Source organism: Prionailurus bengalensis, chromosome A1, assembly GCF_016509475.1.
Source record: "Prionailurus bengalensis isolate Pbe53 chromosome A1, Fcat_Pben_1.1_paternal_pri, whole genome shotgun sequence".
Taxonomy (NCBI): Eukaryota; Metazoa; Chordata; class Mammalia; order Carnivora; family Felidae; genus Prionailurus; species Prionailurus bengalensis.
The window spans coordinates 29,664,175-29,736,071 of NC_057343.1; the positions used below are offsets into that span (position 1 = coordinate 29,664,175).

The 71,897-nt window shown below is 42.1% G+C and overlaps 1 protein-coding gene across 4 annotated transcripts; it reads right to left on the bottom strand.

Moving 5' to 3' along the window:
* Nucleotides 1-19,519: 19,519 nt before the first annotated feature.
* CNMD (chondromodulin) lies at nt 19,520-53,872 on the bottom strand. 4 transcript variants are annotated; one of them, XR_006297363.1, is made up of 8 exons: nt 53,674-53,871; nt 53,114-53,254; nt 47,537-47,677; nt 40,451-40,564; nt 35,937-36,090; nt 25,295-25,461; nt 21,201-21,499; nt 19,520-19,538 (listed from the first exon to the last, which is right to left on the bottom strand). XR_006297363.1 is itself a non-coding variant. In XM_043579988.1 (7 exons), exons 1-7 carry the CDS (start codon nt 53,824-53,826, stop codon nt 21,284-21,286), a joined length of 1,083 nt encoding a protein of 360 aa, XP_043435923.1. In that variant the 5' UTR covers nt 53,827-53,871; the 3' UTR covers nt 20,951-21,283. The 4 variants fall into 4 exon arrangements, 3 of the variants coding, with proteins under 3 accessions (XP_043435923.1, XP_043435915.1, XP_043435931.1); XM_043579988.1 differs by lacking the exon at nt 19,520-19,538 and having other exon boundaries at nt 20,951-21,496; XM_043579980.1 differs by lacking the exon at nt 19,520-19,538 and having other exon boundaries at nt 20,951-21,499; nt 53,674-53,870.
* Nucleotides 53,873-71,897: the final 18,025 nt, after the last annotated feature.

Sequence of the window (71,897 nt, forward strand, 5' to 3'; positions counted from 1 at the left end):
ATTTGGGAATAGCAGAAGAAATGCAATTTGAAACATGAAAACTATGGCAAACCATAGGCAACTCTAGGAATGAAGGAGAGGGGCTTGCTTTTATAGAGGAAAGGAAGAGGTTGGGAGGGAGAGTTTGAAGGGAAGTTTGGAGGAGGAGAATTCAGGCTTGTGGTTACTTCTCATTGGCTGAGATGTGGCAGTTTCTCATTGGATGACCAGGACTCAGGTTTTCTGCATTTAGTGATTTTGTTCCTCAGTACCAGGAAGGACCTTTTTTGGTTGTCACGTCTCACAGTGGAGAGAAAGTACCCAGGTTGGAAACCATTTAGGCCACATTTGAGTAAGAAGGAAGGGTAGGAGGGGGAATTCGGGCATTTCCCACTTAAAGTCTGTATCTCGTAAGTGTTGTAAGGGTGGGTAGATCAGCTCAAAATTTTGAGCTAACATTACCCTGTTGGGCATATTGTTTTTTACAAAGGGTTCGTGTCCATGGGTACAAAGCTTAATAACAGTTCTACAAAGCAAAATTAAAAGTAATAATGACAAGTCCAGTTCAATGATTCTAAACCAGGAGGCCAGACCTGAAGGTAACCAGCTGAAGTGATCAAAGGACCATGGATTGTTAGGTGAAATGTGCTAATTTCCTAATTTTGTGCAGTTGAATTTCTGCTTTCCCAGAGGAATTTATCCATGTGCAACAGGAAGTATTGGCAGTCACACAGATACCTCCTTGTTCATTAAGTATACAATCAAGGGCTATACAATTAGCTAGAACTGCTCTAGCCAGTGAGTCAAGTCATTGTTGGTACGCTGCTTGTTGCCTTGGCTACAAAGTTGGCTAGCTTTCTGATCATGCAGTCATTAGCACTTATTCTGGCCTAAGAGAGAGATTTCTGATCATGCAGTCATTAGCACTTATTCTGGCCTAAGAGAGAAAGGCTATCTCTATGGAAGCAAACCGGGAGTCCTATTTGCCTCAAGGAAGTTCCTGTTCAAGGTGACTGTGGAGGCTTAATGGGCTGGACTTCGTAGGAGGATTCTCATTGTTATGACGACAGAACAGTAATTACAGTAAGAGCACACTGCCCTTTCATTGTCCAGCTGTTAAGATGATAAGTTACCTAAGCATAGGGGCAATTTGCCAAAACCACCACATGTGAAGGAGTAGCTGGAAAGTGTGTATATATGATTTCCTCATAAGTAGTAGTAGTTATGGGCCCATTGGTCCATATAGAGGTGTTTGCATCATTCAGCCAAGACTCAAATGCTGTATTCTATATTGAAAGACCACCCAGATACATGGGTTTGACAGCAAATCTGCAATGGTCTGATTTATGGTGACTGCTGTGCAGTATCTTTCAAATCTGTATTTGATGGATCACATTCTCTCATCCTAGGGTTGGATTAAATTGAGGCAGGGATTGGTGATATGTGGATTTAGTATTTCAATTTTGTAAAAAGGACCTGTGGAACAATTCAGGCATACAGTTGCATCTGGGATTCCAACAGAATTACTTACATGGTAAACTAAGGGGTCATGGACAGATAGTGGTTTCTGATAACAAATCCAGTAATTGGAGCAGCTTACCCTTTTTGCAAGATATTGGGAAATGATGACAGAAGTATTACCCTTCCATGAAAAAGGGAGAAGAAAACGGGAGAACAAGCAAGGGAAAGAAGGTATATAGGTGCAGTCATCCCAGAAAGCCACCTGCTTGGGAAATACTTTCTTTCAGGTCACCTGTTGGTGCACAAGTCCAGTTCGGGTTTGGTGCTTTGTTTGGAAGTGATACATGGATCCAAAAATCTCTTTGGTGGTAGAAAAATTGAGCCTTTCTAACAGAGTTGAAGAGTCTTTCTAGAGATGTCATTTCCAATAGATTAAATCTCTGAGTTACAAGAAGTGATGCTTGAAGTCTTTGTCTCCCAGGAGTGCACTGTTGAAAGACTGTTCTACCAGAACATGGTTATTTTCAACAGAAGTAATTAGACCTTTACAGTATTAGAGTATATTTCCTTTTCTTGACTATGAATCAAAGGAGCAGGAGCCATATGGATTGGATGCCTTGAGAGAGAGTTTCTGGATTCTGAAAGACTAATGGCAGTGCTTTTGGCCTGGGTATGTATGTATGTATTCTAAAAATGCAGTGTTAATGACATCTTACGACTTTATTTTTTAGAGAGTGGGCACAAGTGAGTGAGGGGCAGACAGGGAAAGTGAATCCCATGAGGGGCAGAGAGAGAGGGAGAGAGAATCCCACATAGGCTCCGTCCTGTCAGCACGGGGCTTGAGCTCACCCCATGCAGGACTTGTGCTCATGAATCATGAGATCATGACCTGAGCTGAAGTCAGATGCTTAACTGACTGAGCCACCCAGGTGCCCCTTGGCCTGAGTATTTAAAAGGGTCTCTACAAATTTTGCCACTTGTGCCTTAATGATGCCATTAGTGTGTATTTGACTAGCTGAGGATTGAGGATGGTAAGCACAATGCACGTGTTGTAGAATGGCTAATAAGCACAGGTCTTTAAAACCCTTGACCAGGGAACTAAGTTTCCTGGTCATTATGAAGTTCAAGGGGATTCCCCAGGTAGAGACAGTCTTTTCTAATGGTATTTTAGCCACAGAAAAGGCAGTAGCCTGCCTAATAAGGGAAAGCTTCAGTCCAGTGAGAAAACATACAAACCATGACTAAAACATATTTCTATCTATGAAACTGGGGATAGGGGAGAGGTTGATTGAAATCCATTTGCCAGACTTTGAATTGTCCATTGGGCAATTTAAAGTATCTAGGAACAGTACAGGTCACTTTCCTTGGGTTGTATTTGGAGCAAGTGGAGCAGGCAAAGTAGGTACTTTTTGTATCTGTATTGATAGTTCCCTACCAGTACTGGTTCATAAAAGTTATTTCATCAGAAGAGCTATATTTGAAAGCATATATAGTATGCAAATTTTAAGGCCTCTGGTATGACTGGGTTTGTACTGTTTGGCCAAACCACAGTTCTTTTATTGAACTGACAGTTACTAGATATCTGATTTTAGTTTTCCTTTTCTGGGGTCAATTGTTGAGCATTGCTAGTTAATTTTTCTATATTATCATTTGGGAGAAACATTATAGAGGTTTCCCAGTGCATATAAAATTTGTTTACACTATACTGTAGGCAGTTAAGTGTGTAATAGCATTATGTCTGCAACTATATACATATATCTTAATTAAAAAGTACTTTATCGCTGAAAATACTAATAACTATTTTCTGAGCTTTCAGCAAGTCCATCTTTTTGCTGGTGAAGGGTTTTGCCTCGATGTTGATGGCTGCTGACCCATCAGGGTGGTGGTTGCTGAAGGTCAGGTGGTTGTGGCAATTTCTTAAGACAGCAGTGAAGTTTGCCGTGTGAATTGACTCGTAAACGATTTCTCTGTATCGTGATGCTGTTTTGTTACACCCAGAACTTCTTTCAGAATTGGATTCAGTCCTCTCGAACCCTGGTGCTGCTTTGTCAGCTACGTTTATATAATATTGTAAGTCCTTTGTTGTCATTTCAACATTCTTAACAGCATCTTCACCAGAAGTAGATTTCATCTCAGGAAGCCACTTTCTTTGCTCAACTGTAAGGAGCACGTCTTTATTCATTAAAGTTTCATCATGAGATTGCAACAGTTCAGTCACATCTGGCTCCACTTCTAATTCTAGTTCTCTTGTTATTTCCATCAAATCTGCAGTTACTTTCTGCATTGAAATTTTGAACCACTCAGAGTCTTCCATGAGGGTTGGAATTGACTTTTCCCAAACTCCTGTTAATGGTGATATTTTGACCTCTTCCCATGAATCACAGATGTTCTTACTGGCATCTAAAATGGTGAATCCTTTCCAGAAGGTTTTCAACTTACTTTTCCCAGATCCATCAAAGGAATTACTATCTATAGATGGCATCTATAGCCTTATGAAATACATTTCTTAAAGATAAGACTTGAAAGTCAAAATTATGCCTTGATCTATGAAGTGTAGAATGGATATTGTGTTGTATAAGTTCTTTATATATTTGGATATTAACCCTTTATTGAATATATTGTTTCCAGATACTTTCTCCTATTTAGGAGGTTGCCTTTTCCTTTTCTTGATGGTTTCCTTTGCTGTGCAAAAGCTTTTTATTTTGATATAATCCCTAGTTTAATATTGCTTTTGTTTCCCTTGCCTGAGGAGACATCTAGAAAAATGCTGCTAAGGCTGATGTCAAAGAAATCACTACCTATGTTTCTTGTAGGAGCTTTATGGTTTCAGGTCTCACATTTAGGTCTTTAATCCATCTTGAGTTTATTTTTGTGTATAGTACAAAAAAGTAGTGGTTCAGTTTCATTCTTTTGCCTATAGCTGTTCAGTGTTACCTAGCACCATTTATTGAAGAGATCGTCTTTTCCCTGTTGTGTATTCTTGCCTCCTTTATCATAGATTAATTGACCATAGAAGCATTAGTTAATTTCTGAGCTCTCTATTGTGTTCTCATTGATCTATGTGTCTGTTTTGGTGCTGATACCATACTGTTTTTATTACTGCAGTTTTGTAGTATGTATTGAAATCTGGGATTGTGGTGTCTCCAGCTTTGTTCTTTTTTTTTTTTTTTTTAATGTTTATTTTAGAGAGACAGAGTTGTGAGCAGGGAAGGGACAGAGAGAGGGAGACCCAGAATCTGAAGCAGGCTTCAGGCTCCAAGGGGTTAGCACAGACCCCGACACGGGGCTTGAACTCATAAACTGTGAGATCATGACCTGAGCCGAAGTCTGAGGACTGAGCCACCAAGGTGCCCCTGTTCTTTTTCAGTATTTCTTTGGCTGCCTGGGGTGTTTTGTGGTTTCATATAACTTGTAGTCTTGTTTGTTTTAGTTCTGTGGAAAATGTGGTTGGTATTTTGATAGGGATAGCATTAAATCTGTGGATTGCTGTGGGTAGTATAGACATTTTAGCAATATTTTTCCAATCCATGAATGTGATGTCTTTTTCTTTGTGTCATCTTTAGTTTCTTTCACCAGTGTTTTATAGTTTTCAGAGTATGAGGCTTTTCACCTGCTTGGTTAAGTTTATTCCTAGGTATTGCATTCTTTATGGTGCAGTTGTAAATGGACTTGCTTTCTTAATTTCTCTTTCTGCTACCTCATTATTTGTTTATGGAAATGTAACCAGTTTCTGGATATTGATTTTATATTCTGTAACTTAACTGAATTTATTATTCTTGTAGTTTTTTGGTAGAGTCTTTAGAGTTTTATTTCATTTTCTTGTCTTATTACTGTGGCTGGAACTTCCAGTAGCATGTTGAATAAAAGTGTTGAGAGCGGGGGTGCCTGGGTGGCTCAGTTGGTTAAGCATCCGACTTTGGCTTGGGTCATGATCTTGCAGTCCATGAGCTTGAGCCCTGTGTCAGGTTCTGTGTTGACAGGTTGTTTTTTGTTGTTGTTGTTTTTTTCTACAATGAATTTAAAATAAGTTTATTCTGTTTGAACACTCAAATGACCCCCTTGGAAAAAAAGGAACCAACAAAATGGGACACACTGCTCCCCTTAAAGGAGCAGGTGGGATGGGACACTCTGTTCCCCTTAAAGGAATGGGTGGGTAATAATACACCATACAAAACAACCTCTGGAATCACATGTAAATGCTACTCTGAATCTTATATGTTGTCATCAATTTCTTCAGTATCTCTGTGCCCTGGGCAATATTCTTAACCAAACCTTTAAAGCTTCTGGAAGGAAGGACCAGCTTAAAAGCTCCAACTATAATGAGGTCTAACTTTATCATATCAGTATAGCACAAGTACAGAATCGCAGGGATTTCCACACTTGGCAGTAACTGCTTTGGATTCTGTGTTTCCCTCCCTCTCTGCCCCTCCCCTGCTCACACTCTGTCTCTTTCTCTCTCAAAAATAAATAAACATTAAAAAAAAAAACTTCTTAAAAAGCGTTGAGAGTGGGCAGTCATCTTGTTCCTGATCTTGGAGGGAAAACTTTCAGTTTTTCACCATTGAATATAATGTTAGCTCCTGGTTTTTCATATATGGCCTTTATTATGTTGACGTATGTTCCCTTTAAATCCATTTTGTTGAGAATTTTGATCATGAACTGAAGTTGAATTCTTTCAGGTGTTTTTTCTGTGTTTGTTGAAATGACCATGTGATTTTTATTTTTCATTTTGTTAATGTGGTGTATCACATTGTGAATATTGAACCATCCTTGCAGCATTGAACCATCTCTAAAATAAGTCCTCCTTGAATGGTGTACATGATCCTTTTAGTGTATTGTTGAATCATTTTGCTAATAATGGTTGAGAATTTTTACATATTCATCAGGGTTATTGGATTGTAGTTAGTTTTTTTGTGATGTGTTTGGTTGTGGTGCTGGGTAATGTTAGCCTCATAGAATGAATTTGGAAGTTTTCTTTTCCATTTTTTGGAATAGCTTGAAGAGAGTAGGTATTAACTCTTTAAATATTTGTTGGGTGTTTTTGATTACCAGTTCAGTTTTGTTACTAGTAATTGGTCTGTTCAGTTTTTGTTTCTTCTTAAGTGTTGGAAGATTTAATGTTTTTAAGAATTTATCCCATTTCTTCTAGGTTGTCCAGTTTGTTGGCATATAACTTTTAATAATATTTTAAAATCTTTTGGGGCGCCTGGGTGGCGCAGTCGGTTAAGCGTCCGACTTCAGCCAGGTCACGATCTCGCGGTCCGTGAGTTCGAGCCCCGCATTAGGCTGGGCTGATGGCTCAGAGCCTGGAGCCTGTTTCCGATTCTGTGTCTCCCTCTCTCTCTGCCCCTTGCCCGTTCATGCTCTGTCTCTCTCTGTCCCAAAAATAAATAAACGTTGAAAAAAAAAAAAATTTAAAAAAAAAAAAAAATCTTTTGTGTTCCTGTGGTGTCGAATGTTACTTTTCCTGTTTCATTTTTTATTATTTGGATCCTCTCTCTTTTTCTTGAGGAGTCAGGCTAAAGGGTTATTAATTTTGTTTATCTTCTCAAAGAACCAGCTCTTGGTTTTATTGATCTTTTCGGTTCTTTTTTTCTATCTCTATTTCATTTGTATCTGCTTTGATCTTTATTATTTATTTCCTTCTATTAACTTTGGGCTTTGCTTATTCTTTTTCTAGTTCCTTTAGGTGTGAGGTTAGATTGTTTGAGTTTTTTTTTTTTTTCTTGAGGGAGACCTGTATTGTTAAAACTTTTCCTTTAGAACTGCTTTCCTTGTGTCCTAGATATTTTGGATTTGTGTTTTTATTTTCATTTGTCTTCATGTATTTTTTAAAATATTTGTTTATTTTTGAGATAGAGTATGAGCAGGGGGAGTGAGGGAGGGTGAGATAGATGGAGGGAGGGAGGGAGGGAGGGAGGGAGGGGGAGAGAGAGAGAGAGAGAGAGAGAGAGAGAGAGAGAGAGAGAGAATGGATGGATGGATATCCCAAGCAGGCTGCATGCTTGTCAACACAGAGCCCGTTGCGGGGCTTGAACTTATAAACCATGAGATGACGACCTGAGCTGAAATCAAGAGCTGGGCACCCAGCCGATTGAGTCACCCAGACACCCCTGTCTTCGTGTGTTTTATTTCATCTTTGCTTTCTTGGTTGACCATTCATTGCTTAGTAGCTTGCTGTTTAGCATATGCTATGTACATTTCAATAAATCTTAACTTTTTATAATTTGTGTATATTTTATGATAGTAAATGATGGATTAGTAACTATGTATAGTTTATGCATTCATGATAGACCTTTTTCTTAATCTTTTCAGTATCTCTAGGTTGTGCAATTTGGACATTTTTTTTCAAATTGTTGCAAATCCCCTCCCCCCCCCCTAAATTTTCCACTATGTTTCTTGAAAAAAAATGTGAGTATAAGTAGACCCACACAGTTCAAATCTGTGTTGTTCAAGGATGAAATGTACATTGAAAATGCTTTGTGGGGCACCTGGCTGGCTCAGTCAATAGAGCATATGACTCCTGGTCTGAGGGTCATGAGTTCAGGCCCCACATTGAGCAGACTACTTAAAATTAAGGGAAAAAAAAGTGCTTTGCTTGGTGTAGCCACCTTCATTAATTATCTTAGCTGGATCTTCTGGATAACTTGATCCAACTTTTATCAGTACTTGCTGCTTCACCTTGCACTTTTAAGTTGTGAGGATAGCTTGTTTCCTTAAATCTCCTGAACCGGCCTCTGAACTTTTCTTCAGTTTCCTAACCCTCAGCATTCATAGAATTCAAGAGAGTTAGGGTCTTGCTCTGGATTAGGCTTTAGCTTAAGGGAATGTTGTGGCAGGTTTGATCATCTATCCAGATCACTTAAATTCTTTTTACATCATTAGTAAGGCTGTTTTACTTTCTCATCATTTACGTGTTCACTGGAATAGCACTTTTAATTTCCTTCAAGAACTTTTCATTTGTATTCACAACTTGGTTGACTAGCACAAGTCTAACTTTCAGCCTGTCTTGGCTTTTAACATGCCTTTCTTACTAGGCTTAATAATTTCTAGCTTTTTATTTAAAGTAAGATATGTGACTCTTTCTTTCACCTGAACATTTAGAGACCATTGGTCTAATTTCAGTGTTGTTGTATCTCAGGGAATAGGGAGGCCTGAAGGAAAAGAGTTTGGGGGAGTGGCCAGTGGAACAGTCAGAATATGCAGTTAGCAGTTAAGTTTGCTGTCTTACTTGGGTGTGGTCTGTGGCACCCCAAAACTATACTAGTAATATTAAAGGTAACTGGTCACACATCATCGTAACAAGTACAGTAGTAATGTAAAAGTTTAAAATATTGTGGGAATTTCCAAAATGTGACACAGAGACACAAAATGAACAAATGCTGTTGGAAAAATACTGGAACCTGTAGACTTACTACTGGATGCCGGCTTGCCACAAACCCTCTAGTATCTGTGAAGTGCAGTAAAACGAGGTCTACTTATATTTGCAGTTTTTCCACGGCTAAAATGCAGGCCTGAGTAAGACCATACGCCTATTGGGCTCAGGTAGCCAAAGGTAAAAGTGCCCCCTCAATAACTTCAAGGAAGTTGGAAATACATAGCCGGCACAGTATTTACCATTTTCACTTTTAAATTAGAACCATCAGTAAACCCTGGAAGTCAGCGTTATCTAAAGGATTTTGCTATAAGTCATCATGGAGGGAGTCCATTCATAGTAAGCAGTCATGAGAAGTTTATCAGTAGAGGGGAGAAGAGTTAGCAGTATTAAGGTTGTTACAGTGAGAAAGATTTATATAGTAGTTGCTTCCTGCCCCCCCCCCATCCCTTATCTACATGGGATACTTTCCAGGACCACCAGTGGTTGCCTGAAACAGCAGATAGTACTGAAGCCTATCTATACTATGTTTTCTCTATGTATACATACCTGTGATAAAGTTGAAAATATATAATGCTAATGGCAATAATAATACTTACAATGCTATACTGTAATAAATGTTACGTGATTGTTTTTTCTCTTTCACGATATCTGTACTGTATTCTGTACTACTTCTTGTGATAATGTGAGACGAGACGATATGATGCCTATGTGATGAGATGAAGTGAGTGATGTAGGTATTGTGACAGTGTTAGGCACTTTTGACCTTGTGGCAGACTTTCTGACAAATCCAGAAGGATAATCTTCTGCTTCAGGTGATCCTGGATCATTAAGCCCATGACAGTGTCAATAATTGGGGATCCTTGAATGTTGAAGGTTTTTTTCCCTAAAACTTGGGAAAAACATGGTAATTGGAATTTGTGGTCTCTTTGTTTTTAACAGAGTGTTGCTGCAGAGGTTGTAATCCTCCAGGGATTATATAGGTGACTTTAATCCTGTGTTCCATTTGAGGATCATATTCCACAATTTTGCCCCTTAATGTCTGTGCGGTTCAAAACACTTTCGCAAATTTTGCTAATGTCCACTTTGCTGGTTCTGCTTTATTTTCTGTTTGTTTCTTTTTCATCTTCTTCCTTTGTAAATGACTCAAGTTCTTTCAGTTCCTCACTTGTTAACACTTTAGGTGTTCTTCAGTATATTCTTCAATTTACTCATCAAAAAGCTTGGCCAGTCCATATCCACTAACTTGCTGTGTGAAGAATTTCTTCTCCATCAGTCCCTGGGAAGCCTTTAAAATCATTTATGTCTTCACTCTCTAAGTTCTTCCAGCAGTCATGTACAGATTCTCATTTTAATTCATTCATTGCAGCTTTGATGAATGTTATTACATCAGTAGTAGCGAATGACTTCCAGCACTGCATTTTGTCCAGATTAGTGTCTGTATCAATTGCCGATTGAATGTGATCAAATACAAGGCACATGTATGTCATCTTGACAAACCTAATATGCCCTGGTCAAGAGGCTGAAGCAGTGAGGTTGTAAGACTACAACCCCAACATTTTCTTGCACATAACAAACAGACTCAGGATGGTTAAGTGCATTGTCTGTTACTAATAGGACTTTAAATTTCAACCCTTACTCTTGAATATTTTTTCACTTTGGAGATGAAGCATTGGTGGAACTTTCCCATAAACAAGATGAGTATCACCCATGCTTTCTGATTGTTACCAGAATGCAGGCAGATCATTTCTTTTTGTTTTTGCAAGCACTTGGATTCTTTGCTCTGTACACTATAACAGGCTTTATTTATCATATGCCCTGCATTATTGTAACGTGTTATGCTGTGGTGCTTCCTTTGCACTTTTATTCATGTAGGTTCTATTGGATATCTTCTTTCAGAAGAGCCCAGTTTCATTGCAGTAGAAGACTTGGCTTTGGATAGTATCTTGTCTCTTTAAATCAACTTCAGTTCTACTGGAAGTGAAACCATGGGTAAGTGGCAGTACTGTATGAGGATTGGTTAGCAAGAGGATTTCATAGGAGGTGAGGCAAATAACTGACAGGAGTTGAATATGATGAGAGTTTAGAAAGGTTTCTACTGAATAAGGTATGAGTTAGAAGGGATTCCCATGGTTATTTCTTCAGGCACTTTGTCTCAAAGAACAGTGGCAGGAATGGCTCTGAGGCAGAGGGTGGGGAGTGCTCTTGTGCCACAGGGTCTAGATATTGGCTATAATACCCTATGGGCCAATGATGATTCCCAGGTTTGGGAGTGAGTACCCCAAGGGCATTCTTCTCTTTTTCATTACACACAAAGGAAAATGGGAAGTTGATAATTGAGATGTTCAAGACCAGGGGGATTTATTCGATTTTCATTTAAGACTTTAAAGACTAAGTTGTCTTGATCTTAGTAAATAACAGGGTTTCAGGTTTGTTGATTTTTAGTAAGCATACAGAGATTGGGCCATAGGAGAAGAGTTTGAGGGGGCACGTGGGTGGCTCCATTGGTTGCGCGTCCAACTCTTGATTTCAGCTCAGGTCATGATCTCCCAGTCATGAGATCGTGCCTTGCGTTGGGCTCTAGGCTGGGTGTGGAACCAACGTAAGGTTTCTCTTTCCCTTCTTGTCTACTCTTTCCCTGCTCACATGTGTGTGCTTTCTCTCAAAAAATGAGAAGCTTGGAATAGAATTTTAATAATGAGGCAGCCGAAGAGAACCTTGTTAATTGATGCTTAGATGTGCTTTTTGAAAAGTTCAGGATGCCATGATGCCTGTTTAGATTGAAACATAAACCTTGTTCCAAAATTAGGTGCTCTAAATAGCAAACTGAGTTTGAACGAACTGCAATTTTTCCTTGGAGGCTTTATGTCCCTGTAAGGCTAAAAGTTTTAATAGGTGGATACTGTCTTCTTGTGAAGAGGCTTGAAAAAGGAGCAGGGAAGCAAGTCATCTCCATATTGTAATAGAATAGAACTTCTAGGAAATTTTATATGATCTAGATCTGCTTTTAAGATTTGTGGAAAGTATGAAGGATTTACAGTAGCACTTCGGGGCGGTCCAGTCCAGGTGTATTGTCCTTCCCAAGTGAAGGCAAAGAGATAGTGTCTTGCCTTATCCACTGGAATACTAAGGAAGACACTCTCTATATATAGAGCAACCATGGTGAAAAATTTGCTTTCAGTAGGGATAGAGGCCAACAAAGTATGGATATTGGGAACAATGGAGCCGTGAAAGATGACAATGCTGTTTATGACTTGGGAGGTCTGTAGCTGTTTTGTTTTTCATTTTGTTTGTTTGTTTCTTTTTATCTGGTAAAGTTAGGGCTGTTGCAGGGACTGGTACAGGGGATAAGGAGGTCTTAGGCCTTATAGTCTTCCGTTGTGGGCTTAATGCCCAGAAGGGCCTCCTCATTTGTAGGGTATTGATTAATTCTAGGGAGAGGCTTTGAGAGATCTTGTTGTATCTTAATAGGAGGTACACTGTGGATTCTGCCAATAACAGTTCAAGGTTCTGCCCATAAGAAGAGTGGTAGCTGGTTCAATAGAGATAAATGATCAATGTCCTTGTAATTAGCTCTAGTGCCATCAGAGACAGAACAAATAAAACATATTGAAGATCATTCAATTCACTTATTTGGCTATTTTGGTTGCTGTTTTCAAATTCTAGAATTATTTTCCCCTTTCAGGAGAAAGAAATTCCAACATATTTTTCCAAGAAATATCAGTCCAGTCAACAGGGATGAAAGAGCTACAGGGAAAAGGGTGGATATCTCTTGGCCTAACCAAAAGAGAACAGGTTTAGAGCTAGGAACCTGTTGAGTTTTATTGGAGACCCATACTATTTTAATTGTTTTAATACTCTACAGCAGGAGCTGTTTAATAATGGTGGGGTTGAGCACTGAGTATAACTTCAGTGTCCATTAGGATAGAGAGGCATTCGTTCCCAATCTGGAGAGTGGTTTCTCTGAGCCGATTAAAGGGAAGGATTGGGAAAAACGTCTGTCGTTCCTTGCAGTTCTGACATTAGGGATTGGCAGGGCACTGGAAAGGATGGTTAGAGAGTTGAAGGTGCCTGGAGCCCTTAAATCTGCAACAGTCTTTCTTCCAGTGTCCTGGCTTTTTACAATAATGGCAGAGACCAGGAGTTGTGGGTTTGTTTGTTTGTTTAGGGGCCTCCATTTGTTGGAGCTGAAAGTCAGGGATTTTAGTGGTGTTGCTTTTAGTTGAATGATCCAGGGTGCAAGGGAGCTGGCTTACTAAATTAACTAAATCTGGAGTGGACATAGTTTCCCATTCCATCCTGGTCCTTTTAACTAGAAGAGGAAGATCCTGGTTCAGTCCATTAATGAACAGAATTAAAGGCTACCCAGATGAATTCAGCACTTAAAGGAAGACTAGAATTTTCTCTAAAAACAGTTTGGAATTGGCTGCAGTAATCATGCATGGGTTTATTTGGCTTCTTTATATAGGCCTCAGTCTTACTCCATTCGACTGTCTCACAAATATGTTTGAATCAGCTCTGTTCTTTCTTTATCAAGTGGCTACAAATGACCCATTTCATCCCCCATGTGACAGTTGCTTGGGTTAGGGGATGTGGGTGGTAGCTTCCAACTTTGTATCTGCAGTACCTGGTACGTAGGGAATAGGCCCACAGAATTTGTTTGATGATGGTTGCATTTGCTTGTGGGCTTACTGCTGCATAGAATGTCCTTATTTGCTTCCGTGTATTCTTTAAGTGAGCCCATTGAGAATATTGGGACTCTTAATGAACCTCTCCATTCCATGTCCTCTACAGGAATTCCTTGCCACTCCAGCTGTGATGTGGAAGTGCCTTGTTCAGGCCTCTTATGACTCCTCTTACAGTTTCACTGGGTGTAGGCTTAGCTGCAGTTCTCTTTTTTACCTTGTGGGTTCTTCTCAGTTACAGTGTTGATTACTTAGCTTTGGATTTTTTGTGCAGAGCTCTGTGCCTTTCACATAGATATTCAAGTATTGGAAGAGTTGGGTTACTTTTCCCAAACTAGTTTTTTTAAAGTTTACTTTGTTTTTTCTATCGTGCCCCTGAAATTGTTCATTTATTCATCAATAGAGATAGAATAGTAATTTTTAAGCAGGTTTCTAACCCATGGCCTTGAGAGCTAAATCTGATTTGTTCTTAATTTATCTACATTACTAGAGGGAATAGCAGTTATATAAGTAATCAAAACCATTGTGATATCCAAGTGTTTTTTTGTTCTATTATTTAATTTTCAAATTTCTTTCTTTTGTCCTAATTGTTTTAAAACCAAAATGTGTGTGTTTTCATAAAGAAGGGACTGAAGTTTACTTTCTAACTAGCATAGTGATTCTTCCAGAAGAATTCTTGAGCCCAGGGAACTTGGGGAGAGTGAAAGAGGCCAGAGATTTAAAAAGCCAGGAATGGAATTGGTTTGGACATATGGAAAGGTTTGGAAACCAAGAGTGGGTGAGTCCAGCATTTTCGTGTATAAGCATACCAATTTCTAAAAATAATAATCATACCAATCTTTGGATGCAAAAATTTGAACTACTTACTAGTACCTTTTTTTAAAAACCTCCAAGAAGTTTTGAGATTTTGAATACCCCATGATCCTCTTTGGTGAGGGTTGCATACTTTATTTTTTTAACAGTGTGAACATCCTTGAGGTCTTTCTGCCAAAAGCTGTGTACTTTTTTTTTTTTTAGTTTTCACTTTAATATAGATATTAGAAAAATATAGGTGAGTGAAAAATACGTAATTCATGATACACCCATTCATTCATTTATTGAGTGCTAAGTATGTGCCAGACACTGTTTTAAACACTAGGAATACACTGGTGAGCAACCCAAAACTGCCTGCCTTTATAGATATTAGCTCATGACAGAAATAAAGTGTATGTTAAATGATGTTAGTGCTAAGGAAGAAAACTAAATGTTTGAAGAGGACAGATTTGAGATAGAGTGGGGGAGTCTGGATCATGTAGGGCCTTCAGGGAATACAGATGAGATCATGGTTGCCAGGCTAGAGCTTGTTGTAGCTGAATATAAAACCCTGTTGTCCTCACTCAAAATTCTATCAGTTGTCAGTCTTTTTGAAAATTTTCTAATTTTTATCAAATATATATATACAGTCAAGTCAAATTTACTTTATAAATCTAATACGGATTGTTGTGGAGTTTTACTCTGAATACCTGAAAGTATTGAGGTGAATGAATTTCATTTCTGGTACAGGACTTCATGGGTAAATGGGAAGCCCTCAGTCTCAGTTCTTGCCTTACGTCTGCCCTTTCCTCCTCACACATTAAATTACAGCAGTATCACATTTTAGTGTAGTCTTTGTTTAGCAAAGCTATTTCTTGTCTGGAATATAAGTACAGTTTATAGCAGAAGAGATACGGAGTCAAAATTGAATTAAATAGAATGACTGGTTGTGAACAGGGACTTAAGAATAAGTGTGATATGGGGTTTTATGTTTAATAGAATTGTAAAAATCATATCAGCAGGGCATGTTTTTATGGCCCATCTGCCAAGACTAGAAATAGCTTTGGTACCTATTACTCCCTTAAACATGTATTTGCATTTTACTCCCCTGTCAATATGAGGAGACAAAACAAAAATAAAATCACAATTTTAGAGCTAGAATGAATCTTAAATGCTATCTAGTCCAAATTTTTGGTTTTACAGGTGCATTTTTTCTAGAGTACACTCATAATACTGTTTTCTTCATAACCTTGCTTGAACATAAACTCCCATACATAGTCGGTGAAAGAATCAGATTCTAACTCACCTAAAACTTTATTTCCCCTAACATGTACTGACCCCAAATATCAGGCAACTAAAAATTAGAGCATTAGTCAGATATTCTGTATAATATATTGGGTAGTGGTTCTCAAATTTAATGTTGAATAAGCCTCACCTGGGAGGCTTGTTTTTTCATATGTAGGCTTTCTCGGCTACCCTCCTGAGATTTTGGATCAGTAGGTTTGGAATAGGGCTGGGAAAATCTGTGTTTTTAATGACCTGGTGATTCTGAAGTGTGTGACCTGGGGCACTGCCTTTAAAAAAACACCGATTTCAAGGGGTAAAGGAGAAACTAAAGAAGTGATGTTAACACTAATCTCTAATGCCTTATTTCCTATAAGTTTCAGAAAAGAATAAAAAGCTACTTGGGTTGTTCCTTTGAAGAATTTTTTCCCTCTCACCTGGATGTAAAGGCACAGGAGAGAAGCTCAGTGATTATTTTTGTTCCTCTGTCATTAGAACCTTAGGGTCATTATGGTAAACTAATGGAATCTATGTAACTGTGTGTTATTGCACATGATGAAAGAAAATGTGTTTCAAACTGAAACAAATTTAGACTATTTGGACAAGATGCTAGCTTATCACTGCTGAGATACTACTAAAACTGAAACAGGGAATATTAGAATGCTCAGTATTCATGGAGAGCCCTGGCATAGTACTAGTGTATAATGAAGCACTATTTCTTCTTTAGCAACTGGAATGTTCTCAGATGCTGCCTGTCTGATTATGCATCGGTGCTAAGTGAATATTAAAAATTACTGGGCTGGCTGAGTAGGTTGAGTAGAATGTGTGTTAGGGTATAGCCTGTGGAGATCTTTTTTACTGTGTAGTTGTATAGTTAACCCCGTAACTAACAGGCAGGAATATGGTTTTAATTGAAAAGAAACCACTTGCTTTTAAAAGCATTATGTTCTGCTAAAAGTTCATGCTTGACTAGTTTATTCCAAGTCTTTGGCTATGTCAGTAGAAAGCTAATTCATTACATAAAGTGTATAATAGTCTCGGTTAATGGAATATAACAGTTGGGAAGAGAATTTTTTGCAAGGAAATAATCCACACCTTGGAAGTCTGAAGGACAGGAAGCCACCAATATCATGTTTGTTTGTTTTTTTAAGTAATTGCAAGTAAATTTGCAAATCCAATACTAGCTTTAAAAAAGTATTTAGGGGTTATTTCTTTCAAGCATTAATACTAAAATTTTTTTTTTTTACTTTTTTTTTTTTTTTAACGTTTATTGATTTTTTTTTTAATTTTTTTTTTTTTCAACATTTATTTATTTTTGGGACAGAGAGAGACAGAGCATGAACGGGGGAGGGGCAGAGAGAGAGGGAGACACAGAATCGGAAACAGGCTCCAGGCTCTGAGCCATCAGCCCAGAGCCTGACGCGGGGCTCGAACTCACGGGCCGCGAGATCGTGACCTGGCTGAAGTCGGACGTTTAACCGACTGCGCCACCCAGGCGCCCCAAACGTTTATTGATTTTTGAGACAGAGACAGAGCCTGAAAGGGGGAGGGGCAGAGAGAGAGGGAGACACAGAATCGGAAGCAGGCTCCAGGCTCTGAGCTGTCAGCCCAGAGCCCGACGCGGGGCTCGAACTCACGGACCGCGAGATCGTGACCTGGCTGAAGTCGGACGCTTAACCGACTGCGCCACCCAGGCGCCCCTAATACTAAAATTTTTGTAGCCTGTCTATAGATGAGAAAAAAAGAGGTTGAACTTTCTAGCATTCTAATTGCAGGAATTTGATGGGAAGAGAATTTTTGTAAGGGAGTAGGCACAGAGACAACAGGACTATGACATAGAACAACTGTGGCGTTATTACTAAGCATATACAAGGAACTTCAGTGTCTTTTTAATAACTTGGTATTTTAATGTAAGGACTTAGTTATAATTTATACTATTTCCGGTCCCATTATCTATCTGATGATAACATATACCCTAATGACGACTGACTCCTATATATTTTTTATTTTAAAACTATTAAGACATGGAAAAGGTTCAGTGAGCCTAATATCAACTATTAGCTAGGTGTAGGTTATACATGCAATAAATGTATATATAGATGTACTTACCTTTACAGGGTAAATACCTAAAAACTATATGTGAATTGATTATTTTGAATGTAAACAGTTTTAATAAAATCTGTAGTAAGTCCTTTTATTGTTGAAAGTCAGGCAACACTAACTTAACCTGTTTGTAAATTTGATTCTACATACTCTCATGGGCTTTTTCAAAGTGAAACGTGTATATGCATATGGTAGATAAGCATGCATATATGTACAAAAGCCCTTTAAAAGGAGTTCACCTTCCTTTTATAAACACCAGAACTCACTGTGCCTGTAACATGTTTTTGCTGATGTTTGCATCATTGACTCAAGTTCACACCTTCATGTTCCAGATATGCTGCTAGGACGATCGGTGCATGTAGATTTTTGTCAACTCCCTCTTACCCCTCAATAAGTCAGTTAACTCTAAAAAAGATTGTGACCCTTTCTATAAAATAAATGTTCATCAAACAAATCAGCATTATTTAGCTTATGCAGAAAAATTTGTCCCCCACACACGAGGAATTTCTATTTTGTAAGAATGTAGCTTGTATTTCAGAGTGCAATAAAATCTGGTGTAAGAAATAAACTGTTTTGAGTGGGTTAAGTGATTATTCTGAATGTATTTACTTTTCTAGTGTCAATTATTTGAGGGGGTGGGGGTGGAAGGGGGAGGTATAAAGATGAGGTTAACAAGTTTTTAAAATGGCAGTAGCCGTATGTTGGCTAATTTAGTTTGATATGTTAATGTAACATAAAAAGAACCTACTGGAATCCAGCATGGCCATGTCTTCATTTTCTTTGTGCTTATGCAGCAGCAACTATCACATCTAAGGCTATAATAGCCCTTCCAGTCTCAGTCAGATGAGGACCTTGAAAATTAACCTGTGATGCCCATAGGATTGGTTTACAGCATGGCTGAGAATTAGATAAGTACCTATAAAATAGTAAAATATATATACACACACACAGTGTACACAGGGAGTCAAGATGCATCATAGCAAACTGGACTACATTTCCACCTTTTAGACTGGCCTGGTTAAAGGTAATCTGGGAATTAGTACCAATGTGTGAGAAGTTTATATTCTGCAGGGTCTTCTTTGACTAAATGTTCTTCCTTTGTACACTTGATTCTTCTCTTTCAGAGTAGAGTAGACCTTTAGTTTTCTTCCTTGAACATAATTTGAGTCTGTCATGTCTACTCTTAATCCAACCTTGAATCTCTGCCCTGCCCTTAAAACATCACTATTTTCCCCCCTATTAAGTTAACTTCGTGGGTATTTAGTGACTTTTCATAACATAATATAACTCCATTATCAATTATGAAGTAGTTTATTTACTTCTTATATTTTCATTTAATTATGGTACTTTGGAAAGGGAGCACCTTTTCAAGAGACAGCCTGCCTTCCCTGTGACATGCCTTTCTCCTCACAGAGTTTGTCACTTGCTCAGTTCTCTCAAGGAAAGGTACCAAGGTTGATCTATCTAAAAATGGAAACTTAACCAGCTCCCTTCTTGCCCGCAGCCTTTCATTGGTTTCCTATTCCTTATCCACCCAATAAATTCCAAGGTAACATGTAATATAAGCAGTCTTCTATCTACACATCCATCTTAATATGTTCTGCATCAACCCGAATGCTCAGTTCTTCTGATTGACTCATGCATCTTCACACCTCTGACTTTACTGAACTCCTCCCTCTGCCCAGAAGAATGCCTTTCCTCTGTCTTCTTTACCTTGCTAATTCCTGCTCATCCTTGAAGACCTCACAAAGGTATTTTCTTCCTCCGAGAAGCCCAGTTCTCCCAATCTTTGTCAAGGCCTTTCGCGTATGGAGTCCTGATTATCTGTCTCTCATAAGACCACAAGCTCTTCCGGGCTGGGATCACAGAGTCTTTGTTTTTTTGTTTTTGTTTTCCTTTTTTAATTTAGTTGTAGAACCAAGTACAGGTTGCTGGACAGTGAGGTTGGAGATGGTAGGCAGAACCATTGACACATATTTACTTAGTTAATAGGGTAACAACCACTTGAAAGACTAAACATGTAAAATTCCTATCTGTGCCAGAGGTAGCTGCTGCCTGAGAACTGTTTGACCATTACCTACAGTTGAGCGTGTGTCTTTACTTCATATCTTTCTCCTGCAGAGACCTAACTTGCTGTATATTCCATTAGATGCAGGTATATGAGCATTCATCTGATAACTAGGTTTAAGAGACTGTAAACCTTTACCAACTTAAACTGGCAAACATCAGATGTACAGTAATAAGGTTTATTTAGAATATGGGACTGTGGTGAGATCATGGTATGAGGACGTTTTTGTCATCTCTCTATCCTTATATTGTTTTGGAAAACTTTTATTTTCCTTAAGAAAGCTCTCTATTTTTCAAACTGGGATTCAGAACTCAAATGTCAAAAATATGAGATACCTGTTCATTTTTCTGAGCTAGTATTTCAGTTTGTAAAGACAGTCCTTGATCCTGAGAGACTTTATGTCATTTTAAATAAATAAGCCATTCCTCTCAGCCAGATCTGCCAAGCAGTACTGTGAGTCCTATTACTATGAGAGTAGCTTATTGGTAATTGGACTACATCAACAGCCTGATTTGTACTACAAAGATAGAAATCACTCTGCTGCTTCATGCGCAGTGACCACTTACTGAAAACAGATTGGAAAGGGTATGAAGACCTGCTTTTCAGAATGTCAGTGAAAGTCCTTCCCCACAAGTCTGATTTATCTTTGACTTCATTTTCCTTCTTTATCCTAATGCTCTTTCGTATGAGGTGACTCCTAACATAGGGCACCCACCTATTAATCACATAGCAGCACAAACTATAAATAACACATTTTCTGTGAGCTGCCACTTTGAACTTTATAATGTTTGCTCTCAGGTAAATTACATTATAAGTCCTGTCTTACTTTTTTGTTTGTGTTTTTATGTGGGAACTTTGGGGCACAGTTGCAAGACTGGGAAGAACAGTAAACGTTAAGAACAGTGGAGGAAGGGCACCTGGGTGGCTCGATCGGATGAGTGTCTGACTCCTGATTTTGGCTCAGGTGATGATCCCAGGATCAGGGTCATGGGGTCAAGGCCTGTGTGGGGCTCCATGCTGAGTGTGGAGCCTCCTTGAGATTCATTCTCACTCTTGCTCTCGCCCCACTGCCTGCTCACACTTGCTCGCTCTCTATCTAAATAATAAATTTAAAAAAACAAGGGAGGAATTCTGCATAAATAACAACCAAAACTTAATTATTTTAGCAACTTGATTAAAAGGAACAAGTGTACAATTGAGATCTTTGACATTGTAAATGATTTTTCATGTTTATTTCAAAGTAGCTTGGGAAGTTAGTCTTATAAGCAGACTTTATAGGGAATGCAAAGCAAATAAAAAACAAGTAATAAAAGAATTGTTACGGCATTTTTTACTTTACCCTTTTCAGTACATTTGCACATTCTGGATAAAGTTTTTCTATGAAGCAATTGAGAGATTCTGTTAAAAGTGTCTTGAATAACATCATTCAAATTGAATATAAAATACTTTGTGGTCCCTTCAGCATGAAGATGCCTCACACTCTGGTGGTCTCTTGAGTTAGTTCTCATGTTTCAGCACCTGCTGTATGGAGTGATTTCACACCATGCCCAGGATGCGGGCCACCCACCAGCTGCATGGCATGACAACTCGGCAGGCGGAGCGGCAACCTTGATAGTTGTAGGGCCACGGATAGTAGCCCCCCAGGGGCTCACAGATCTTCTGGCAATGAGTGTAGCTCCGCCTACATTCTATGCAGCAGATTCCTTCATGATCCAGTCTAGGGTCGAATGTCATGCCTTCCCCTTCCTGCTGCTGTGAAATAAAAGGTAATTGTCTTTTCTTCATAACGAGAATTCGATAGCATGCACATTATTTTAAAATAAGATCCTGAATATTTCACTGGTACAAGAAATAAGTATCACTTTCCGTAAGAAGTTTTTCAGTCTTCTAACCTGATAATTCAGAATTCCTTCTAAAAACTCAACCTCCATCTGTCACTGGCAGGAAGGTGGTTTTGATTTTTTTTTTTTTTTAATGTCATGAGGTTTCTCCATACCTTTAATGAACCGTAACTCAGTAGTGCCTCGTTTTAAATAGACTAACAAAAAGGAAAGCATGATTCAAGAGTGGCATTTCTGCCACTGCTAATTTTAGTGGAACACTAGTGCCATTTTGTACTGATGGCCTCCACACTCTTGGAGCATCTTTTGAAACTCATTGCTAAGCCAACAGATTGCTATTCTAACTGCACTAGCTGAAAACGCTGACGTCTTTAGATTCTGCCTTCATTTCCACATAAGGGGTCTGTAACACTCAGGAAAAGGCACCATAAAATATGGAAAAATTCAAGACCTTAAACTTGACTTTCTAATTTCTATGTGCCATTATTATAATTACATAAAATCATGGATGGAGTAAAAATCACCTGCAGAGTTCCCATTTTCACTGCTGAAGAGCTCACAGAACTAGAAGCAACTTGCCCTCTGCCAAATTTATGTATCTGGTTTTCCTGTTCATGGATTTCTAGGGGTACAGATTGTGTAATATAGTATTGAATTACATTGCCAAAAAGCCCTTAATGTATGTTCTTGATTCAGTTGAAGTCTCCACTGAATTTGGGCAGATGCAGCACCAAACATAGGTTAGGCTTGAGCTGAGTGAACCTAGCAAGCCTATCACCTCTTCTGGTATACAAAAAAGTCTTGAATTTTTTTGGGGGGAAGGGAGGGTACTTTTTACTATTTTACAGTATATCAAACACTGGAAAGTGGAGAAAACTGTGTACCAAACATCATCTAGTTTTCATAGCTGTTAACCTTTTGTCAGATTTGCTTGGCTTTTTCTTTTCCGAAGTATTTTAAATTTGGAAGTGACCTTAGAATTGAAGGTATTATGACATTTCACCCACAAATACATTAGAATGCACCTCCAAAACAATATTTTCCCTACACAGCTACACTGCCATTACCGTACCTAACAAAATTAACAATTCCTTAACACCATTTGATATACCCTATGTTCAAATTTTGTCATGAAAATATTTGTCTTACTCTCTTAAACCTTTTTTTTTTTTTTTTTTAATTCTTCAGGCTCTTCTCATTTGTTTCTCTTATTTCTTGAACTGGGTTCATCAGGGACTGCAAAAAGAAAACCACCTAATTAATTGATTGTAGCTGACTCTTCCAGGGCAGGGGGAGTCAAAAGCCTGTTGGTTGTGGCATTTCCTCATCTAATAGTTGAACAAAGGTGTGTTAGGATTTAAAAGCTGGGAGGATCTCTCAAAGATACTTCCTCTCCAAGGATATTTCCTTAAAGAAACTTGTGAAGGATTGAGGTCATGGGGAGATGTTTCTGCTTAAACCTGAGCATGAGATAAAAGGAAAAAACTGATACAATTGGAGTTTTCAAGGAATTTGGATCACTCAAGTCTGGAGGCAAGGCAGACAGAGTCACATCCTGCCCTTCTGTGACGGGGCTGATGCACTCGTCGCCTGAACCAGATTTAGCTAGCCCAGCTACCTGGGGAATAAACTATATTAAATTTTCTGTTGGCCTACTCAGATTTTATTTCTTTTTTATTATTTGAGCTTCAGGGAATGAAGTACTATGGTGTCCTGAATTTTCCAATAGGCCGTGGGTTATTTAAAAAATACATTTTGCTCTAAATCATTCTAAAATTTATTAATCTAAAATGATAGACTAGAAAATAAGGACTGAATAGGCTAGATAGGAAAAATATGCAAATTAATTGCCTGTCTATGAAAAGATGCTCAACCTTACACATAATTAAAGACAGGCGAGCTAAAACAATGAGAAGATACATTTTTACAGCCAAGAGACTGGTGAAGATTTTTTTAAAGTTTGAAAATAAATTAGTCCCTCTCTTTACCACGTGAAGATATGTAGCTGGCATAATTCCTTGGGAAACAATTTGGCATCCTCCCATTAAAGTAATTTTCTCATCTCCTTTGACCCAATCAACCCATACATCAGTATTTATACTGAAAATACATTCCCACATGTGTACAAGAGGCATAATAAGACTAGTAATTAACGTTGAGCAAGTTCATGCCTACTGTGCCAAGCACTGTGCTAAGAACTTCACCTGCATTACCTCATTTACTCCTTCCCATAAGCCTATAGGACATGTACAAGGTTGTATACTATTAAGAGTATAAGAACAAAAGATAGGGAAATAATTTACATGTCCATCAAAGTAGAACTAGTTAAATTTCTGTGCATCTATCCATCCACACAATGGACTATGATGCAGCCATTTAAATGAATGAGGCAAGGGGTGCCTGGTTGGCTCGGCTGAATAACCCAACTCTTGATTCCAGCTCAGGTCATGATCCTAGGGTCATGGGATCAAGCCTCTCACCGGGCTCTGCATTGAGTGTGGAGCTTGCTTAAGAGTGTCTCTCTCTCTCTCTCTCTCTCTCTCTCTCTCTCTCTCTCTCTCTCTCCCCTCTCTCTCTCTCTCTCTCTCTGTCTCCCTCCCTCTTCCCCTTTCCCTGCTTGCTCTAAATTTTTTTTTTTCCAAATTAAAAGAATTTGGGGCACATGGGTGGCTCAGTTGGCTAAGTGTCTGACTCTTGATTTTGGCTCAGGTCATGATCTCTTGATTGGTAAGATCAAGTCCCATGTTGGGCCCCACTTGGGATCCTCTGTCTCCCTATCTCTCAGCTCCTCTCCTGCTCATTCTCTCTCTCTCAAAATAATAAAAACTTTTAAAAAATAATAAAAAGTAATAAAATGAATGATGTAGATGTATGTAGAAGATACAGACCAGTCTCCAAAATACTGTATTGTAACTGGAAAGAAAGCAAGGTACAGAAGTATTGTATGCTCTTTTGTGTTAAAAATGTGTGGTACACTTTCTTATACAAAGAAATTGGGCAAATAGCTATTGTTAATACATTGCTCTGGGGAAGGTGTCTGAGGTGGAAGAGAAACACATTTCATTGTATATCCTTTATACTTAAAAAATATATATATATGCATGTATTTTTTCAATTAAAAAATTAGTTACAAAAATTTACTACTCTACTTTTACTCCCTTCAGAGTATAGTAATGGTAAATAATATTTTATTGAAGATTGGAAATTTTTAGGACATTAGTTTCATCCTTATAAACACCGGTTCCCAGTGTTTCAGACTAAGGTGTTTTATCTGTGTATGAGTCTGTCTCCCTCCTGGACTGAGAGCTCCCGAGGGCAGAAGTTATCTCCTGGCTGTGTGCACAAGGCCTGGAAAAGAGCAAGTTCTCAAAAATGTTGAATGGATGAATAAAGTGGATAAGAAGGGAGAAAGAGAATACTTTCTTTCTGGATGTTGTCTCTAGGGCACATTCTTAGAAACATTTTTTGAATAATCAAATTCCTGATATGAATTTGTCTTTATGGATTTGCCTGTGACTCAAAAAAAGGAGAGCACAGAAAACAACTTTGAGTAAGGGTTACAAACAATCTGGATCTCACACTACAGAGACCATGCTTCAGTGTAATCTTACCCTCATTTATTTGAAAGTTCAAGTAGACATACTGCCACTTCAATGTTATGTTCAACGGATTTGTCTGAGCATGTCACGAAAACATCAGTACGTACATGGTAAGGGTTGTCTGGATTGAAGGGTTCTGAATCCTCTTGAACACTGGGTCTGGTTTCATTATTTGGTTCTCTAGGGCCTGGGTTGCCCCGTGGTGCACTAGGTGGTCTCCTTGTGGTAGTTGTAACAATTTTTCTTACCAACTCTCTTCTTTCTCTCTGGATTTCTGCAAAAAACAAAACTAAGTTAATCCATTTATTTGGATAATTAAGGAAGTACTGTATCAGGGTAGAAGCATAAATGGACATCAAAAACATTGGACTAAATATGGAAATTTGTATTGATGATTTTTAAAATAATAAAGCATATTTCAGAGTCTTGGGTTAGTAAACAAACAGATGACCAGAATTTGGTTTTACAGTCCTGAGACAGGTATTCTAAGGTAGCTGACGAAAATCCATTCTCAATCCTTCTTCACTTACCTCTACTATAGGCACTGAGAAAGTAAGAGAGACCAGATGAAACATTTTGGGCCAGTGAGACGTAAGCAGAATATATTGGCACAGTTTCTGGGAAAGCTTTTGCTTTCTTGGTAAAAGAGGACTGGTACAGCTTTCTCTGTCTTGTCTTCTTTTCTTGAGCATACATATATGTGGGTTATGAGAGCCAATTTGTGACCAGAAGGGATAGGCACAAGGATGATAAACCAGTACGCGATGGGTAGCAAAATGGTAAGATATAAAGAGCCTTGTGATATAGCTGAGTAGCTGATAATGCCAGAAACCTCCCTCCACACTTGTGATTGTATGAAAAAAGTCAACCTGTATCCATTGAAACCACTGGTGAACAGGTATTCTGTTAACTTTCAGCCCTGTGCATTTTTTGTCTTTATTTATTTTTATTTGTTTTTTAAACTTGCATCCAAGTTAGCATATAGTGCAACAGTGATTTCAGGAGTAGATTCCTTAATGCCCCTTACCCATTAACCCCGCCCCCCCCGCAACCACTCCAGTAACCCTGTTTGTTCTCCATATTTAAGAGTCTCATGTTTTGTCCCCCTCCCTGTTTTTATATTATTTTTTCTTCCCTTCCTTTATGTTCATCTTTTGTATCTTAAAGTCCTCATATGAGTGAAGTCATATGGTATTTGTCTTTCTCTAATTTTGCTTAGCATAATACCCTCTAGTTCCATCCACATAGCTGCAAATGGCAAGATTTCATTCTTTTTGATTGCCGAGTAATACTCCATTGTGTGTATGTATATAAACACACACATACACACACACCCCACATCTTTATCCATTCATCCATCAATGGACATTTGGGGTCTTTCCATACTTTGGCTATTGTTGATAGTGCTGCTATAAACATTGGGGTGCATATGCCCCTTTGAAACAATATACCTGTATCCCTTGGATAAATACCTAGTAGTGCAATTGCTGGGTCACAGGGTAGTTCTATTTTTAATTTTTTGAGGAACCTGCATTCTGTTTTCCAGAGTAGCTGCACAAATTTGCATTCCCACCATCAGTGCAAAAGAGATCCACTTTCTCTGCATCCCCGCCAACATCTGTTGTCTGAGTTGTTAATGTTAGACATTCTGACAGGTATGAGGTGGCATCTCATTGTGGTTTTGATTTGTATTTCCCTGGTGATGAGTGATGGTGAGCATTTTTTAACGTGTCGGCCATCTGGATGTTTTCCTTGGAGAAGTGTCTATTCATGTTTTTGCCCATTTCTTCGCTGGATTATTTGTTTTCTGGGTGTTGAGTTTGATAAGTTCTTTATAGATTTTGGATACTAACCCTTTGTCTGATACGTCATTTGCAAATATCTTCTCCCATTCCATCAGTTGCCTTTTAGTTTTGCTGATTGTTTCCTTTGCTGTGCAGAAGCTTTTATTTTGATGAGGTCCCATAGTTCATTTTTGCCCTTGCCTCCGGGAGACGTGTTGAGTAAGAAGTTGCTGCGGCCAAGGTCAAAGAGGTTTTTGCCTGCTTTCTCCTCAGGGATTTTGATGGCTTCCTGTCTTACGTTGAGGTCTTTCATCCATTTTGAGTTTATTTTTGTGTATGGTGTAAGAAAGTGGTCCAGGTTCATTTTTCTGCATGTCGCTGTCCAGTTTTCCCACACCACTTGCTGAAGAGATTGTCTTTATTCCATTGGATATTCTTTCCTGCCTTGTCAAAGATGAGTTGGCCATACGTTTGTGGGTCTATTTCTGGGTTCTCTATTCTGTTCCATTGATCTGAGTGTCTGTTTTTACACCAGTACCATACTGTCTTGATGATTACAACTTTGTAATACACCTTAAAGTTCGGGATTGTGATGCCTCCAGCTTTGGTTTTCTTTTTCAAGATTGCTTTGGCTATTCGGGGTCTTTTCTGGTTCCATACACATTTTAGGATTGTTTGTTCTAGCTCTGTGAAGAATGCTGGTGTTATTTTAATAGGGATTGCGTTGAATATGTAGACTGCTTGGTTAGTATTGGCATCTAAACGATATTGTTCCTATCCAGGAGCATGGAATATTTTTCCATTTGTGTGTGTGTGTGTGTGTGTGTGTGTGTGTGTGTGTGTGTGTGTTTTCTTCAATTTCTTTCATAAGCTTTCTATAGTTTTCTGTGTATAGATTTTTCACCTCTTTGGTTAGATTTATTCCTAGCTATTTTATGGTTTTTGGTACAATTGTAAATGGGATCGATTCCTTGATTTCCCTTTCTGTTGCTTCATTATTGACATATGGGAATGCAACTGATTTCTGTGCATTGATTTTATATCCTGCGACTTTGCTGACATGGATCAGTTCTAGCAGTTTTTGGTGGAGTCTTTTGGGTTTTCCATATAGAGTATCATGTCATCTGCGAAGAGTGAAAATTTGAACTCCTGGCCGATTTTGATGCCTTTTATTTCTTTGTGTTGTCTGATTCCTGAGGCTAAGACTTCCAAACTATGTTGAATAATAGTGGCGAGAGTGGACATCCCTGTCTTGTTTCTGACCTTAAGGGGAAAGTTCTCAGTTTTTCCCATTGAGGATGATATAAGCATTGGGTCTTTGATATATGGCTTTTATGATCTTGAGATATGATCCTTCTATCCCTTTCTTGAGGATTTTATCAAGAAAGGATGCTGTATTTTGTCAAATGCTTTCTCTGCATCTGTTGAGAAGATCGTGTGCTTCTTGTCCTATCTTTTACTGATGTGATGAATCACATTGATTGTTTCGTGGATATTGAATCAGCCCTGCATCCCAGGTATAAATCCCGCTTGGTCGTGGTGAATATTTTTTTTTAATGTATTGTTAGATCTAGTTGGCTAATAATATCTTGTTGAGGATTTTTGCATCCATGTTCATCAGGAAAATTGGTTTATAGTTCTCCTTTTTAGTGGGGTCTTTGTCTGGTTTTGGAATCAAGGTAATGCTGACTTCATAGAAAGAGTTGGGAAGTTTTCTATCCATTTCTATTTTTTGAAACAGCTTCAAGAGAATAGGTGTTAACTCTTCTTTAAATGTTTGGTAGAATTCCCCTGGAAAGCCATCTGGCCCTGGACTCTCGTTTTTTGGGAGATTTTTGATTACTAATTCAATTTCTTTACTGGTTATGGGTCTGTTCAAATTTTCTATTTCTTCCTCTTTCAGCCTTGGTAGTGTATATGTTTCTAGGAATTTGTCCATTTCTTTCAGATTGCCCACCTTATTGGCGTATAATTGATTTTAATATTCTCTTATTATTGTTTGTATTTTTGCTGTGTTGGTTGTGATCTCCTCTTTCATTCTTGATTTTATTTATTTGGGTCCTTTACTTTTTGATAAAACTGGCTAGGGGTTTATCAGTTTGGTTAATTATTTCAAAGAACCAGCTTCTGGTTTCATTGATCTGTTCTGCTGGGGGTTTTTTGGTTTCAATAGCATTGATTTCTGCTCTGATCTTTATTATTTCCTGTCTTCTGCTCGTTTGGGGTTTTATTTGCTGTTCTTTTTCCAGCTCTTTAAAGTGTAAGGTTAGGTCGTGTATCTGAGACCTTTCTTCCTTCTTTTGGAAGGCCTGGATTGCTATATACTTCCTTCTTATGACTGCTTTTGCTGCAACCCAGAGGTTTTGGGCTGTGGTGTTATCATTTTCATTGGCTTCCATGTACTTTTTAGTTTCCTTTTAACTTCTTGGTTGGCCCATTCATTATTTAGTAGGATGGTCTTTAGTCTCCAAGTATTTATTACCTTTCCAAATTTTTTCTTGTGGTTGATTTCGAGTTTCATAGCATTGTGGTCTGAAAATATGCACGGTATGAACTCGTTCTTTTTGTACTTGTTGAGGGCTGATGTGTGTCTCAGTATGTGATCTATTCTGGAGAACTTTCCATGTGCACTGGAGAAGAATGTGTATTCTGCTGCTTTAGGATGAAATGTTCTGAATATATCTGTTAAGTCCGTCTGGTCCAGTGTGTCATTCAAAGCCATTGTTTCCTGGTCGATTTTCTCTTTAGATGATCTGTCCATTGCTGTAAGTGGGGTGTTGAAGTCCCCTACTATTATGGTATTATTATCAATGAGTTTCTTTATGTTTGTGATTAACTGATTTATATGTATTTGGGTGCTGCCACATTTGGAACGTAAATGTTTGCAATTGTTAGGCCTTCTTGGTGGATAGACACCTTAGTTATGATATAAAGCCCTTCTTCATCTCTTGTTACAGTCTTTATTTTAAAGTCTAGATTGTCTGATATAAGTATGGCTACTCTGGCTTTCTTTTGTCTACCATTAGCACTATAGATGGTTCTCCATCCCCTTACTTTCAATCTGAAGGTGTCTTTAGGTCTGAAGTGGGTCTCTTGTAAACAGCATATTTATGGATCATGTTTTCTTATCCATTCAGTTACCCCATGTCTTTTGATTGGAGCATTTAGTCCATTGCCATTTAGAGTGAGTACTGAGAGATATGAATTTATTGCAATTATGTTGCTTGTAAGTTGGAGGTTCTGGTGGTGTTCTCTGGTCCTTTCTAGTCTTGTTGCTTTTGGTCTTTTTTTTTCTCGTCTTTTCTCCCTTCAGAGAGTCCTCCTTAAAATTTATTGGAGGGCTTGTTTAGTGGTCACGAACTCCTTTAATTGTTGTTTGGGAAACTTTTATGTCACCTTCTATTTAGAATGACAGCCTTGCTGGATAAAGAATTCTTGGCTGAATATTTTTCTGATTCAGCACATTGAATATATCCTGCCACCCCTTTCTGGCCTGCCAAGTTTCTGTGGATAGGTCTGCTCTGAACCTGATCTGTCTTCCCTTGTAGGTTACATACTTTTTTTTCTCTTTCTGCTTTCATGAGTCTTTCCTTGCCTGAGTATTTTGTGAATTTGACTATGATATGCCTTGTTGATGGTCGGTTTTTGTTGAATCTAATGGGAGACCTCTGTGCTTCCTGTATTTTGATGTCTGTGTCTTTCCCCAGGTTAGGAAAGTTTTCTGCTATGATTTGTTCATATAAACCTTCCACCCCTTTTTCTCTGTCTTCATCTCTGGGACCCTTATGATTCTGATGCTGTTCCTTTTTAATCAGTCACTGATTTCCCTAATTCTTAAACCGTGCTCTTTTGCTTTGTCTGCTCTTTTTTTCTGCTTCATTATTCTCCAGTAGTTTGTCCTCTATATCGCTGATTGGCTGCTCTGCCTCATCCATCTTTGCCACCATGGCCACCGTGGCATCCATTCGAGATTGCAGCTCAGTTATAGCATTTTTTATTTCATCCTGACTAGCTTTTACTTCTTTTATCTCTGCAGAAAGGGATTCTAATCTATTTTCGACCCCAGAAGTACTCTTATTGTGATTCTAAATTCTGGTTCAGATATCTTGCTTGTATCTGTGTTGATTAAGTTCCTGCCTGTTGTTTCTTCCTGCTCTTTCTTTTGGGGTGAATTCCTTTGTTTCATCATTTTGAAGGAAGAAAAGGAATTAAAGTAAAAAAATTAAAATTAAAAAATTAAAAACAACACACATACACACAAAAGTCAAATAAATCATGCTAGATCCTAGATGTGTTTTAGTCTGAGTGTTGAAAGGAGCTTGATAGATTAGGGGGAGGAAAATATTTGAAAATTTGAAAAAATACAATGAAGTAGAATAAAATGAAATGATGGAAGTAAAATAGAATTTGAAAAATTTACAAAAAAGTAAAAAATATAGTAGAAAAATAATTTTAATAAAAATTGAAAATGAAAATAAATTTTTTCTTTCTGTATTCAAGAAAAAGAAAAAAAAGTGATAGATGGACCAGCAAACAGACTGAAATAGAATTGAAATTACATCGTTCTCCCCTAGAAGTCAAACTCTGAAGCGCTTTATAGTCTGCAAACTAAGCAGGCTGAGAAACTTGAGGTGTTCCTGAAGAGCGAGGTTGGCTCAGTTGGGCGGGGCTTAGTGTAATGGCTCTATTCTCCACTAGATGGCGCTGTTTAGTTTACTGGGGTGGATTGTTGCCGCGCTCGTTGGTCCGTATGCGCATGCGCGGGAAGGGTGAAAATGGCGTCATCCAGTTGCCCAGTCTCTACTATCCAAACTCCATTCTCTCCGATCAGCTGTTGCACACCCGTCCTTTGTCTCCAGCTTCCGTCCACTCCCCGCTTTTACATTGTTCGTGACCAAGCCATCAGGTTAAAGGCGGCACGTCCCTCCTACGGTGTGGCTCCCTCTCAGATGCAGCTGTGTTTCCCAACCCCTCACTTCTGAGGGACTACGACTTTGACCTGCTCAGATCCTCTGGGGGAGGGTCTCACTGAGCAATGGCCAGGTGCTGCCCGCACCCAGGAACGTTTGTGGGACCCTGCTGCTGCCAATGCCCAGAGACTGGCTGGGTGCCAGCCCACCCCAGAAAAGGTTCACGCCATCGTGTAGCAGCGTTTTAGGGATATGGAAAATCCCAACATGCATCTGGCACCAGGCTTCACCCTTAACGTCCTGTTCCAGAAGCAGCGAATGTGGTTGTTCTCCGGGGTCTGCTGGGGTGGCTACAGATTCTACCAAATGTCCTCCCAGCAGGGAAACTGCCTCTGCCCGTGGCCTGAGAACCCCTGGACTTCACTCTGCTCCTGGGGATTCGCCCTTCCCACCAGAGCTTCTCCAGGTAACGAGCTGTGGAGTTTCAGACTGTGCTCCCCCTCTTTATAGAGTCTTAATGGAATTTAAACCCTCGCCTTTCTCCTTTCTGCCTGTTTTGTTCGGTCCCTGCAGCTGTTTCCACTTTTCCGCTTTCTCTACAGCTGCTTTGGGGGGGGGGGGGCGGGGGATGTACTTTTCCCATACTTCCCCCCCCTCCCCCCATCTCCATCCTCTCTCCACAAGAAAAAACAGCTCCCTGCCCTCCTCAGCTTCTCTCTCCCTCACTTTACCTTTCCGCGCCGCGTACCTGCTGAATTCTGTGGTTCAGGTTGTGCAGATTGTTGTGTGATCCTCAAATCAGGATTTGGTTGATTTGTGTTGATTTGGCTGTATTTCATGGACGTGAGACGCAAAAAAAAACTTCCATGCTGTTCCACCATCATGACTCCTTGCTGTTTGTTTGTTTTTAAGTAAGCTCCACGCCTGGCATGGGGCTGGAACTCCCCAAGCAGATATCTAGATTCACATGCTTTACCAGCTGAGCCAGCCAGGCACTCCAGCCCTCTGTGTTCTTAGCAGGTTGACTATATATGTATAAAGCTTTACAATTTTTAGGAGATTTGTTGTCTTAGTTGATTCTTTTAAAAATCCTATGGGTGGGATAGAAAAGGCAGTAACTTTTATATGTGAGGGCATCGAGGCTCAGAAAGACCAAGTGACTTGGCCAAGATCACAGAATGGGTGGCAGAGACAGGAGCCAAACGTGACCTTCTCTGGCTCCCAGCCCAGTGCTCTAGTTGATCACACAGCCACATGGGTCCCATGGTTGCTGAATAACAGACATGGAAAGTAACCACCCAATGTGGGCTTTGGTGTCTCTCGGAGTCTGACTTTCTTCATCTGTAAAACGGAGATCATGTATCTAATTCACCGAATGGTGACAGAAGATAGAGTTGTGCCTAAGGGTTTTACTATAGCATTTGGCATATAATAAGCACTCAAATGTTAGGTAATGATGATTATAGCATGCTGTATTATTTCTGAGAACTTAGATGTGCTTTAGAGCCATGGAGAACTTCCATAGACAGCTTCTGGGTTTCTGAGTACATGGTTGGAGAGGCATCAGGGAGACCTGGATTCAAATCTCAATACCACTTCTTTTAACTAACTGAATGACCTCAGGCAAGCTGTTTAATTTCTGTGAACCTTGGTTTCTTCATCTATAAAATGGGACTATTTGTAGTTACTAGGACAGTTGTTGGCAAAAAGTAACTGAGGACAAAATAGAAAGCTGTAGCACAATGGCTGGCACAAAGCCAGCGCTCAGCGACCCTCACCCTTCCCTGTGACCTTGCCCAGCCACCATTGTCTCTTGATAATACAGCTCTGTGACCTGCCAGCTTAAAGATCCAAGACAGAGGTTGCTGGAGTTGGGGAGTTTGTTTTTGTTTTTTTCGTGTTTTTGTTTATTTTTGAGACAGAGAGCATGAGCAGGGGAGGGGCAGAGAGAGAGGGAGACACAGAATCCGAAGCAGGCTCCAGGCCCTGAGCTGTCAGCACAGAGCCTGATGCGGGGCTCGAACTCACAGACTGTGAGATCATGACCTGAGCCCAAGTCAGACGCTTAACCGGCTGAGCCACCCAGGTGCCCCTGGGGAGCTTTTTTTAGAATTAGGTGGTTGGGACCGACATCCTCAGAGGGGGTTTACTTTCTTGATTTTATTGTTAAATGTGACATTTATGAAAGACTGAAAAAAAAAATCCTTCATCTTTAATGTGTATAATCCGCCCCGTGACTGTACCAACAGTTACTTAAACCTTTTCATCGCCGGGGGCATTTCCGCTTTTCTGGTGTTGTGCATAACATGTAATTCTGGGATGGGTCTGGTGATGATTGACTACTTAAGAGGTGGTCCTGCCTGTGGGCTGTGAGGGGCCAAGCTCCATCTCAGAGGTAGGGAACGCGCTCTTTCCCAAAGGGTGAAAGCGCTCAGTCAGCCAGACCAGCACCGCCTTCGCACGGCCACCCCCGCCCTCTTTGCCCTGCTCTGTTAGGTTTTCGTAACGGCGTGTTCGCTTGCTACAATGTAAACTTCTGTTCAGTGCATCCCAATGACCCGGCACAAGTAAATGGCACGCAATAAGCCTTCAAAAAATGTTTTTCCAACAAATGAACGAACTCACTGGGTAAGAGGCTTGTCCTCACGAACGGGAAGTGATTAGAGAGAGCTCTACTTGGGAGCATCGCCTGAGGCTCCGACGCGGCAAAGTGACAGGTATTGGAGGAGTAGTTCCTGGGGGTGGGAAGCAAGAAGCCCATTCCGTGTGGATGGAGGTGAGCAATCGAAAGCTAGACCTTGGCAAACGGCCACAGAATTGTGAGTTGCCAGCACCCCCTGGAGCAAGAACAGGGAGGGCAAAAGTGACCGTCCATTTGGCCGCCCCCTCTCTGGCCTCTAGGGGGTGACAGACACTGCTCATGCCTGTGGCCTCAGGATCCTTCTCAACTCTCCTTCCAGTGGCTTAACAATTGAATCCTATTTGCTTTGCCTGGGCCAGAAAGGAACCATCTTATCCGAGCTTTGGGACATAATATTTGTGACCCAGAGGAATAAATTAGCCCTGGCAGAACCGGAAGCCTGAACTTTCTAAACCTGGTCAGGTTTTGTGTTTTTTTTTTTTTTTTTTTTTTAATTATGGTAACATATACATCAAAATTTACCATTTTAGCCATTTTTATGATTGTACAGTTGAGTGCATTCACATTGCTGTGCAAACGTCTGTTTCCATAACTTCTTCAGTTTTGCGGAATTGTAACCACACCCTTTCAAAAATAACTGCCCATCTCCCCCTCCTAAGCCTGGTGGTCTTAATGCCTGTATTTTATTTCCATGCTGCTCTCTCTGTGTCCAATAAAATCTTTCAGAAAACAGTATACCTCAGCTGTGTTGAGAGAAAGGCCCTTTTCCCACACTTGAGCCAGAACTACTGAGTAGGCCTTTGGGGGGCCAGTGGGGTGACTGGTGGCAGTGAAGAGTGAAGGTGCCCTGGGGACGGAGAAACTTGGCCCTCGGGGCTCACCTGCCCTTCACCCACTGATGGCTCAAAGGTATGCTCCAACCAGGGGCCCTTCTTCATTTCTTTTCAGCGGACTTAGGAGCCGATGCTCAAGCCCTGAACTTGAAGAATCTCAGCCTATGGCCACAGCAGCTTTTGGCTGCCTCATAATTCTAGGTATGAGTATAATAAAGATTCAGTAGTCTGACAGCCTCTTAGGCCCTTGATTCTCTGCCCTCGGAATAAAAAACATGTAAAATTGGAAAGTGCAAACAACTTAGATTAAGGAGCAGAGCAGAAAGAAGGGGGAGTCTCATAAATAAAAATGGCAGATGATGCAGTGATGGTGAGTCTCCCTGATCTGCTTCCTGTTAACCCTGCCACTCAGTCCCTTCCCTAAAACATTCATGGTTGTCACCTTCCTTCTCTTTGATCTCTCTTGCCAATTACTGAGACACTGTGACTTGCGTCCTGATAAGTCTTCCTTGTTATATGCTCAGGCCTGTGGAGGGGCTCAGGAAACATAGCAGCAGCACTAAAAGAATTTAAAATGTTACCTTTTGGGTATGTTGGCTTAAGCCAGAAGATAGGAAGGTCACCACAGAGTTCTAAGACCTTAGAACTCAAGAAGCTGTTGTCCTTCACGGGCTGGTCGACAGCCACCCAGATAAGAGAATTTTCTTCATACTTGACTGGCATGATCTTGCCTTCCTGTAAGTTCAGTAAAAACGAAATGCATTGAGCAGAGTGGACTGTGAAACATGTGTATTAAGAGTCACGTGCTGGTAAAACATTATTTCGCCTACTAAAAACTTAATGAGAATTGTGAGTGTGTGTGAGGGGCTGTGAGCTGTGTGTGGTGGGGTGTAGGCGGGGGTATGTCGTGTGTGTGGGGTGAGTGTGGAGATGTGAGTGTAGAGGGTATTGTGGGGTTTTGTGGTGTGTGTGTCGGATGTCGGTGGAGGGCAGGTAGTGTGTGTGGGATGAGTGGGGTAGGGGGTATGTGTGGGGTTGTCGGGGGGTGTCAGTGGGAGGTATACAGTGTGTGTGGGGTGAGTGGGGTGTGTATGTGTGGGGGTTTGTATAGCATTGTGGGGTGTGAGTGTGTGGGTGCGTGTGTGCGTGTGTGTGTATGTGTGTGTGTGTTTGTGATGCGTGTAGGGGAGTATGGGTTGGGGGTGTGTGGTGTGTGTAAGGGGGCATGTGTGGGGTGTGCTGTGTGTGTCTTATCTCTGTAGCTCTCTTCACAACATTGTCTTCGCCCTGCTTGTCGCCCTGCCTTGCATAACTGAAATGTGTGAATATTGAGTGTCCTGAGTGGAAGTGAAAATTACTTGCTACCAACTTTGAGATTTAGGTTAATCTGATGTTGCTGATCAAAGATTTTTTTGAGGAAAAGCAATTGAACGGACTCTGAAATCCTGTAAAGGGATAGAGGAGCCCTTCATTTGAAGTGAAAATCCTTTGGGGTTTTGTTCTGCAGCCTCCGAACAACAATGGAAAAAGCAAGCGATTGGTTCTTTAATGTCTTCAGTTCAAAGTATTATTTAACATAAACCATTTCTACATTTCCCAGCTATAACAAAACACATTTCAGATGTTCCTCACATCAAGCACACCACTGAGATTTCAAAGTTAAACCCTGAATTTTCTTCTACAGCGAGATACTGAGAATGGTCTGATAACCCAGGAGACAAATTTATTTTGCCAGGTTGTTCCTTTCATATATTTATTAGTTTGCAATAGGTTGGAGAAATTAAAATGTTTTCTCCATATTTTCAGCTAAAAGCAGCACTTCATTTATGCTTTCTCCCCGAGGCTTATGGTTGCATGAAAACAGCTTAAAGTCATTGGAGGAAGTTAACACTCAGGTAATCCAGTTATTTACCTTAAATTAAATGGCTCCGTCCAGGAAATGAATACTCTTTGGGTATAGCAGCTTTTTAAAGTTCTACAAAACTGATGAAAATTTTGTAAGAGCAAGTGGTACATAAACCTACTCCATCATAATCTAAAGCGCGTGGGGAAAGAGTGGGGCGATGGGGATAACGCATACATATGCATCTTACAAGCTAGGAATGTTAAATCAACTTACGGCACATGGTCTCAGCTGCCCATCCAACCTCGTCTCTCCCTGCCCTTGCAACACAGTCCCACTTCTGTGTGAGGCAGCAGTGTCCCCGCCCCAGGAGAGAGGCTGGCTGCTTGCTTTCTCAGACCCTCCAGTGGCTTGGGGTGCCCTAGACTATGCGATTCACACTGAAGTCTACTGGGGGGCTGAGAAACCTCCTGCTTTTCCTAATTAAAGGGAAGTCGTGCTTGGCACTGCTCAACCCCTTCTGACTTCTGTACTCGAATGCACGGTTGATGTTTTGGAGCTGGAAGGAAAGGCCAAAAAAAATCAGCGATGCTGGCCACCGAGCCAGTGCCTGCAGCCACCTCCTTCCATATCGGCTACTGTACAGAAAAACAAATCCTTTTTGTTTCAGTCACTCTGGGTGTAGTTTTCTGCCACTGACATTCCTAATCCACACAAACACGTTGCCTGCATTTGACTTGTCCACCAGAGGGTCCACCAAGCACAATATAAGCAACTAAAACACAGAAAAAATAATTCAGCTTTACGGTCTAAGAAAAGAATCAGATGCAGGCAAAGCTGTAAAAGGCTAAACTGGTCATCACTGAATTATTTCTATATTCAAATAATTACTTTGAATTATTATTTGAAATAGTGAAAAATTAAAGATGGCTGAAGTATTCAAGAGCAAAAGACTTAAATTATAATCATCTGATGACGCATAATACCTCCATTATCATCTACATTTTAGAATAACTAAAGTCAGGTGAAATTAATAAGAATGTAGAGCAATATAACTTCAGTTATGAAAAGGAAACCACACATCCCCGTGCATTAAAAAAATTCACCAAAACATTAACATTACCTATCTGTGGATTATGCAATTGTGGATGATTTTCTTCTCCACTCTATGTAATTCCCCAATTTTCTACCATGGCTACGTATTGTTTCTAAATATCAGGAGAAAAAATAACCTTGTTTTTAAAGAACCCCAGAAATGTACTGCAAACTTATGATTAGATCTCCATCAGCTATGTTAGGAGAGCTGGCTCTTCTGGAAGGCAGGAGAAAAGAACCAGTTCTATGTCCACTTAAGGAGGAAATGTAAAGGCTTATCCATTACAGAAACTGAGTCACAGGACTGTAAAAAATGGTAATGCAATAAGAAGTTCAAGGGTCAGGGTGCCTGGGTGGCTCAGTCAATTAAGCATTGGACTTCAGCTCAGGTCATGATCTGGCGGTTCATGGGTTTCGAGCCTGGCGTCGGGCTCTGTGCTGACAGCTCAAGAGCCTGGAGCCTGCTTCAGATTCTGTGTCTCCCTTGCTCTCTGCTCCTCCCCCAACCGTGCTCTGTCTCTCTCAAATATAAATAAACATTTAAAAAAATTTTTAAAAATTTCAAGGGTCAGAACAAAGGAGCTCTTGGTCTCATTTTTATACTCTGTACTAGTGGGTTCACATTGAGCATGGCATTCTGTTCTGAATGGCACAGCTCCTGAGGAACAAACTGGAATATGGTCACAGCCAAACGACTAGAGCAATGAAAGTCTGGAAACTGTCTCACAGGATAAATGGGGAAACTGGGAGCAGAGTAGAAAACTGGGGACATGATAGCCAGCTTTAGAAGCTCACCGGTTTGTTTTAGCCTTTGTTTTGTTTTGTTGTGAGACGCCTGCTGCTCCTATGACGGCAACCAGGCAGTTTCCAGGCACCTTTGCTTACCCTTAGTTTTCCTCTTTTGCGTTAAGGGAGCTGATGCTTGCTTTCCCTCCCTCTCGGGACACAGGAAGGACCAAAGCTGATCATAATGGAATTAGTGATTTAGAGCAGCAGCCGTGTAGTCATTATCCGGTAGGTTCTAGGGCCACGAGGACAGGATGCAGACCCTTAGTTTGTAGATGGCAAAACCGAGGTCCAAGGAATTGAAGCCACATCCACAGCAAGTGTCAGAGCTGGAATTCGAACCTACATTTTTCTAACTCTAAAGTCTATTTTCTTCCCACTATATCCTGCCACAACTCAGATGGAAGGCAATAACACGTGGAACCACTTCATAAGCCCTAAAGTATCAAATAAATGTAACACATCAGATGTGTCTTTAGAACTCTGTGCAATTCTTAAAGTAAATTTTTATAAAATCAGGCTCAGAGGCAAGTTGTTAATAATAAATGGGAAAATTATACTTAAAATCCTCCTAAGTCTGACATGTAGGAAAGGAATTCAATACATGTTAAGGAGCTTCACCGGGCTGAACTCAAGCCAAGGGAAAGAAACCAGGGGGAGCCAGCTCAACTCAGTGTAGAGCACAACGGTTTGAACTGTCCCCCTCCCCAGGAAGTTGCCTGGCACCCAGGGAAGGGAGCACCCTGTCACTGCTTTCCAGCACAGCCATCGGAGATTTTCAGGAGGAACCCCACACTGATTGGAAGTGAGGCTAGAAGGCTCCTGAGGTCCCTAATGAAGATTCTGTTATGAGACGTCCTTTGTATTGTTTTCATTACTAATCGGATAGTTCCCCAACATTAGGCAAATGGGAGCCATGTGAAGACCGAGCCCTTTTATGCACTTTAAAATATGGTTTACTGGGGCACCTGGGTGGCTCAGTTGGTTAAGCGTCTGACTCTCATCTCGCCCCAGGTCACGATCTCACAGTTCATGGGATTGAGCCCTGCATTGGGCTCTGCACAGAGACAGTGTGGAGCCTGCTTGGGATTCTCCCTCTCTCTCTTTCTCTGCAAATCCCCTACACATGCTCTCTCTTTCTCTCAAAAATAAATAAACATTAAAAAATATATGGTATACCATGTCATATAAGAATGATCACTTGGAATCGCCAAGGAGGACCAAAATAGTTCCAACTCCTTTGGCAGAGAAGGAATAGAATCTATATTCTGGTCACAAAGCTATACAGGAATGAGAGACGGAAAGGGTTGTGGATTCAAATGATGCCTACCAGACCCCCCTTGCTGTCTGAAGCATGCGGGCGGTACCCACCAATTCGGAGGAGATGCTCTGTTTGGTCACGGTGCCCACTTCAGGAACACGAGCCTTCACCTGTGCTTTGATGTAGCACTTTTCTCCTCCAGCAAAACGGATTCCGGTGATGCCCTAGGAAATAAAAGTTTATCCATCCATCTATCCATTGGTTCATTTACTCAATGTGTTGAGTGTCTACTGCGAACTGGGCACTGTTCCAGGCGCTGGGTATGGGCATGAACAGAACAGATGGCATGTCTGCACTCACGGAGCTTACCTCGTTGTGTTATTTACCAAAAATAAAAGGCAGAGGGGAAGTCAGGTGGTGGTAAGTGCTATGGAGAAAAATACAGCAGAGTGTGAGACAGGAATGACAGAGGTGGTACTTTTGACAGTGTGGTCGGGGAGGCCCCAGTCAGGGGCATGTGAACTGACACGGAGTATGGTCATTGCTCCATTAACCCGAGCAGGCTCAGATGAAATGCTGCCTCATCCAGGCGGCTTTCTCTGACCCTGATTTCCCGTAAGCTCTCCAGTCTTCATTCCCTCCTGTGGCACTTAGTTCTCAGTGCCTGTGCGGTCACTCCTGGTCAAGGTCCTGGCCCCATTCGATGATAAGCCTCTTTGACATTGGTATCGGAATCTTTTATCTTTCTGGTGATCCCACGAAAGTTCTCAAAAGATGGGGGCCCAATTGATTAATTCCATGGATTCTGATTTTTCCCAGGTCACCCAGCCAGGGAAATAGCAACACTTCGACAACACCAGGAACTGACCTTTGTTCCTAGACCTTACCTGAGGACTCAGATGTTTTGTTCTTGTCCCCTGTGAGACACAAACAGTGTCTCCTTGTCAGCCTAGGGACTGGCCTTAAGGGAAACCTCGTCCATGGGGCTCTGGTGTTGGCTGACAGCTCGGTGCCGATGCTACCTCGGGTGCATCAGGCACAACAGTACGTTCTGTCCCAAGAGTGTTTCCTTTTACCCTGCTGGTGAATTTCATGATGAGTGAGTGGCCAAAAGCAGTATGAAAGGCCTACAGATTTTATGCCCGAACAACATAGACACTAACAGAAACCCAAACCCCTCAACTTGTCAATCTGTTCAGTTGGGACAAATGTCAGGAAGATAAGGACCTTGTTCCAGCATCAGTGCCGCACAGTGGGGGAGGAAGAGCATTTAGAAACCTCGGGGGCTTGGCTCAGGACACTGCCCTCCTCGGTGAAGAACAGAGTCAAATGTAAGTCATGCTAGAAGACACTCGTGGTAAGTCGCACCATTTGTAATCTGAGAGCCAGCAGCCCTGCAAACACTGATGACAGAGCAGAGAGCAGAGAAGGAAAGGCTCGTTCTTCCCGAAGCTTCTTGTGCTCTCCCCTGTGGCCTAATTGGCCATGATCGCACATGTGACATGTTCGTCTTAGCATCACCTCTCACCCAGAGAGCGGTGGTAGCAACATCCCCTCACTCTCCAGGAGGAGGGACTCCAGGTTTACCGTGCGACTTCTCAACTCACTGCACCGAAGCCACCTGGACAGATTTTAAAACCACGGATGCCTGGGGCTCTCCCCAGAGATTCCCGTTTCACTGGCCTGGGGCAGTGCCCAGACAGTGGGATGCTTCAAAGCTCCCTGTGTCGTTACAATGTAAACCTGGGGTCGAGGATCATCGGGTTAGGGCGAAAACAACTTGTTCAAGGTGACAACGTTCTTAAATGACTGAAACCACCTGCTGTAGACTGACTGTTTTTGTCCCCTCACCTGAGTACCTATGTTGAAACCTAACGCCCAATGCGGTGGTATTTGGAGGTAAGGCCTTTGGGAAGTTAAAGGCAGAGCCCTCGTGAGTGGGATTAGTGCCTCATAAAAGGGACCCCAGAGAGCTCCCTCACACCCCTTCTGCCACGTGAGGACACAGTGAGAAGACAGGCCAACTATGAACCAGAAACTAGGGCCACCATAGACCCTCATCAGCTAGTGCCTTAATTTTGGACCAACCAGCCTCCAGAACTGTGAGAGTTTCCTGCGGTTTAGAAGTCACTCCGTCTATGATACTTTGTTACGGCAGCGTGTGTGAGCTAAGACACAGCCTTTGAATCCAAGATTCTTCTATACCACCAGCTCACCAATTTTCCCTTGCATCAAAATCACCTGGAGGACTTGATAAATAAAATAGTGTTGGGCCCCGCCCCGGAGATTCTGATCCAGGTCTGGAGTGGGGACTGAACTGCGCATTTCCAATAAGCTCTTAGGTGCTGCTGCTGGTGGTGGCCTAGGGAACACGTTTTGAGAACCACTGCTCTCTGCTCTCTCCTGCAGACCTGCTGCTCGTATTCTGCATGCACATCTAGGGCTCATGGTTTGAAAAACAGAAGGCAGTGGGGGGAGAGTGATGCTGCCCCCGTGCCATATGTCCTTTTCACTTCACACCCTTATATCCTCTGAATGTGAGGTGCGAGGGGGAAACACCATATAACCGTCGCCATATCCCCCAAGGAGAGAGCTGATTCTGTCAAAGGATTCACAGCCCTGATGTGTTGAGTTAGTTCTGACAGTCTACACACTGCAAAGAGAGCCGAAGCCCCATAGGGATGGGTCCTGTGGGAAGGAATTCACACGTTTGAAACACCTTGTCTGGCTACAAATCCGTATCACGCAGCCAGATCTTTGAAAAGATTAAACAGCAGGAATGGAAAAGCACAAGAAAGCCAAGCAAACCTCCTGCTTCTGCAAACAAACAAGGCCTCAGAAGCTGGTGATAATGAAGAAATTTGCTAAGATAATGAGGGAAGAGTCCAATGCTCTCACATTCTTTTAATAATTAGAGTCAGGCAATCTCATTGTAGCCACACAGTTTTTCTTTCCAGAGGATCTCATAGGATTTCTGTGGCTTCAACCAGAAGTTCCCAACAAGTTCCCAAGAGGGCACTTTAGAAATCGTTCAGGGAGTTCTGAGTTGTCACAAAGACTGGGGCTCTCCTGGGCTTCCTCAGGCAGAGCCCAGGGATGCTGGGCCCCAGAGAGCCCAGGGAAGCCCTGAAGACCTGACTGCCCTGGGGCCTGGGGGAAAAACCTGGTAAGTATCTGTGCCTACACTCGAACACCCTTTTATGTATAAAGACAAAGCGACTTTTGGCAAAGTTTCCATGTATGATGATGACATTCTTAGGAATGCAATTACTATGAAAATAGAGAGAAGATGGTAGTTTTGCTCACTGTTTGAGAAAATAGACTGGTATTTAATCTGCCAACACACCCCTAAGTCAGTCTGCATTTTAGGCTGCGGCACTGACAGCAATTCACCTATGGGAGCAAGCATCTGACTTCAGGATGTTTTTGAGTTTGTCAGGCTGAGCATTAACATATTGAAGTCCAAGTTAGATTATAAGTTACTCTGGTTTTACTTTTCTTTTCTGTTTTAGTTGGGAGCCATGTTGACTTTTTAAACTTTTTTTGAGTATGGTTGACACGCAATGTCACATTAGTTTCAGGTGTACAACATAGCGATTCAACAAGCCCATACGTTATACAGTGCTCACCACAGGCATAGCTACCATCTGTCATCATACAACCTATTACGATACCATTGACTCTACTCCCTATGCTGTTCCTTTCATCCCCATGACTTATTCATGCCATAACTGGAAGCCTGAATCTCCCACTCCCCTTCACCCATTTTGCCCAACCCCTCATCCCTCTTCCCTTTGGAAACCAGCAGTTTGTTCTTTGTAGTTATAGGTCTGATTCTGCTTTTTGTTTGTTTTTTAGTTTTTGTTTATTCATTTGTTTTTTGGATTCTATATGTAAGTGAAATCATATGGTGTTTGTCTTTCTCTGTCTGACTTATTTCACTTAGCATAATACCCTTTAGGTATCTATCTATGTTGTAGAAAATAGCAAGATGTTATCCTTTTTATGGCTGAGTAATATTCCACTTTATATCTATCTATCTATCTATCTATCTATCTATCTATCTATCTAATCTGCCTATTGATCTGTACCACATCTTCTTTATTCATCTAATGATGGACATTTGGGTTCCTTCCATATCTTGGCTATTGTAAATACTGCTGCAGTGGACACAGAGGTGCATGTATCTTCTCGAATTAGTGTTTTCATATTCTTTGGGTAAATACTCAGCATGAGAATTATTGCATCATATGGTATTTCTATTTTTAATTTTTTGAGGAAGGGTTATGTTGATTTTTGAAATCACTAACCTACCTATCTGTGAGGTAGGATATGCTATGTTATTTTTCTCTAGCTTTGTAAATTAAAACTTTCAAATATACAAAAAGTTAAAAGAAATTGTGTAGTGAACACTTGTATATACATATCAGTTTATTCTATCTTAATTTCTAACCAGGGTTATTATTATATAAATGAGTCATTAAGTCTGAAAGGGTTGGCTTAAACCAATAGCATTGATACTTTTGAGGGCAAAACTTTTTAGAACGTAACTCACGCACTCTGAACAAACCCCTTTTTGTATTCCTTGGGGTACTGACGAAGACCTTCCTTGACCCAACTCTAGTCAGGTTCCTCTGAGTCCTCTTTTTGCCTAGGCCCTGACTGTGGGCTCTGTCTTGGCCAGTTTATTCCAGTTTTAGCAAGTATCCTGCTGAGTCTGCCTTGATATCTGATCACCTTGGCTTGGCTTCAGAAAAATCCTGTTGGTTCGGTTTAGTAAAGAACTACTGTACCTCTTAGTAACTTTCTATTCACTGATATCCCCACTCTGCTCCTTGGCTATAAATTGCCCCTTTTCCTTACTGTATTCAGAGTTGAATGCAATCTCTCTCCCCTACTATAAAACCCCACTGTAGTAGCTTCCCTTGAACATGGTCCTCTTCCCTTCTTTAACAAGTGCCCTGAATGATTTTTCTTTCACACTATGGAGACTGGAGTCCTCTGTTCAGTGCTATTCCCTCTCAGGAGGGTTTTATTCCTATTGGCTCCACTAAAACCTTGGTGTGGTCCTAGGTTACCAGGGGAGACTGTTCCCTTACAGTTCAGAGCCTTTCCTCATCTGGCCCCTGCCTCTGCTCCCCTTCCCCACCATTCTGCCATGTTGGGCTACTTAGAACTCAAGAGCAGGCCTGTGCATTTGTATTCAGTATTCCTCTGAGTCTCTACTTCTCTGCTGGTTGAAATCCTAATCATTCTTCGAGACCTGATTCAACTGTCACAACCTCTGTAAAACCTGCTTCAATGCCCTCAGTGCACGCAACTGCCCCCTTCTGTGACCCACAGCACTGCATTTATAGCTCTGTGGCAGCACATCTCCCAGGCTGACCCGAAGTCACTTTTGTGAAGAATGTCTGCGCCCCCCAACCCACCCCTCCCCCACCCCCCACCCCCTGGCCTGGATTGTAAGGTCCAGGAGGGAGGGAGCAAGTATCAGTCATCTTTGCATCCCTCATGCTTCATACTGTCCCATGCACACAGTAGGCCCTGAAAAATAAACACCTCTTGGATCTGACTGTTGGTTTAATGTATAGGAGAAAGTAATAGTGCCAGTACCATAGTGGCTGATTCATGTGTTTTCAAAAGTCCAGGCTTGTTTAAACCCATAACAGGTTCTATCCATCAAAAAAATGTCCTACTCACCAGTTCTGACTTAGAGAAATGTGGAAGCTATCAAAGAGAATTGATCAGCTTATAAAATATTTGTGGCCCTGTTGGCTTATGAGAACAAAACACAATCAATACCATTATTAGAACCAGAGGATTATAAAACAGAAATATAGGCCTGGGATTAAAATATTTTAAAAGTATACTCCTGATTCATGCCCCTTTGAGAGAGATGGATCTTTTCTCATTCATCTGTGAAGCTACCTTTGCATATCTTGATACTGTGGCACATCATAGGTATTCAATTTTGTTCTGGATTGAATGATGTGTGTGTGGGAGTCACATTTTATCATTTTACATTGAGTAGTACAAAGAAAAAATGCTTTGCCTTGTCCTGGGTCTGGCAGTAAAAGCCTTTAATAGGCCCAGAGAAATTATCTTTCTGCACTGACCAGAACCATTTGCAAAGCTCTGATTAAACGAAGTACACCGGTCACATACAGGGCTGCAGAGCCCGCCCCTCCCCCTTCCCCAGGCAGAGCAGAGCCAGTCTCTGTCATGAGCAATACCTAACAGCACGGGAGTCCAAAGGTTAGCATCTGTTTGGTATTCAGTAGGACTTGTGAAATGCCTTTTGGCATCAGCAAAGGGAGTTCTTTCATTCAAATGAAAAGCATCTCTGGTTTTTCTCATCAATCGGCACAAGGTGGGTCGATGAGATGTGTGCAGGCCAATAAACTATCAGAAGAGACATTATTTTCAAGTGCCTTTTTTCATTATGGAGTCTCACCTACTCCATCTACAGATTTAATGGGAGAACACAAACAGTGATGCCTCTTCCCCGTCTTAGAACCGGAAGAGAAGACGATATTTATGGCCAGCAGGAAAGAGGGCCAGGAACGATACTGTGATGCAGATGTCCACTGAAGCACAAAGCGTGAGGGCTAAATTGCCTGCAAATTGAACTTTTGAAAACAAATGTGTTCTCCCCTTTCAAAGCAGACGCGAATGTTTTATCAGTAATTGGCCACGGTCAGAAAACATAGGATTATAATAGGGGAATTACTCCACGCTAATTTTCTGGGTGAAATGGGAAATCTGAAGAATTGAGCAAAGTATGTAAATAGATCCCACCTGTTGTTGATTAGATTGTTAAGTCATTACAGTTTGCCTCTTGTCTCTAAGTTCACATTTCAGACTTTGCAACATTCTAGGATACTGAGTCTTTTATTCATCATGTTATAGAAAGCTGCTTGGAAAGAAATAGCTCTTTCAAGTCCTTCTGCCAAGACTTTATATAGTTCCAAGAACTTGTTCTTTTCAGTGCCAAGGTGTTGTGTTTTTCATTCTGAAAATATAAAGGACAAAGAGTGGGCCTTTCTCAGAGGGAATATGCATGGGGGTCAGTGGCACCATGACTGCCATAAAGAACGGTTACATTGGGATGTGTGTGAGATGCTGCTTCTCTGGCGATTAGGAAAGTCTTCTGGACTTGCCTGGTTTAACTCTCTAAATGTGTGAAATATACTTACATTCTGGAAATCATTAACTTCAATTGCTTCTTCAGCTCCACTTCCCATTTTAAAGGTCTCCAGGTTGTTCCCAGCATCTATTTCCATTGACCCATCTTGTAATTTCCCATTGATACTCATGGTATAATGGACATTGTAAATCTGGAAGTGAACATAGGAGTCAGTGATGCTTTCCTTTTAGGGCAATTCAGGGCTTATCTTTAGACCTGCAGTATATGAAGTAGCTATCATATTTGTTAGAGATACACTGAATCATCGCTAGTAGTAACAGATTTAGATATGAGGACTTCATCCATACACCCATCACTTAATACAATGATTTCTTTAAAAATACCTTCAAAGTAAAATCTTTGGTAGTCTCCAATACTAATTCAAATAGCTCAGTGATTTGCAGTCCTGGCTGCATATAAAAGTATCTGAGGAGAGTCTCCACCTACCATGCACGCGTTTCCCCTGAAAGAATCAAATCAAAACCTGCGGGGATGGGGTTTGGACACAGATCTTTCTTTTTCTGAGTCAACTCTACTTTGCAGCCAGAGTTAAGACCCATCGATGGATAAATGGTTAACTGGATTCTTAACAAGTCTGTAGCTGGCACCTCAATTTGAAAGTTTAAAAAAAATTTTTTTAATGTTTATTTATTTTTGAGAGAGAGAGACAGAGAGACAGAGTGTGAGTGAGGGAGGGGCAGAGAGAGAAGGAGACACAGAATCCAAAGCAGGGTCCAGGCTCCAAGCTGTCAGCACAGAGCCTGACGCGGGGCTCCAACTCACGAACCACAGTGAGATCATGACCTGAGTTGCTTAACCGACTGAGTCACCCACGTGCCCCAATTTGAAAGGTTTTTAAAAATCCATTGGTTAAGAATGGGCACAGAGTATGGTATATAGTCAGGACTGCAGGCAGGACTGGGATATGCCTGATACAGGCAGAACAGCATTTGTGGAGTGCAAGGTCAGTGTGCACATCTGTTTCAGCTCAAAGTGGGAGTTAGTCATTTTAATGACTATGGGACAGGCATATGGTATTGTAGGGCATTATGTTATGAGACGTGTCGGGGAAGAAGGGACGGAGACTTGGCCTCAGCAAAGAGCACTGGCCCAGGAATCAGAAAAACAAGTGGCCACCCCACTTATCCCTGGGTCTTGAGAGTTGCTTTGGGCATAAAATAAAGAAGTTGGCCCTCATAGACGGTTCTCGTTTGTGTCCTTGGAGCTCTGAGGTTTCACGGCGGTGGCCCACAGGTGAGGGTGGCAGAGCAGGTGGGGCTGTGATGTGGTCCTTTCTCTCCTGTTCATCTGCAATTTAACTAGGTGGCTCTGCTTGTTGTCTCTTTTATGTTTTGGATTTTTAAGTAAGATCTTAAGAAAAATAACTCCATGAAATATATATATTTTTAGTTTATGACTAAATTACATGGTCCAAAGGGCTCTCTTAGTTTAGACAACTTGTTAGTATACTAACTTAAAAAATAATTTACACACTGCTCCTGCTCAGTATGCTGCTGCCATGCTAGAACTTTCTCTGTGTTGTGGAGTAGTGGGTGGGTCTTGTCTTCCCTTCCTCCCCCTCCCCTCTCCTCTCCTTCCCCTATCTTTCCTCTTTATTTTTCTGACTTAGAAGCATGTGTGTGTGTGTGTGTGTGTGTATACATACATATATATCTTATATATAACATACAAGATATAAAATCTTTAAAGAGGAAGGACTAAGAACTGATGAGAGCCACTTGCTATTTAGTGTCAGGCCAGTAGGTCAGAACTACAAATAGCTCAGATTCAATTCAAGTCCAATTTTCTCCATCATTATGAAGAAAGATGGGTACATGGACAAACACTGGAAGAAGTATTTGATATTACTGGATCATTACTTGTAGAAAACTCATTATCACAAGACCCATGGAGCACAGTTTTATTTTACCAGCAGAGAAGTAGAAATGGCTTGGCTAGCCAGTACCCTTTCAGGCACCGGCCTTCATTCAGTGGAACAGAAGATACCAGCACACTGTTTCAGCTAACCGTGGGTCAGTGCCCTTCCTTCCGTCCTGGTGAACTTCGATCCCTGCAGCACACTGTCCTCCGGGCTTGCCTGATCCTGAGAACCACTTCTGGAGTTTCTGATTTAGGGGGGCTGGAGCAGCGCCCACCAGTCTGTGTTCACTCTGCATCTCAGGTGGTCCTTCTGATCAGCCCAGTTTGGGAAACCTGTTTTCTTTGGCTGGGTCCGTGCTTTTTGCAGGTAAGGTTTAGAAAGCAGGCTCTGTTCTGTCCCTGTGCTCTCTGAGCAGCCACTGTTCACATGGGCTAAGGATGACTGTCAAAAGGAGTATAGCAGACAACATTTGTGGGACTTCCAGCCACAAGCATCCTTCACTCATGCAGTAAGAGGCTGTGTGTGTGTGTGTGTGTGTGTGTGTGTATGTTTGCGTGTGTGTGTGAGAGAGAGAGAGGGAGAGGGAGAGAGAGAAAGCATTGCGCATAAGCTTTTACTATTAAGGCAATGCAAGATCTCAGAAATGAACAGTTTGTAAGTTCTTAGCAGATCTTAAGGAGACAAAATTCTAACACTAGGAGAGTGGTTTGTGGTCCTAATTTTACTTCCCTCCACCACCACCCCACTACCTTTGTGCCAGCAGAAGCTCCCTAACTAGACACAGGTATTGCATCATTTGTTTTTTCTTATTATTTATTTAGGTTAATTAATTAATTGACAGAGAGAGAGAATGAGGGGGAGGGGCAGAGGGAGGGAGAGAGAGAGAGAGAGAGAGAGAGAGAGAGAATCCCAAGCAGGCTTTGCACGCCACACTGAGCCCCATGCAGGGCTCAATCTCACAACGGTGAGATCATGACCTGAGCTGAAATCAAGAGTTGGGACGCTTAACCAACTGAGCCACCCAGGTGTCCCGGGTATTGCATCATTTGTAATGTAGCTTTAGCCCGTTCTTTATGAGGAGCACATTGTCTCCATGGGGCAGCAGTGAGAGGTCTGTGCCCTCCTGAAGGGAATGGCGGGAGGGTAAACAGTCCACAGTTATTTCCAAAGTACTGGGCCCTACGCTCCGAAGAGACTGGGCTGGTGGAGCAGGAATCACCTTGTCTGCTCTGAGCCGGCGGAGCTGTGGGGCACCTAAGGCTATTTTCTAAGTACAATGAAGTTTATTGTTTGCCAAAATTCTGCTCAATATGGTGCTTTTTACAGCCAAGAATATTTGCTAATGAGTTTCTAATGACGTCTGGGTTCTATAAGATGAATTACATAACATTTGGGACAATATCTAGAAAAATCAGTCTGAGAACAAAAGCCCCAAGCAATGATCTCATCCCCTCATCCCACAAGGTAGGATGATCAGCTATCTCATATTGGCGAGGCTATCCCAGATTTCAATGCCTGTTCCGTTTACGATAACGTGGGTGAGACCTGGCTTCGAAATTTGAGCTCCGTCCCTTGTTCCCAGTTATTAGCACTCTGATGTTTCCACAGTCCTGCAGCTGACTTCCAGTAAACCTGTCCTTAGGGGATTTACCCATATGAAAGGGATAGGAGGTGAATTACAGCTGGTTCTCCTCTATAAACTAATATAGAAGAACAGAGGCATGGATAATCCCCAAAGAGTGGGCAGTCCATTTGGTGGGGGATATCTTTTTGTTTGACAGAGACTTACCTTTCTGGATTACATTATGTCTGGGCTATTTACACTTCCAGGGAAAGTGGCCCTGTGCATGTACTATGCATAGATGGTGCCAAACATACTCTATTTTGTGTTTTGTGATTTGTTTTTCAGACTTGGGTGAGATAGATCAGCGCCAAAAATTTTGGGAGTAAAAAATGTCTACCATGATTTTCTTCATTCTTCTGCCTGTAGAGGAAATAGCAATAACTTCATTTTGGCCAGAAAATGTGATTCACTATTCCTCTGTATTCTTAGAATTTAATACTGCTTGCTCTCTTGGACCAGACTCAGGGTAAAGTAGAAGATGAAAAGAGAGAGCCCTACTTAGTCAGTATGATCATTCCATCTCTCTTTTTAGAAGCTTGTCAGTTAGTTGTGTTTGCCTTGAATAATTAAATGCCAAATAGTATTCATTTTAATATACATCATGCCTAAAATCTTTACCCTCCAAAAAGCAAAGCTATTTTTATCTCCAAATGACCTGTACCACTGAGGTTCTGTCATCGAAAAGACAGCTTTTACATTCGAATACCATACAATTTCCCAAAGGGTGACAATCAGAAACCCTGCTATTAATGGAGATGTAGATCTTGAAATTGTTCTCCTGTTCAGATTTGCTGCTTTCAAACATGAGCATTTGGCCTAACTTTTCTATTTAAAATACAAATACATTACAGCACTTTTCAAATACACACAAAAATACTGTGCAATTCTGATCTTACAAATCGATGCTTGTAAATTTGATATAGTCTCTAAAACAGACTCAGCGCTAAATGGCATGATTATCTACAGTAGGCATTTGAGTTAAAAATACAAATTATGCAGTGACTGCGGAAGATGTGATGTGTAAAATGGTTGAATTGCTTTCAGCACCATTTTCTCTAAGTACTGGAATTCGTTCATGCTTTGAGTTTCATGGTTGGGGGGGTTCCCCCTGCAAACAGCAGCCACAGCTCCTCTGAGGGAAGTGATTAAGAAACAGCCCTTTGTGTGCACCCTGGAGATGGAATTCTTTTCCATTAGTCGAAATAAGCTTATACCAGGCCTGGCAATGGTCATCAAGATAAAATGTCCCCCTTTACATAGGTGAACAAAATTCAGAGTATTTAGAGAACACCCTGGAACTCTGCCCGGTCAAGCTAGAAGCAGTTTTTATACTCCTTGAGAGATGGTGGAGCTATAAAATAGTTACATACAAAGAAAGTGGGACAGCAGTTAGTGAAACATTTGCCGTTAAATCACACGTGACTAGGCCAGAATTGATTTTTAAAGAGATTTGCCACCTTTAAGGAATTTCTTTTCCTTAGGGCAAGAGAGAAGGGAGCATTCATGGATAGGTCTTATGCAATAAACAGACAAAAACTCCTGAAAATTCAGATTCATCCCCAATACTGGGTCTGAATGTTACTCCACTATCTTTGTCCTAGGTTCTTAAAGTCACAGCCCTTCTCAGCTGGGAGAGGTCCTACAGATCATTGAATTCCATTTCTAACCCAAGGGATGAGGCCAGAGGGGTGCGGTGCCTCACCCACAGTCACACAGTCACACGACTGCAAGCGATCCGCTGAGACCGGCAGAAAATGGCTTTCCCCGACCTGTCCATGGATTTTCCCGCTACTCTACCTTTTAATATTCTCTGTTAAAACCCTGACTTGCTTTTCTACAAAGTAGCCAAGAGCAGAGAGCAGCGCGGCCGTGTGGGAGGGAAGAAGGGAGAAGGTGCCCCGAGGGGACCCAGAGGAAAGCTCGAGCTGGGGCTAGCCGCCTGCTCCGGCCCTGCGCTCTGGCTCCACCTAGAGGTGAACGTGCGGGTGACAGCGAGGACCCCGCCGCCCCGCGCGCCTCCCCGCCCCGCGCACTCGAGGGCCCTGGGGTCCGCACTCCTGAGCGACGCCCTCTGGACTTACGTGATTGTCGCTCCCCTTCCAGAAGTAGAAGGCCCCGATGGTCCCGAAGAGCAGCAGCACCGCCCCCGAAATGAGAACCACAGCTCCGAGCTTGAGCAGCCGCGCGGGGCTGGCGGGCTTCACGGTCACCGTGGCGTACGCCTGAGGACCGGGGCCGGGGGTTGGGGGAGCACGGGTCACGTCTGCGCCGCGCCGCCTGGGACTCGGGGCTGGGGTGGGGGACGGCGCGCCCCTTTTCGCGGCGCTCCCTCCCGAAGGTCCCTTGAACTCAGCGTGGATGTACGATAAGCAAACTTTTGGCGGAGCAGGGCCATCGCCCCGCGGCTCTGCACCCTCCGCCGGCCACAGTACGCCTGCTCCTGGGTCCCGGCCCCCGCTCCCCTTCCCACTGGTCTGCGGATCCCGGGCCCCTGCACACGCGCATATTTGGGGACCCACCTCCCACATTCGGTGGCACAAATCCCTGACTCCGGGCAGTCGATCCAGGCACCCGCGCAAAGGCCCGGCCCTGCGTGTCCACTGACCCGGCAGCGGGACCGGGGATTCGGAGCTGTACTCACCGGGGGACTGCAAAACTCGACGTCGTCAGGCCCCACTAGGGCGATGGGAACTTTGTCGGAGTTTTCTGTCATGGCTGTGGCTGGAGCTGCGAGACGCTGGGAGGCTCCGCGCGCGCCCTGGGCTCTGTCCCGCTGCCCCAAAGCGCCGGGCATTTCAACGCCGCGCACACGCGCGTGCACACAGCGTGCCCCGTCCCGCCCGGGCCAGCCCCGCGGTTCCCACCCCTTCCAGCGCCTCGCCCTCTCCTTCCTTCCCTCTCCCGCCCCAGCAGCAGTGTGAACTAGTCCTGCATTCCGGACGTCCCCCCTTCCCGCTCTCTCCGGTCTACTGCGCCCCCGCCCCAAACACCCTGAGTGTGGCACGGTGGGGTGGAGATGGGGAGGGATGGGTAGACCGGGAATGCTGAGTCCTGCGATCTCAAGAAATGGGAAAATGCGAGGACTCTTTTTACCATCCAAGCATCTCCTAGAATGTCAGAGGACTCTACTGTGATACCCAGCTGGAGGCCCATTTCCTGCCTTTGTGTGTGCCCCGGGAGCTGGTGGAACAGGACAGAATGGAGAGCAGAGTTTGGCATCGCTGGAGGGCCCCTGGGACTAGAGCATGGAGCAGGGCCTTGGAGATGGCCCTTGCCACCCCTGTCTCTAGGAGGTCTAGGAGAAGGTCTAGCAGGGGGGTACAGCGGTAGCAAAGGTGAAAGCCAAGCAGAGGGGACTGGGGGGAAGGAGCTGAGGAGATCAGAGTAAGAGTGCCTTCTATTTGGTTGACTAAGTTAAAGAACAAACAAATCAACAATGGCAACGCGGGCACCCCCCCCCCCCAAACATTATGTCCAAAGGAATAACTAAAACATGTATTTTTTAAAGAAGCAGAACGGGGAGAGTATTTTTTCACTTTGGAAATGCCATCTGCCAGTACTAGGATGACAGTGCCTCATTTGGAGCCAGGCTTCGTTAATTCATATGGAGTTCTAGCTTTGTGCATAGTCCTCTGCTGGGAGCAACGCATGCGAGGGTGCAAGGGAGGAACTGAGGTTTCCCGAGCCAAGGGAGACTGGATGGGCCCAGCTGCAGCAGGAGGAAGTGCTTGTCAGCATGGCTCAGCAGGGCTGGGAAGGTGGCAAGAATGGAAGAGACGCCCACGAAGAATCTGTAGGATTTGGCAGCTGCTGGGCTGGGGAGAGAGAGGGCCTCCCATACAGTGCTGTGGGTGGGTGAACTGGTACAGCCCTTATGGAAAGCAATTTAACTCCCAAATGCAAAATCCAATTTCATTTCTGTGGATCTATCCCACACATGCACTTGCAAGGGTGGAAAAATCCTAGATATGCAAGGATACTCATTGCAGCATGCTCATTAGAACAAAGGACTAGAAACATCTTGGGTGTCCACAGCAGAGAATTTGTGGTACATCCTCACAGAGGGCTCTTGGCAGCTATTTAAAAGAAGGGAGCAGCTTTGGATTTCCTGATGTAGAACACCCCCTAACATATTTTACGTGAAAAAAAAGCAAAGGATGGAAAATATGCATAAATGCCTCCATTTGTATAAAAAATGCAAACAAGAATATATGTATGCATATGCTCTCCAGAAAGATAGACAAGGTACTGACAGTGGGGGTTGCCTCTGATGAGAGCCATGTGGCTTGGGGACACCATGGAAGGAAGATAGTTGGTTGTGTGCCTTCTGGAATGTTTTGAATTCTGTATTGTGAACACGTATTAACTCTCCAAAACGTGAGTGAATAAAATAATAAATAACAGTGAGTCGGGAGTGGGGTGGGGAGGAAGGACATGCAACGCCTGGAGACTGTTCTTTCAAGAACTTTGGCATTAAGGGGAAAATGAAATAAGGAGGCTGGATCAAGGGAGTTGGAGGATCAAGGAAGTTCTCCCTGCTCCCCCTGCTCCCCAGCTGGGAAGACCTTTGAAGGCCACAGGGACGGGGCAGAGAGGACAGAAAGATGGGTCAAGCAACAAGATAAACCTTGAGAAGGAGAGAGAGACTAATGGGACTAATCTGGATGGTTTGGGGACATGTGGACTCTGAGGAGAGGCACCCAGAGGGAAGGGTGAGGAGAGGGAGAAATGCAGCTTTCTATCTCATTCATACAACAAATGACACACCATGTGCCAGGCAGAACACAGGAAGTGGCTGATTGAGGGTTGGGGGTGAGGGGTGCATGGGGAGACCATGGCATCCTCTGAGCACATTCTCTTAAAGTGGCATATTTTCAACAATTTTAAAGTAATATATTTCCGTGAGGATGGTGGGCAGTGATGAGACAACAGTAGGAGGAGTAGCTGGGTGGGAGGCTTGTGGAGAAGGGGATCAAAGGGGTCCTCACTTCACAGACTTGTTCCCCTCTCCCCCGCTCCTGCTTCACCAGATTCAGAGGCTCATTCCTTGGAGATTAGGACCCAACTTTGCCCTGTACCAGCTTTGGGGACACAGCAATGGGCAAATGAGCTAGGGTCCCTGCTCTTGAGTTGCTTATAGTGGAGTGGAAAAGATAGTCATTAAGCAGGTAATTACAAAATAATGGTGTCACTGCATTTGTGATAAACAATATGAGAGAAAAGTACAGGATCTCCTAAGATACTAAAACATCTATTTTACATTGAATGAAGAAGGGGGGCAGCACCTGAGGAGGTGACATTTAAGCTGAGAACTGAAAGACAAACAGGAATGTTCTAGGTGGAGATGGGTGTAGGAGTGTGGGAAAGACAGCATGTTACCATGAGGTGGTAAAGAGTTTGCCATTTGAAAGAAGAAAAGCGTGGATCGTAGAGAGTGAAGGAAAGAATGGCAGAAGATGAGGATCCAGGAGCAAATGAGGTCTTCTAAGGGCATTTTCCTCTTAGTACAGGGAGGTCATTAGGGGGTTGAAACAGTGGAATGGGCATGATCGGGTTTGCATTTTAAAAAACATCATTTGGACATCCAACTGAGATGATGTTGGTCAGGACTAAAAAAGTCATATATGATGGAGCTGAGAAGGAAGGAAGGAAGGGACTTGAGATTTGTTTCATACTAGAATGGACAAGCTCTGGAGATTGATGAGTGTGAGGTGCGTGGGAGAAGGAGATGTCAGGATGACCCCCATATTTTGAGCACAAACAACTGGTTAGATGTAGGGAGCACTGGCTGAGTCTGGGGCCCAGTAAGCTTAAGAGCTTTGAAAATTCAAGGAGAGATGCACTTAGTGTCAGTAAAGAGGCTGAGAGAGCCATCTGCTGAGATGGAAAGGTGGGGGACTGAGCAGGGCTTGTGAAGTATGGGAGACATTGATAGCATTTGTATGAGAAATACAATACGGAGTACAAAAGCAATGATCATTTGGGGCTGGGGAACATGAAGGTGCCAAGACTCTCCATCAGCACTGAACAAACACAGAGCGGAACTGAGGGCACTGGATGGTGCTGGGGTAATTGGGTGTATTAGCCAGTGTTCTCCAGAGAAACAGAGTCAATAAGATACGTATAGGTATATAGAAAGAGATCATCATGAGGTATTGGTTCCCATAATTATGGAGCCCGAGAAGGGGTGCCATCTTCTCTATCTACAACCTGGAGTCCCAGAGAAGCAGGTCTAAGTCCTGTTTGGAGTCCTGAAGGCTGGAGAACCCTGAGTGCAGATGTCCAAGGGCAGGAGAAGATGGGTGTCTTGGCTCAGTTTCCATCCACGTGTTCTATTTGGGCCTCCACAGATTGGATGACACCCACCCATATTGGAGAGGGTTGATCTTTACTCAGTCTACCCATTCAAATACTAATCTCTTACATAAATACCCTGATAGACACACGCAGAAATGTTTACTAGCCACTTCAGCATCCCTAAGCTCAGTCAAGCTGATACCCAAAATTATCCATCACAGCGTGTTAATTAACCGATGGGGTAGGGGGATCCTTTCACAATGTATACACGTATCAAATCACCACAAGGTAGACTTTAAATAGCCTACAGTTTTATGTGTCAACTATACCTCAGTAGAGCTGAAAAAAAAATCACACTGGGTGTGGAAGATGGCCTTCGGAAGGGCCAAAGGTCAGGGGCTGGGAAGGGAGGTCTGGGAAGTAGGGAGGGGCTGATGAACTGGGAGAAAAGGGGAGACCTGATGTGATGGCAGAGGCTTGAGGGGCAGGAGAAGGAGGAACTCTGGAGAAAATCAGAGAGGGAGAACTGAGACTTTGAGATCCTAGAGGTGGACCGGTTCTCAGGACCGGAGATCCTAGAGGTGGACCAGTGGGAACATGGTCTAAAGTGTGGGCCTAATGACAAAGCGGGGTTGGGGGTGATGACTTCCAGGATTTGAAGATATTGAGGTCAGGGCATCAGAATCAGTGTTGGTTTTGAATTTGTAAGTACGCCCAGTAGGGATGTGACAAGGAAAAATGGAGAGGGAGATGCAGAGGTAGTTAGGGCAAGTGGGAGAATGTTCGGCATGCAGCTCCCTAGCCAGAGGTGAGGGAGTGAAAAAGGGGGTATGGATGGATGTGTGAACTCCAGAAAAAAAGGCTGTGTTCCAAGAGCGTGGTGAGACAAATTCCTGGAATGGACAATGGAGATCTAGAAAGAACTTTTGTCTGCAGGGAATGGAGATGTACAGAGACTCCCTGTTCCAGGAGAGGGATGTAGAGCAGCAGAGAGCTCTAATATTAACACTGTTACCACAGCTGCTTTTATTTTTTTTTAATGTTTATTTATTTAGAGAGAGAGGGAGAGTGTGCATGTGCTGCACGAGTTGGGGAGGAGCAGAGAGAGGGAGAGAGAATCCCAAGCAGGCTCCAAGCTGTCACTGCAGAGCCTGATGTGGGGCCTGATCTCACAAACCACAGTATCACGACCTGAACTGAAACCAAGAGTCAGATGCTCAGTCGACTGAGCCACCCAGGCACCCCCCCCACCCCAGCTGCTTTGACACACAGCTTTCTCCCACTACTTCTTTCTTTACACTGGCATTTAGGAGGAGAAGGTGGGAGGCTTAGGGACAACTAGTTAAAGATAAAAGAGGGGGTCCCACAGAGCCACTAACACAGAATTACTTCACACAGGCAGTGGGGCGTCTCTGTAGAATTTTCTGATGGTGACACTGACGTCCACAACTTAGGGAGACTAAGAGGACATTGATGTAAAGCTATCATAAGCAATTAATTTTTTGTGCATTATTCCAGAGTCCCTACATCCCTGTGCTCATGAACTGTTTGGCCCATGGGTCCTGTTTACTTCTCCTTTCTCACTTTCTGCTATCCAGCCAGTTTGGAGTTAACATAGCAAATGTCTTCTTGTTGGCATAATAAAAACATCGCATTGATGGTAGATGCACTGCAGAAAAAAAATGTCCTCTTCCAATGCTAAATACCAGGGATTAAGTTATTATCTGCCTTTTCAGATTATCAAAGCAGGCTTTTTTCCCTTTAGCTTAGCCAATTTTGAGCCTTACAAATTTGTGTCAGTCCACACAGATAGGTTAATTTTCAAGTTGTCTTTATTAAAATTTTTTTTAATGTTTATTTAGTTATGAGAGAAAGATGCACACACACAGAATCTGAAGCAGGCTCCAGGCTTTGAGCTGTCAGCACAGACCCCGACACGGGGCTCGAGCCCACGAACTGTGAGATCATGACCTGAACTGAAATTGGATGCTTAACCAACTGAGCCACCCAGCTCCCCTCCATCCAAGTTATCTTTACATTTTTTAAAATGTTTTTATTTATTTTTGAGACAGAGAGAGACAGAGCATGAGCAGGGGAGGGGCAGAGAGAGAGGGAGACACAGAATCCGAAGCAGGCTCCAGGCTCCGAGCTGTCAGCACAGAGCCCCACACGGGGCTCGAACTCACGGACCGTGAGATCATGACCTGAGCTGAAGTCGGACGCTTAACCGACTGAGCATCCAAGTTATCTTTAACTGCTCATCCCTATGCTGCCTCCTTCTCCTCAGCCAAATGTCAAAGTGTACAGAAAGTGCGCAGAGGGTAGTGGTACAGAACTGTGTATACATCATTGGAGCTACAGCCTCCTGCATCCCTCCAGGTGGCTATTTCTTGGCTTGTTGGCTCCATCTCAGCCTCCCAATGTCATGAACTGAGGCCCCTCCCAATGGAGCTTTATGTGGCAGTCATCCCTGGGAGAACATGAGACGGTTCTCCTTGTCGGCCTGCCTCCCTCCAACCCTGCCTTCATCCATCTCTCTGTACCTCTGTACCATCTGGAGATCAGCTTTTGCAAAGGGCAACTCCTAACCCTTCACACCTCTGCATAGGGCCCTCGCAGCGGCTGTCAATGCCATCAGAGCAAGGTCTAAACTCCTTTAAAGCATACATGAGGCGCTGGCCATTTCCCCAGTTGTATCGTTGCCTATTTTTTTGGTCTGTTTTCTCTGCTAGACTGTCACGTAAGCCTCTGAGAGGTCAGGACTGTGTCTTATTCACTGTTGTTCATTCGACAGATGCATAGTTAATTAATAAATGAAAAGAAAAACAGTGCAAGGGCCATATCAAGAACATTTGCTAAGTCATGGTTCAGAAAACCTTGCTGAAAAGGCTCACGCTCCTCATTAATTGCTTGTTGCAGAATTATAAATGGTCAGTCACCTTATGGTATAAGCTACTCCTGTGTTCAGTGACCGCCATTTTCAGCTAAAAATCCGAACTCATGGTTCAACAGAGGATTTCTGCCTTACTTCCAGATAGAAGAGGTAGTCGGAGATATGTAGCTTGGGTTCTGACTATTGGAGATTTAGGGGGATAGTGACATAGAACATGAAGTATCAGAACCAGCCCAGAAAATCTGGGACCTGTGATCACAGATCCCAAGAATCACAGAAAGATTGGCACATGAACTGTATGACCTTGTGTTCTGGTTATTTTGTGAAGAATTCCTAATCCCTCTCATAAGACAACAAGTTTCTGGCTTACTAGGGACTGTCTTATACAGACTTGGGCCCTTTCCAATGTTCAGTATGGTGTGTTGAACACAGTAGTACTTGATAAAAGTTTATTGAATGGCTAAATAAGGTCTAAGTTAGTCATCTCCTCTGTGTCACACTTGATTGCTCAGGGGAATGGAGACAAAATATTCAGGAACTTCTAGACTGTTCACAACAGAGCAATTACCACTTGAGCCCACTGGGATTTGCCCTGGGGTCCCCCCGGAGAATGGCTCATCCAATTAACAGTTTATTCAAAATGACTATAACTTCAACATATCTTGCCATGGAGTCACTAAGGAAAATGGGCCAGGCTGGTAATTTTCAAGTCCTATCTGTATGGATCTTTATGGTTTTTTTCATCCATACCCATCCAGACACCTTTTTCTGTCAATTGTGGGAAAGTCTTTCTAAGAATAGGGACTGAGAAAATAGATAGGGAAAGCCAATTGCATTCTCTTTGCTGAAAGTCATAAAAATAGGAATGGAGAGAAATGAAGATGGGGGCATTCTGAAGGGTCATTAGGTCTGCCTCCTCTTTATCATTGCTGAATACCTATTGCGTGTCAACTCACAGCGGGCACAGTAAGTGGGTAGGATCCCTGCACAGCAAGTTAATCCATATGCAAACACAGTGACCCCAATTGCTTTGCAATAGAGAGCCACATGGCCCGTGCCCTTAAAATACATCATTTGGGCAGCTGCCAGCGGGCTGATTTATCCCAGCTGGCCAGAAGCAGCCCTGAGATCATCAGCGCCTTTGTTAATTGGGAGAGAGGGGCAGAGGAATCAAGATATTCCTGGGCACCAAGCATTCATTAGCCACCTGGCCTTCCTAAATTATGATCCTGCCATGATTTTCCCAGGGCTTCGACTGAAATTTTAATATTTGGAGTGTATTAATAACTCGGAACATGTCATTTCCTAAATAAGCAATGCCCTTCTGGACTCATTGAAGGGAGTCCGGAGAATGGATGGTTAAACAGCACAGATATTGGCTACCCAGTGAAATGAGCGGTATGGGGGTGACCCTACAAGTTCTGTCCACAACAGCAAATACAAACAGAGGAATGTATGAATGGACCTCTGGGTTAATGCCCCTGATTTCTACTCATTTGTTCAATTCATATAACGTCTTAAGAGGACCAACCCCAGGAAAAATGATGAAACATGACAATAGAAGCTAATGATGCTAGGGGTGCCTTGGTGGCTCGGTCAGTTAAGCTTCCAGCTTCAGCTCAGGTCTTGATCTCACGGTCTGTGAGTTCGAGCCCCGCGTCGGGCTCTGCTGACAGCTCAGAGCCTGGAGCCTGCTTTGGATTCTGTGTCTCCCTCTCTCGGCCCCTCTCCCACTCATGCTCTCTCTCTGTCTCTCAAAAATGAATAAACGTTAAAAAAATAAAAAACCCTGCCATGCCATGTAGGTTACACCATGCACTCCTCAGGGCACCCCTACAGGACCATTTTACTCCTCAGGGCACATCCCACAGTGATGGATGCTTCACAAGACTTGGCGTGTCTTGTTCATCTTTCAATCCTTAGCACCTAGAACAGTTCCTGACACATAGTAGCTACTCAATAAAATATTTGGTGAATGAATGAGTCTTCATTGTAGATGAAGCAGTTGAGGTGTGACAAAGTTAGTAACCTGTCCGTGTTGTACAGTTCTAGAAAGTGACAGAGGCAGGACTCATACTCATTCACCATCCTCTGGCATCCTCTTGTTCTCAGCCCCCTGTCAGCCCCCTGTTTAGGTGTGTTCCTGTCAGTGCTCTATCCTCCACTGAATGTTGTGTCCCCCTCACATTCATATGTTGAATCCCTGACCCCCCCATTGTGATGGCATTTGGAAGTAGAGGCTCTGGGAGGTAATTAATTAGGTTTGGAAGAAGTCATGAGGGTGGAGCTCTCATGATGGGATTAGTGTCCTTAGAAGAAGAGAAAGAGACATCAAAGCCCACTCTGTCCACCTCATGAGGACACAGCAAGAGGTAGCTGTCTGCAAGGAAGAAAGTTCACCAGGAACTGAATCTGCTGGTAGCTTGACCTTGGATTTCCCAGCCTCTAGAAATTTCAGAAATAAATGTTTCATTTAAACACCTAGTCTGTGATGTTTTGTTATGGCAGCTCAAGCAGATTAAGACAACCCTTCAGGCACACTCATCAAAATGTACCGTCCCATGTCCCATTCATTTAAGGCTTTGCTTTCTACCAGTCAGCAACAGCTGGTGATTTGATCCCTTCCTGCCTCCCCTTCCTACTTACCCCTCCATCCAACATCTCTGTAGTGCATCAGAGTTTACAAAGAGACTCATGTACATGATTTCACGTGATACTCAGAAACAACTTGTGAAACAGGTAGGATGTTCTTTATTATCCTATTTGACAGCTAAGTAAACTGAGGCTTGGCAAGGTCAACTGACTTACCATGACCACTCAGCATCCTCAGTACCACACTGTGGAAAATGTCATGGTGTTTCATTCATTCAGGAGCAGGTTGCCTTGAAACTGGACGCTGATGGAGAGGTAGATGTCAGCTTCCACGAACAATTCTCTCTGGAGGTATTTTGGGCAGGTGAGCTCAGAGATTTGGGAGTGCCTCAAATGACTCTGAGCTGACAAGTGTCTATCTTTCCTACACCTGAGCCTGGGCCAGGATCATTCTTCTGAAAATCTCCAAAGAGTTGGCAAACAGGTGCACCTGTCTAATCCACCCTCCTACTTGATCTTCTAAGAAGTGTCACCTGCATTCACTCCTTTCTGGCTATCCCTGCTCTACCTGCCATGGATACCTCATCTCCTCATGCCATTCTGCCTGGACTATTGCTGGGGTCTCCCAACCAGACCCCTGCTATGCCTCCACTCTGTCTAGGTCCCCCATGTTGGGGACAAAGAGATCTGCTTGAGTAACAAATCCAATGATCCCAACCTCCTACTTAAGAACCCATATCCGTGGAGTATACGAGGTGAATGTGGCAGATTTAAAAAGGGAAAGATAAAAATCTTTAAAAACTTTTTTTAGTGGGAGGACTTGAAAATTATTTTACTCTTCTTAAAAAGTTCTCTTTTTATTTTCTTTGAGAAAGTATTGCTCATTGAGTGCAGAATATCTTTCGAGGACACAAAGTTGTTAGACACCTAAGTACTAACACATGAAAGCCACACCTGCTGTTAATGCAGCTAAGGATGGGCATATTTTTGATTGTCACAAAATTCAAAACAGAATCCATTCACATTGAGTTTATTTTTTAAAGAGTATGCTAATTTTTGACTCCAAGGAAATAATCCAAAAGAAGGGGGAAAAGTCAATAAAAATCAAGATGATCATTGTGGAGTAGTTTGTAATAAAGAAAACCTAGAAACAAGAGTGAGTAGTTAAGTAAATTACGTTGTGTCAATTTGATGGATTATCGTACAGTCACTCAAAATTATAATTATGCAGACTGTGTAGCAACAGAAAGTGCCTATGATATAATGTCAAGCACGCCGAGCAAATTGCACATATACTTGATTACAGCTCTAAAAATCATGTTTACATGTGGGCAAAGACTAGCAGGAAGCGAGAAGAATGAAAACAGATGATTAGTTCGGCTGGTGGGATTGTGGGGGGATTCCTCATCTTCTGGAATTGGTGTTTTTCACGTTGTTTGTGCAGTTTCGAAAGAATGCTGTTTAGCCCTTTTTGGGACCATTTTCGAGAGTGTTGGTCCCAGGAAGGCACATAAACAGCAATGAGGAGTGCAATTCCCGATCATGCCCCACTGCCGGGTCTCTCCTGGGTGCCTGGCTCTGCTGGTGGGAATTACTTGGATCCGACCTGAGCACGGCTGTTTGCACATTGTTCCCAAGCAGAACGTTGCTGCGGAAACTCAACCACTGGATGAATATTTATATATACATTTGATTATATCCACAGCGATTTATCACTTTGTTTTTCGTTTAAAAACAACTCAAGCACAGGCTGGGAAACGTTTACCTGGACTGTTGTAGAGGGAGTTGCTACTTGGGGTAGAAGTTTTAACTGGATGGTCTTAAAGATGTGCTGAATCTATGAGTCTCACCCATGACCGGCGTGACCTTTATATACATGTCGTCGTCGAGGCTCTTAGATGTGCACGTGCTGTTTCCTGCTCCAGGAATGATGTGGCACATCCTTTAAAATATAGACCTTTGGAATGGATAGGCAGGCTCTGCAGTCAGTAGCCCTGGGGTCAAATCCCACTGTTCCCACTGACAAGCTGTGTGACCGTAGATGAGTTACTTGTTATATCTCTGGACCTCAGTTCTGTAAAATCTGTAAAATCGAGACATCAAAACCTATCCCCGAAGGTTGTTGAGAGCACGGAGATGATTGGGCATGTAGTAGGTACAGAATTAAATGAGAAGGAAATAGAGGTACACACTAGTGACAGACCGAAGCAATCTGGTGAGCTTTAACACATGGAAGCACAGGAAAAGTGAGTTTTAAGTAGGGATTTAAAGGAGCATATCCAGTGCACGTGAAACAGAAAACTGCTGATAACATATGCCCATATGCCACAGCGTAAAGAAAAGCTGGGAGTTACTGCCAATTTACAGATGGCGAAAACACCGTTTCTCCCGGGAGCAGCTGTAACAAAAGCAAACGTGAGCAATCAAGAGGCTCCTAAATTTTGATTTAATTGCAAAAAAATCAAATGCATAATCTGAGAATCACCATAGGCACCTGCTCTACCTTCTCTCTCTTAAGTCAAGATCTCTCTGTTAACTAGATCAGCCTTTCATGCTGCAATTCAAAGAGATGCTTCCCTAATAAGCTGGCTTCTCAGATTTATGCCACTACATGTATCATGTGAACTATTTTCTGTTTTAAATCCCCAGCAATTCTCTTGGGACCAAGATTTCCACTGACATTGAGATTCAGTATTAATTCAAAGACTACTTTCCTAGTTACATCAGAATTCGATAAACTAAAACAGAAAAACTTTGGACTTTTTGCAAACCAGTATTAAGATTTTTTTTCTTTCTTTCTTTCCTTTTTTTTTTTTTTGCCTTCACTTTGTGTAGGAAAGTAAAAATATTGAAAGGAGAAGTAATACTTATTATTTACACAAAACTTAAAAAGCAATAAGCTGTTTTGATTTCTCAAAAGTGTACCCTGAATACACAAGGAACTTCTGATATTTCAGGCATGTGGAAACTAAACTAATGAGCATGTCGCATGGAAAGATTAAATACAGTGTATGGTATTTTCAGAGTCAACACAAAACCCACTGGGCATTTATGGCATCTGAAGACTAGGTTTATGGAATCCACCGAGCCAAGTTTTGTGCGGAAGCTGGAGCTGGACAGATATACTATTCACAGCACTTGGGGATTTGTGTGGAAACAGCTTACAGATTTTCTGACAACCTTGTCTTTCAACTCAGATGAATGAAGTACTATTGTTTGGTCATGAGGAACTTTCATTAAAAAGTTGTCACCAAAGCTGTTTCTCATTAGGGGCAAGGGATATAGAAATGATAGTCTTTTTAAATTATTATTATTATTATTATTAAAGTTTATTTATTTATTTTTAAAAAAAAATTTTTTTTTCAACGTTTATTTATTTTTGGGACAGAGAGAGACAGAGCATGAACGGGGGAGGGGCAGAGAGAGAGGGAGACACAGAATCTGAAACAGGCTCCAGGCTCTGAGCCATCAGCCCAGAGCCTGACGCGGGGCTCGAACTCCCGGACCGCGAGATCGTGACCTGGCTGAAGTCGGATGCTTAACCGACTGCGCCACCCAGGCGCCCCAAAGTTTATTTATTTTGAGAAAGAGTGAGAGGGTGGGGAGGGGCAGAGAGAGAGATTGAGGGAGAAAGAGAATCCCAAGCAGGCTCCACACTGGCAGCCCAATGCTTGAACTCATGAACTGTGAGATCATGACCTGAGCTGAAGTCAGGAGTTGGGTGCTTAACCTACTGAGCCACCCAGGAAGCCCTAGAAATGGTAGTCTTTAAATTTTGCCTGAAAAATGAAGATACAGGGCACCTGGGTGGCTCAGTCCGTTAAGCGTCCAACTTCAGCTCAGGTCATGATCTCACGGTCCGTGGGTTTGAGCCCCGCATCGGGCGCTGTGCTGATGGCTCAGAGCCTGGAGCCTGCTTCAGATTCTACGTCTCCCCCCCCCCCCCCCGCCCCTCCCCTGCTCACGCTCTGTCTCTCTCTGTCTCAAAAATAAATAAACATTAACAACAACAACAAAAAAAGATAATACATTGGACACGAAAATCAGTGCCAAATTAGCTTTGAATGAAAAATAGGTGACCAAATGCCAAGATAAGACTAATAACCTTTGGGATTTGTTAGTAGATACACTCTTGTCTCCCAGCCGGCCCCTGATTTAGATTACTGTGAAAGGAGATGGTGTCTAGAGCACACAGACAAGTGGACATTTTGTAGGTGACCACTTGATATTGTGTTGATTGATGTTGCCTCACACACCCTTTTTCAAGTACATTGGCTTGGTTTAGGGCTTGGGGATGCATAACACACTTAGCTCTTCTAAAGCCATGGCCTTTCTTGGCTGAATGTAAAATGACAAATATTGTGCTATCCATGGACATGTTAAGACTTCTACAGGTTCTCAGGCATCCTCTATTTGTAAATCAGTTTAAAATGACTGCTGGGTAGACCATTGCTCCAATAATCACTGAGCTGGAAGAATCTACATAGGGCTGAAGGATGCTAAGGCTTTCAAAATATTTGGCTCAACAATTGGCAGTCAAGTAGTAGGAAGATTTATTTCTTTATCTTCTTCAAGGGAAGATGACTTACCAGAAAGTGCAATTGGTTTGTGGTCAATAGACCTGGGTTTGAGATCAAGTGGAAAGAGGGTGAGATTGGGATCTGGGTATGGGTCTTACATGGACAGTGTTAACACCTGTGAAAACTTTCTCACCTATCAGAGTCTCAGTTTACTTGAGAAATGAGCCTACTAGTAGCGTTATTCTCACAGGATTGTTAGGAGGTCTCCATGGGGTGTGATGTTTTCGAAAGTGCTTTGTGTCTTATAAAGTACTGTACTGAGTTAGCCACTATTCCTGCTAATTGTGAGATCTTGGACAAATCTCTTAGCTCTCCTGAGCCTCAGTTTCCTTCTTTGTAATATGGGAAGAGTAATGGCAGACCTATTCACTCCCTAAAGGTATTGCAAAGCTCAAAATGAAATGATGTGAAAAAAACTAGGCATAGGGCAAAAGACTTTATTATTTTAGCAATTTAGAAAAATTAATTTCAAAATATCCAAGTGAAATGGCTTGAGTGTTATCCACTTTGGGATGATTTAATGATTTCTATTCCTTGTTGAATGTTGCCATTTGTTTAATTCGATCTATAGGTGATTTCTAATATTCTAATAATCTCTTAGGTGGTTTATGGCCTAAATATAATTTGGTGGCTTAAGAAAACTATGTTCTCATGTTACCACGGAGTTGTTTTTAACTACTTCCCAGGACAACCACCTCTTGAAAGCTGGCCCATCACTGTATCTGCTTTTTCTCCTTTTGGTAGTTACGTCCCCATTTCCTAATCGCTCTATAGTCTGCTTCAGCAACATACAACTGGCACATGTTGGCCTGGAGCCAACAGTAATTTCCTCATTGCTCTTTTGGAAGGGTGATCTCTGCTAGAAGTTGGGCATTAGTTATGCAGAATCTTTGTGGAGCAGGAGCGGAGCCTCAGAAACACTATGGAAACTGACAAGTTGAGAACACGTAGATGGACAGATAGAATTTAAGAAATAGCATAAATCTGCCTCTTTGAAGAAGATCCTCTTCTTGCTGTGCAGCAACATTGTAGCCTTTGAGACGTTTTATGGGTGCTTTTTGAGGTTTTCAGTGCCACTGTGTGATAGGCACTGTTCGAATAAGAGCCAACGTGTCTTGAAAGTTTCTGTCATTGCTTTTATTCAGAGAGGGTTGGCTCAGCTCGGCTGAATATATACTCTTTCTTTAGAAAAAGCCCAAGGACAGGCACTGTTGACATTATCTTTGCAATTTCAAATAAAACATTCCTTGGTGAAAGGCAGTCTTGTTCCTATCCCAAGATCTATCAATATTGGCTCCCAAGCTGGTCTTTGCATTTCACAGAGGATGTCAGGTATCAGCATTTGTGCTAGTCTACATCCCTGCAGAGTCCTCCTTAGCAGGTCCTTACCTAGTTAAACAGGGACAAATGAAGATATTTCTTTTCTAGAGGATTTTGACTTCCAAAGAATGATGGGAAGGTCAAAGGGCCATATGAGCTGGTATGGCCGACTCAAGGACTGACCTATTTTCCACATTTATGTGTGCAAAGCTCCCAAGTGAAAAGCAGAAAATGGCCAATTGAGTTGAAAATTGAGAATGTGAAGTGGCACAAAGGGCTAAGTCTCTCTGAAAAGTAAAATAACAACCAAGGAGAGCAGATAGTAGAACTTGTTAGCAGCCACCTAAGAAGTGAGAGGAAGGGGTGGTGCAGGTAAAGGTCTGGGTCGTGTGTGTGTGCAAGTGTGCATGTGTGTGCAGTTGGTATGGATAGATGAGAGGCAGAATGGCCTAATGGCTAGAAGGCCAGCCAGCCTTGGCTTGAATCATAGCCCCCAGATTACTTTACTTCGTTAGTCTTAGTTTTCTCATCTGCAAGTGGAAAAAACAACAGTACCTACTTCCTAGGGTTGCCATGAAGGTCAAATGACAAATAAGGTATCTAAAACATGGAAAATATAATTCTGGTATAGAGTAAGCCCTCAATAAGTACTCCCTATTTTATCATTCCCATGTATTTCCTGTGAATAGAAATATTGTGGCTACAAAATTATTAGTCATCCAGTGTTTTGGGGGGGGGGGGCTTTGAGATTTGGTTTTCCCCTTCCTACCATTATAAAAGGGAAATGTGGGTCCTTTAGTTCTAAAAATGGTTCTTTTTTGGGGGGTGGTTAATATCTTTCTCCATGTGTTCACTTTTTAGAATATCTTTTGAATGGCCAGTTGGTCTTTATTTTCCATGAATAAATTCTAATGATTTAATTAGGACCTTTAATCAGCCCTCCTCTTTTCAGCCCTGCTTTGTGCCTCTGCCTTCAGGACTAGTATTATTAATTCCTGAGCTTTTCGAGGTCCTGGAGTATAATTGGTTTGCCTCTGGTTGCCTTCCCTTGCGGGTACTTCAGTTTGACTTTCTTTGTGATAGAGTTGTGAGATTTTCACAACTCTTAAAAATAGCATTTTTGGGGGCACCTGGGTGGCTCATCGGTTAAGCGTCGGACTCTTGATTTCAGCTTAGATCATGATTTCACAGTTTGTGAGTGTGAGCCCTGTGTTGGGCTCTGCACTGACACTGTGGAGCCTGCTTGAGATTCTCTCTTTCCGTCTCCCTGCTCCTCCTCTGATTGTGCCATCTCTATCTCTATCAACAAACAAACAAACAAACAAACAAGCATTAAAAAATAGCATTTTTCCTAGTTTCACTGATATAATATCTTTTCTTATGTCTTTAGGGATATTGATTACAATTTTTTTTTTTTAATTTTTTTTTTCAACGTTTATTTATTTTGGGGACAGAGAGAGACAGAGCATGAACGGGGGAGGGGCAGAGAGAGAGGGAGACACAGAATCGGAAACAGGCTCCAGGCTCTGAGCCATCAGCCCAGAGCCCGACGCGGGGCTCGAACTCACGGACCGCGAGATCGTGACCTGGCTGAAGTCGGACGCTTAACCGACTGCGCCACCCAGGCGCCCCTGATTACAATTTTTAAAGAGGTTTTCTTCTATTCCCTGCACTGTCTTTATTTGTTCCGGATTTCTTTGTCCAGTGTATTGCTTCTGGTCTCTCTTTTCCTGTAGTGGTTTTCCTCATTTGTCTGAGATGCTTGGCTGTCATTGATACTTAAGTGCGAGGCCCTGAAAAGCTAAATGGAAGCTCTGTGTGCATGGCAGGACTGAGAGCTGGTATGGTCAACAGATGCGGACTTGGCTTTTTGTTTCAAACATACAAATATTTTATTTTTTTATTTTTTAAAATTTTTTATTTCATTTTTTATTTTTTAAAATTTACATCCAAAGAAGTTAGCATATAGTGCAACAATGATTTCAGGAGTAGATTCCTCAGTGCCCCTTACCCATTTAGCCCATCCCGCCTCCCACGACCCCTCCAATAACCCTCAGTGTGTTCTCCGTATTTATGAGTCTCTTTTGTTTTGTCCCCCTCCCTGTTTTTATATTATTTTTGTTTCCCTTCCCTTATGTTCATCTGTTTTGTCTCTTAAAGTCCTCGTATGAGTGAAGTCATATGATTTTTGTCTTTCTCTGACTGACTAATTTCACTTAGCATAATACCCTCCAGTTCCATCCACGTAGTTGCAAATGGCAAGATTTCAATTCCCTTGCCTTTGGGGATGTGTCGAGTAAGAGATTGCTACGGCTGAGGTCAGAGAGGTCTTTTCCTGCTTTCTCCTCTAAGGTTTTGATGGTTTCCTGTCTCACATTTAGGTCCTTTATCCATTTTGAGTTTATTTTTTGTGAATGGTGTGAGAAAGTGGTCTAGTTTCAACCTTCTGCATGTTGCTGTCCAGTTCTCCCAGCACCATTTGTTAAAGAGGCTGTCTTTTTTCCATTGGATGTTCTTTCCTGCTTTGTCAAAGATGAGTTGGCCATACGTTTGTGGGTCTAGTTCTGGGGTTTCTATTCTATTCCATTGGTCTATGTGTCTGTTTTGGTGCCAATACCATGCTGTCTTGATGATGACAGCTTTGTAGTAGAGGCTAAAGTCTGGGATTGTGATGCCTCCTGCTTTGGTCTTCTTCTTCAAAATTCCTTTGGCTATTCGGGGCCTTTTGTGGTTCCATATGAATTTTAGGATGGCTTGTTCTAGTTTCGAGAAGAATGCTGGTGCAATTTTGATTGGGATTGCATTGAATGTGTAGATAGCTTTGGGTAGTATTGACATTTTGACAATATTTATTTTTCCAATCCATGAGCAGGGAATGTCTTTCCATTTCTTTAATGTTCTTCAATTTCCTTCATAAGCTTTCTATAGTTTTCAGCATACAGATCTTTTACATCTTTGGTTAGATTTATTCCTAGGTATTTTATGCTTCTTGGTGCAATTGTGAATGGGATCAGTTTCTTTATTTGTCTTTCTGTTGCTTCATTGTTAGTGTATAAGAGTGCAACTGATTTCTGTACATTGATTTTGTATCCTGCAACTTTGCTGAATTCATGTATCAGTTCTAGCAGACTTTTGGTGGAGTCTATCGGATTTTCCATGTATAATATCATGTCATCTGCAAAA

Excerpts from the sequence above, each read along its gene's own strand:
- CNMD (XM_043579980.1), bottom strand. The coding sequence starts at position 53,826 with ATGCCCGGCGCTTTGGGGCAGCGGGACAGAGCCCAGGGCGCGCGCGGA. Across the intron at positions 53,255-53,673 it reads TCGAGTTTTGCAGTCCCCCG|GCGTACGCCACGGTGACCGT; the intron begins GTGAGTACAGCT and ends CCCGGTCCTCAG. Across the intron at positions 25,462-35,936 it reads TAAGCCAACATACCCAAAAG|AAATCCAGAGAGAAAGAAGA; the intron begins GTAACATTTTAA and ends TGTTTTTTGCAG.